The 72089-nt window shown below is 40.5% G+C and overlaps 2 protein-coding genes across 5 annotated transcripts; one reads left to right on the top strand and one right to left on the bottom strand.

Moving 5' to 3' along the window:
• Positions 1 to 16969: 16969 nt before the first annotated feature.
• On the top strand, positions 16970 to 47366 carry xrn2 (5'-3' exoribonuclease 2). 3 transcript variants are annotated; one of them, XM_061242930.1, is made up of 31 exons: positions 16970 to 17236; positions 18191 to 18318; positions 18401 to 18512; positions 19792 to 19903; positions 20157 to 20215; positions 20409 to 20498; positions 20614 to 20686; positions 21136 to 21186; positions 22126 to 22283; positions 22387 to 22461; positions 22833 to 22966; positions 23189 to 23246; positions 23420 to 23527; positions 24093 to 24137; positions 25806 to 25946; positions 26943 to 26987; positions 28190 to 28281; positions 29952 to 30087; positions 31825 to 31932; positions 32042 to 32131; positions 33068 to 33140; positions 33367 to 33450; positions 33797 to 33894; positions 33988 to 34067; positions 34205 to 34261; positions 34906 to 34974; positions 35392 to 35520; positions 35969 to 36120; positions 42233 to 42278; positions 44590 to 44725; positions 47129 to 47366. In XM_061242930.1, exons 1-31 carry the CDS (start codon positions 17162 to 17164, stop codon positions 47183 to 47185), a joined length of 2871 nt encoding a protein of 956 aa, XP_061098914.1. In that variant the 5' UTR covers positions 16970 to 17161; the 3' UTR covers positions 47186 to 47366. The 3 variants fall into 3 exon arrangements, with proteins under 3 accessions (XP_061098914.1, XP_061098915.1, XP_061098917.1); XM_061242931.1 differs by having other exon boundaries at positions 42236 to 42278; XM_061242933.1 differs by lacking the exon at positions 26943 to 26987.
• Positions 47367 to 49350: 1984 nt separating this feature from the next.
• On the bottom strand, positions 49351 to 50752 carry nkx2.4b (NK2 homeobox 4b). 2 transcript variants are annotated; one of them, XM_061243742.1, is made up of 3 exons: positions 50383 to 50752; positions 49593 to 50030; positions 49351 to 49511 (listed from the first exon to the last, which is right to left on the bottom strand). In XM_061243742.1, the coding sequence occupies exons 1-3, from the start codon at positions 50750 to 50752 to the stop codon at positions 49351 to 49353; spliced, it is 969 nt and encodes a 322-aa protein (XP_061099726.1). The 2 variants fall into 2 exon arrangements, with proteins under 2 accessions (XP_061099726.1, XP_061099725.1); XM_061243741.1 differs by having other exon boundaries at positions 49351 to 50030.
• Positions 50753 to 72089: the final 21337 nt, after the last annotated feature.

The following is a 72089-nucleotide window of genomic DNA, read 5'->3' on the forward strand; positions in this document are numbered from 1 at the left end:
ACAACTGTTTCTTCCCCTATATATTTGAACCTACAAATTCAACATTTGAACATTATTTACTAAAACAACATTTGTCTGACTGTAATGCTTGTAATGACTCTTGCCTCAACCCAAATGTCTATCCAGGGACACGACTTAACTACGGTTTCCTCTCCCCATCCTTCCTGGAACACATGGCATCGCATTTAAAAACATGTATGTCCCTGAAAAGTGAGAAGGCTAATGTCCACTAACAGCAGCCTTCTGGGCCCGTGAAGCAGATGCTGTCCAATGAAAGAGTGTTTGCTCAGGGTCAAGGGAGCGCTCAGAAAAAAAACACACGCATGTCAATGCAGAGTGGACTCTGAAATACAGCGGGTTGTGTGCCGTTCCTATTCGCCCTTCTTTATTTAGCTTTGCGCTGGAGTAGCACTGGAGACCCTTTTGTTATGCTGAACATCTCAATGCTAAGCCTACAAGAAGGCATTGTACGCCGAAGAAAGTCTATTTATGCATGTCCCATGTGCTCCTCTCCCCTCAGTGCAATTCCATCCAAATTCCAAAAATTGGAATATTTCTTACAACAGCTTCATGGTAACTCCAAGCTAATATATAAGGATTACTGTTGAAATTCATGACAAAGCTGTCTTCAACTAGTTAAAGGACCCCACAGTCCTTGTTTCATGTGATATTTACTATGTTATTTATCTGCTTCTAGGGTTATTCCAAACATTAGTTGCAGGCTTGATTCCAAGGAGGCACAGCACTTATAACAAGGTAATTAACCTGCATTGATTTAGTGTACACTCAGTGAGCACTTGATTAGGTAGAACTGTACACCAACTTTTAAATGCAAATATTTAATCAGCCAATCATGTGGCAGTAACTAAATGCATACAAGCATGCAAATACGGTCAAGAGGCTCAGCTGTTTTTTAGACCAAATGTCAGAATGGGGACTAAATGTGATCTAAGTGACTTTGACCGTGGAATTATTGTCAGTCCTGAGTTTTCAGGGAATGATGCGAAAAACAAAAAACCTCCAAAGAGCAGCAGTTCTGTGGGCAAAAATGTCTTGTTAATGAGAGAGTTAAGAGGAGAAGGGCCAGACTGATCGAAGCTGACCGGATGGTGACTGTACATAGCCATGCATTTCAATAGTGGCATGCAGAAGAGCATCTCTGAACACACAACACGTCAAACCTCTAAGTGGATAGGTTACAGCGGCAGAAGGCCAATAAGTCTAAAAAAATAAGTCTAATAAATACCTGAGTGAGTGTAAATAACATATATAGATGACTCTTTTAGATCCAACTGCAATGGCTTGCAATGCAAAATCTGTCTTGGTGCTACATTTGTCAGTGAAAGTTTTCTCGCCGACTAGGATGTAGCCAGGTTATCTATTCTGGATTTTTCTCACTGTGAACTATCACAGCTTCCAGCCCAACCCCTCAGAAGCTGTACATTCTTTTTACAGTATTCTCAATAATGGATTGAAATGTACAGCCTTGCCTACCATATATCAGCATCACATAATGCATATATGCTCAATCCAGCAGAATGTAAACACATATCAAAAGTGTATTCCAATGCAGCTATAGTTTATTATGAAACCCTAAATCTGTTTTTAAATATGATTTATGGAAGTGGTTGTCGTTTCTTGACAAGCTTTAATGCAGGCTTTAAGATGATTACTGTGTTAGATGATTATCTAAAACACAACTAATTTTATTTAGTGAGATCTCCTCCTAATTAAGATGTTAATTATCTTGATGTTAGTGACTTTCATTATTATCCATAAGAAATGTGTGGCTGCAATTTAATCAGTACTGTAATTATTTCAATCATAGGCAGACAGCAGTTGGGAAATGTGTGTTATTGTGTTATTATTCAAGGTCCTGGTTGTACTGAGGGAGACTGAAGGTTCTGTATAAATGGGTAAAATGATTCACATTATTTATTAACTGGAATAATGCAATCAAATGGCATTTTAAGATCAAGATTGTTCGGGCAATGTACCATATATCTTAAAAATAGTTCTGGAAGGGCCATCCAGGAACCTCAAAATTTGTATTGACTACAATAAATTCAAAATTGTTATCTTGGTAGGTCTTCTTCCAGCTCCTTTTAACACTGTGTCAGTTGTCTGGGGACAGTATTCATTACATGACATTACAGGTATTTAGCAGACACTCTTATCCAGATCGAGGTACAAGTACACTGAAAAACCCTAGAGGGGTTGGAAGGGATTGTAATACAGTTCCAAGGGCCAGAAGAGAGCACATCATTAAGAGCATGGCCATGTAACCTGTTGAGAAAAGCAAAACAAACAAAAGCGGCAAAAAACAGTAAAATATGAAGCTAGTAGTAATAATAAAACAAGTATACGCAAGTGAGATAACAACTGCGATGAACCAGTTACGTAGGAATAAACTAATGAGAAATTACAGAGAGGTCGGGAGGGGTGGGGAGAGGTGCAGCCTGCAGAGGTGAGTCTCTGCCTGAAGGTGGCCAGAGTCACTGCTGTTCTGACCTCCACGGCTATTCCCAGATAGGCTTGAATCATGGGAAACGTCATACATTATTTCTGTCGGAATAATTAGCTTGGAGTTAGCATGAAGCTGTCGTGTTGGAGTTATATGTATGTGTATATCTACAGGATAGTCAATATTATTTAACTTGATCAATAGAAACAAGGATTTTGTTGTTTTACAGGTGCCAAAGTATAAAATAAAATGTGAATGCAGAGTGCAGAAATGGCTATGGCATTGCATAATAACTGTATAACAGTCACTTCCTTTCCCCAGCATGCTCACTTTGTAAAGGGCAAAATAGTAGCATCTCTCCATTATACGGACATTGATACAAGCAGAATCCGTGTCCTTCAGCCAGTGGCATTCGTTAAGGGAAGCTAAATCCAGGACGGAAAGCTGTGAGTAGATGATAACGGGATACAGTTTTCATATTTTATGCGTTCATTGGAAGAGCAATGTGCGCCGTCCCTGGGACTGATTGAAGACTCAATCAGCGCTCCTTTGGTGAAACACTTTCTACTTCTGTCTCGCAGCGACTGATTGGATCGCTCAGCCAAGAAATTAGCTTCCCCACCTTTTACCTGCTCTGTGGATCGGCTGGACAGCCTGCCCAGTCCATAGAAAGTGCTCCCTGTGAGGTATTGAAGACTCTTATCAGAAACGAAACAGAAATCCCTGGTTTTTGTTATTATGTTGGCGCGAGAACAGAGCCACCGACTCCCGGCTTCTGCATCGACCGCACATGAATCGGCCTATTTACATGAATCTCGACTGTTATTGCGAATCAAAAGTTAAAACCTTGAAAAAAGGTGATCCCTTAAACACTTTGTAGAGGAGTTTATTTTTACATAACCTTGACACAAGTGGCATCCCTGACTAAAAGTTATGCTTTCAAAAACTGAAACCGTACAAAAATGGTTCCCCGTGAACTACTTTAGGTAAGTGGACTTTGAGCTGATATTTGTGCACATCTGACACACAGCCATTGTGGGGGAAGAAGTGTGAGGATGTTGGAAGCAGACTCTTTTTTAAATGTGGCACTGCCAAGCAAGTATTGTTTAGGGTGATGTCTCACATCTCTTCTGATGTACTATATCTGTCAGGTATGAAACCTGCCAGCCTCAGATGCACATTCGTGGCGTGAGAATCACTGTCAAATAACATTTCTGTTAAAAATAATAATATACAAATAGATGCTGTGCTCATCAGTCTTTGCATATGTATGTACAACATTTTTAATCTACTGTAAGTGTAATTCCACTTTTAGGACATTTTATGTGATAAAACCCATTAACTGACAAGAAAAGCTTCAAAGCCAACCGTTTGAGTGCATTATCCATTGTTGGTATTGGTATTTCTATTAGTCTTGACCTTCTCCAAGGATTGTTTTAGTAATGTCATATCAACCATAGAATATTTTAGCGTTTGAGTATTTGATGTTGAGCTGTAGAAACTACATTTTTATTGTAAAAGATCATGAATAACTTGGGATGAGGTGGGGAGGTCTCAAAAACCACCATTGCCGATATGCTGTTGTCATAATAGCTTTTGAGCATTTTTATTTTTGAGTGCACGGGGACTTGACATATCCATGCATTTATTTATATGCGTGTTTAATTAAAGACTAGACCTTAACATTTTTAACTGGAAATAAAAGATTAGAAACAAGGGAGGCATCCAGCTGTACAAGGACATTACTTTTATGTCTGTTAGAAAGCCTCGCCTATTCAACTGTGAAGATGTGACCTTTAACAAACTCTTCCTAGAGAAAGCTGAACTTGCCATTGTGAGTGTGGTGCAGACCATATGGGAGAAACTAGGCTTTGATGTAAATCTCATTGAATCCAGTCCGCACTGCTTCACTGTAAGCGTTCTGTTGCGGGAGGCCAAGGTTACCATTTGAATAGCCCTCCCTATTCAACTCACCAGGAGAAATAACAAGGCCATTAATTTTTTTTAATTATAATGCCTTACTGCATGACCTGGGCTGGCTGCCTCTGAAAGGACCAGGATGTTCTGCCAGCCCTTTCAGAAATGATCTGAGACCACGCTTTCCAACGCATTTGTCATTTGCGACGGCAGAGAAGATCATCTTCTGTCTCTCTTTGCTATTTTTCGGAGCCAAATAGAGATTAAAACAATGCGGGCTGTTGACATTGCAGGACTACATAATGGGATTGTAATTACAGAATTGTACCTCTGTACTCCATCAGCCTTTAAACGTCTGCGAACAAACATGTGTCATGGTAATTATAAAATACACTATATAGTAGTATATAATTTAATTATATTCTTAAAATAAATGAATTTCCTGACCCAGGGGCTGAGCTATAATTTGAGAAAAGTGGAAAATTGCCCACATTAGCAGACTATTACTATCTATCTCTAAATGACCAGCTCTTCTGCAACTGCAGATTTTTTTCATATTTCTCTATATGTATATCACATTTGTTTCTAGAATGGACCCATACTTGTGTAATGAAACTTACAATTCAATACATAATTTTTCCAAATCCCAAATTTATCTGCAATAAATCTGAAAGCTTCATGGGATATCTTGAATCCACATTTGCCAAATACTATGGATACATACATAAGTAAATAAATAATGTATAGACTATCCTAATGTCATCTTTTCTGAAAAGGAGCGCCTATGAATGAATAGTTGGACTTTTTAAATGACAAAATACAGTCAATATTTGCTTATGAAAACTGGGAAACAAAACACAGTCCATTATCCAGATGTCTTTCTTGCTTAAATCCCGTAAATCATATTTCCACAAAGAAATCCCATCAAAGCTGCTCCTCCATCATCTCTATATAAGCCTATTCACAATTAACAGAAATTAATTGCTATTCATTTTTGAGGGTTCCTCTGTTTTAACCATTTGTATGCTGTGCCGCACTGGCAGACACATAACTATGCTGGCTTGGTATCCTCACTATTGTGAACACTTGAGCATCGCGCTGCATTATGCAGTGCTGGAGATCTAGAGTCCAGACACATCAGCGCACACCGCCACTGGAGCGCAAATTCAGGGTATCATGTAATGCGCTTCTCTCCTTCCTGTTGCCAGTTAGAGCAGCTCGCAAATGCCGAACAGCAGACTGGCAAACGGCAACGAAACGCAGGACACCGGGGCGACGAGACAAGTTCACCTTTTCCTTTTCAACGTCAACATTCAACCTTTTTCCTTTTCACTTCTCTTTTGAACATCCTTTTTGAGAAATATATAGAAAGGAAAGATGAGGATTGTGGCAAAGCCCCTGGCTGAAAGGACGGGGGGGGGGGGGAGGAAGTGCTTCTGCCATACTACTTGAGTTGTGCTGAAGAGGGCCAGGAGCACAAATGGATTGTGCACTAGAGGCTGTCATGGATATAATTCCAGCTGCCAGATTAATCAGGCTGTTACCGGGAAGCAACCTGCCAAATAACTAATAATAAATAAATAAGAAAAATAAATGAATAAAAATAACAGGACTTCTTTACTGACCATTCACATTCCAGTCATAAATTGTTTCATGGGCTTAATTTTTTTAAATAAAATAAGGGTTTGAGGATGTACATTAATGTGAGATTGGTTGTGTCTTGGGGTCACCGAAAAATAAAGCATTAAATGGCAGCAAACTCTTTGGAAGGGTGGCATAAAGACAGCCCTTACTGAGCACAATAAACAAATCTTGACTTTGCCAAACCCTATTGGAATTATGACTGGAAGGGAGTGCTATGGTCAGATGAGACCAAAATAGAACGTTTTGGCCACACACACTCTCGACATGTTTGGTGGCAAAATGGAATGCATACAAGAAGTAGCACCTCATACCTAATATGGCGATGGGTCATTGATGTTTTGGAGATGTTTTGCTGCCAGTGGTCCAGAGGCACTATTTCAGATTTATACTTTGTTGTGTTGTGCAATGCTATTTTTGAAGTTGTGATTAACTTAAATATAACAATTCTTTTAAAGTTGACTCTAGGTGTTGTATTTGTATTTGGAGTCTCTTGTCTTTCCACATGTGGACCAAATCAATGCCAGTAAAGCAGTCATGAGGCTGAAAAATCAGAATAAATATATTAGAGATGTTGTTAAGAAACAAAAATGCAGCTTAATAATAGCAAACAACCTGATAGGTCACATATTACCTTTTTAGTGGAAAACAATGCTTTCATTTTTGAAGAAAAAACTATTTACAACTGTCAACATTCACCGGGATGTAATGTTGAGCATTCATTCAGGCCTTTGGCCTTCTGAGAAGAAATCTAAGGAACAGTCTATGCTGACAAAAATCTATGGTCCTAACCTTATGCTTCCTATGTTAGAAGGTAATTACTCTCTTTGAGCTATAGGTCAGTTAGGGCACTGGAACAGAATTACATTCATGATTTACTAACAGCCATGTTTTTTTTGTTACATTCATCTCTGTGCTGACTTCCCAGATCGCTAACCACAGTGAACTTGACCACAGCAACCCTTTGACCCACGAGTAAAGCCTGAATTCAGGCTACGCCAAATAGCTTTTAATTTCCCCTTTCCTTCTTGTGCTTAACACAGTGATTATCTGTGGAAGCATTGTTTGATTCCCCTGTCATTGTGCTAACATTGTTAGGCAGAGAAAAGTCTCACCTTATAGTAACCAGGCAAAACAAGGTACACTATATTCAATACATATCTGTTTATTTTTGCAGAAAGAGTATTTGGCACCTCACACAGTAAGGTGGATAAGTCTAAACTGAAAAAAGGACAGTCCCCATTCCGTATAATTGAACAACACTAATACATTGGTTTTACTAATTACATGCATAAATCAGATTACATTATGAATACTATTACGAATGAATATTAAAAAGAAACACACACAACGACCTCTAACCTCATACAATATTTTTTTGTCTTACATAAACATACTCCAAGTCAGGAATCAGCATACAACATAATTTTACTTCATCTAACATTTGTTTTGAGGGTCCTAGTGAACATGGCGTCCATCACAGCTCCTCCCTGGTAGAGTGAGGGGGGAGGATAAAGGAAGATACCTCTGTCTTTCTCTGTCTCTCTCTCACTCTTTCTCTCTCTCTCTCTCTGTTATTATAAAGTGATGGAGAGTTTGAATGTTTTAGAGTGTGTGGTGTTATAAAGGTGTTTTATGTTCAGTGGAGGGAGATGGAATAGGTTGAGAGAATAGAGTTTGATTATTGTCTCATTTTTGTTTATGTAATGTCATTGGTATTTTTGGAATGTAAATAAAGTCTGTAGTGTGTTATGTGTCTGGCAGTGGTTTTTTGACGGTTAAAATAAAAAAAACTATCTGTTATGTTTGGCCAGCCTGTACATTCAGCTATCACTCAGTAAATCACTCACCCAACCATTTATGATCTCAATCGCCATCTCACTGAGAGTGCAGCTTCCCTAAAGTAATTTCAGGGAATCCATTTTACCTCTAGATGGCGACAAAAGTCCTATAGTTCACCCCAGCAAAGTAGCTCACAGTCTGAACAGTGATTTTGTTCGTGTCCATACACTCTTTTTTCACAAGACTACAAAGAGGCGAGGAGGACGGCCAACAGGAAAGCCTTTGGAAACGACTGCCATCAAAGCTAAAAAGCCCGTTCAAAGCTGGTACTGAGGAGTCCCTGTTTGTGTGGGATGGCATTTGTGTTGTCATCCCACAGACATGGGATAAAGGGGTCTTTTGAATGGGGGACGATCAGAGTGAACTCGGGGTCAAACCCCACCTGAGGAGAGCTGCACGGTCCCTCTAATTACGCCTCAGAAGCGGTGCCTGTTTTCAGCCGGTCAGACCGCAACCATAACCGATAATGCCGTGTGTTTAATTGTTAGGACTCTGAGTGCTGTAACAGAACTTCTTCTGGTGCTCATTATCTCGGCAGAACTGTGTGCAGAAGCATTGATGAGCTGAAAGCAGCCCAGCTTGAAGACATCCTCAAAGCGCCAAGGGCACCAGCTCCTAGCAGAATCTGCGGAATGTAAAAATGATCTGTTACAGTTCTCCATCTGATTTCGGACCGAGCTTTTCATGTATAGACACCCCAAGGTTGCATAGCAACAAAACAACTTGTGCAACCACAAAGTCCCAGCTCTGGAAACTGTTCCCAGTCACGATAGGGATTATCTGAGTGAGAGCAAATGGGAGCCAGACCCTGCTAACTTGTCACTGTTGTGAGATAAATTGCATATTCTTGTTGTTACAACTATCTGATGGAAACTTAAGCCTCCTCAGGTTAAAAGCAAGCATATTTTTTTCTCTGGTCATCAGAAGATCATATTTCTCTCTGGTCACCAGTCTCACAAATCATACATTTTGGACAACCATGATCTTAGTGCCAGAAAAAATGTAAAACATGATTCTATATGGAATTACACATTACAAATGTTCCATGGACAACATATCACAGACATGCCAATGTAAACGTTTGTGGTTGTTACTAAAATATGGAACCTTAATCCATACCAACTCATACCAATTATTGTTTAACCTGGTTACAAGCACTTGAATGTGAACCCGTTGTTTTATGACAGAGGTAAAATATTATATGTCAAAGTGCTGTATGCTTTTCTAAAAAAAAAACCTAGCGGTTTCACCTATTAAAAAGGAAACCACACATAGTTTACCTTACAATAATTTCTGTCACCTTACATATTAGTCAATAGCTTGAGCAGCAGACATACTAATTTTAACTAAACTGAAAACAGCTATTCACTGTCTGGTTTGATTATTAACATGAAAATGATGTTCATATGGCTGCTTTTCACAGCGAATCTCACCAAAGAAGACGCATTGATAAATGTCGGTTGGGATGAAAAGAACAATCGTGTGACAGGGAAGGCCCAATCCAGGAAGGGGATGCATCAACATCAGCCCCTACTTCCTGGACTGTCTGCCAACCTTCCTATACACCTGCCATTGCAGAAGGATTCTTTGGTGCACTAAAAAACAACGCTGACATGCTGATTCTGTAATACTACAGCATTTTAAAAAGAATAGATTTCCAAGCGACATTCAGATGGTGGGGATACATCAAATATGAGAGAGAGAAGGGCTGAAAATATTCAATAAAATATTTAAATGAGTGTACAAACTGTTTTCATGTTGATAGCATTGCAGCTAAAACGGAGCAAAGAAATCTGGGCAGTTCACGATGATGTCATTTCCAGTAAGACGGACAGCTCAGGAGCATTATCCACTGCCGCAGACGCACAGACCGTGACAATTTGCAGTTCCCCGGAACGAAGGGGCCTGTTCATTGTCTCCTTCTACACTTTATTGATTCGGTGTGTGAAATGGAAACCACCATACTTGTGAACGTTTAGCAAAAACACTGGAGGACATTTGCCTCTATCATATGTATTTGCGTTATTTTGTCATTGTGCTGATGGGATGCGTCAAGAACAGCTTCGGTAAAATTCGACAAAATTGTCCCTGCTTTTGTCTGGTAAGCAATGATTGTGATATGCCGGTTAAGCTTAAACTGTTACTGAGAGAGACTGGAGAGGCAGAGGCTTCTGCGTTAAAAAAAGATGCATTTATAGCCCTTTGTGCAGCACCTCATTATGTGTGGGGCCGATTCATTAAGTAATTGGCGTGCAGTTGTTTACATGAGTATTAAGGCTCTCTATTCAGCGGCCTTTGAGAGATACATTGTGCAAAATGCCTCATGTTATGAATGTAGAATGAGAGGGAGGGGGCCGGCCTTATTGGCCAAACACTGCGCTGGGCTGAAAAGCAGGAGCCGGGGTGCTGCTTTGCATAGCAATGGCTCCCGTTTTAATAAGCTCTACAGATTAAACGCATGTAGTCCATACAGGAAGCGAAGAGATGCCCTCCACACATTTATATGCACTCATTGTCAGTATTATGACAGTTGAGATAGGGAGAAAACTGAAACGTTTTGAATCCCCCTCCCCTTCCCCCTACTACCCAATTTGAAACCAGTCTAAAACGAGACCGGTTTCTGAATGCGATGTTTACGCGATTATAAATCAGGTAGAAGTGGTGGGATCTGCCACAGTTTATTAAGCGTCCGTTCATTATGAATCCCTTCCCGTCATTGTGAGCCCGGGAGTGGAATGGCTCGGCGACTGAGCGGGGATGAAAGGCGCGATGTGTGCAGAAGCAGGTTCCTAACAAGCAGCTGCTCCGCCTGTAAAGGCCTGTTTCTTTTCCTTTGTGCGAAGGTGCATGCCACCGCTTCCTCTCCGTGCCCCGGTGTCATTTTCCCTCTTCTACTGTAGGCATCTGAAATGCTCTTTCTTTCTTTTTCCCCTGCTCTGCTGTTTTGTGTGTTGCTGCTTTGTGGATATGCCTTGTTATCCGTTATTAGGACTGACCGGACCCAGGTTGTGTCTGGACTGGAGCTCCTCTGACCGGACCCGTTCCAGGGCGAGGTTGCTCTTCGGCAGCGTGACGTCTTCAGTCTTAAAGCGCACACGTTGGCGGACATAGCAACCTTGAGTCCGTATTAACAACCGATTTTAAAGTCACTCTTCAGAATGCCCCTTTAAAATCCACAGAATGCAACAATCCCTCGCTTTTTTTTTTGTTTTAGTTTTTTGCTTTACTGTCTCATATTGTAGTCACCGACTGCAGAGATTTGTTGTTTCAATGCCTCTATGAGCTTTGTGAGTAGTTGAAAGAACTCTCTGGAATGTGACCTGTGCTAAAGTTGTTTGGTGAATTGAGGACCAGTGTCATAGCCATAAGGTGGGTGAAACAACGTGTGTGGCATTTCTGTGACTGGGAGCAATGGCAGTCTCTGACCAGAAGAGGTCACTCTACTGCTTGCCACTCTTTAACAATCGTCTCCATTATTTGCCTCTAAAAAAATATGGAATGAATACATATTTTTTAAATGCCATAATAATAGTTTAAATCCTTGCCACCAATAGTGCAATCATGGAGTACGACTAAGTATTTATTGCATCCTTTTATTTGCACATTGTCAAACTGACTTGAAACATTACATGTTTTACGTTAATGGCATTTTGGCAGATGCTCTTATCCAGAGCGACGTACAGTTGATTAGTCTAAGCAGGAGACAATCCTCCCTGGAGCAATGCAGGGTTAAGGGCCTTGCTCAAGGGGCCAACGGCTGTATGGATCTTATTGTGGCCACACCGGGGATCAAACCACGGACCTTGCAGGTCCCAGTCATGTACCTTAACCACTACGCTACAGGCCACCCCCGTAACACAGGAATGAAGGCTATTATAAAATAGGAAATTACAATTGGTAGCTATGCATTAGCACATGGGAAAAAATCCCCAAAAGTTACATCTCAGTGGGTTGATGTACCTATTAATATAATTTGCGGAAGGAGATCACAAGTATAGATAAAGCACATTATGCGCATTATTGCTAGACGTAATTCATCCTGTGTGATAACAGGATATGCAGAAATGCACCTGGAAAAGCAGACTGCGCAAGCTATTATGCTTATTTATGCAGCGGAGCAGTTGAAACCACCCATTAGCGGAACTTTTCTAATGTAAAAGCTGAATTCAACTCATAACAAACCACTTGTGACCAAATGAAAACAGATTTATAAAAGCAGACTGTGGGAATACATTCAAACAATGTCGCTCTGACTTTCTGCTCATTCCAAATTTCATAGGCTGACTGAGCAAAACGTGCTCTCCTGGGAGAAATACTGTTGGCCAGCAGAGGGAACTCAAACGTAGGGAAACGGCAAGAGGAACCCCACCAGGCGAAATTACACACACAGCCAAGAACACATTCTCCCACAGGGCTGACTTAGCGATATGAGCACAAGCCGTACACAAATCTCCGAAAACAGCTGAAACTGCAGCTGCAACTAGGTCAAAGCCATGATAGGAGTGGGAGTGGGAGTCGATAGCCATGAGCAGTAATTCACCCCCCAGTAACCCGCCCCCACCCCTTTTTTACCTTCTACACAAACGATTGCTCTAGAGTGCCTGGGCTATTAGCATTTTTGCGTGGGTGAAAAGGCCTTAAAAAGCGAGGGAAAACAGTGACAATAGTTTATGTCAGGCTTTGTTAAATGCACATGAAGTGCAAGGTAAGTATAATTTGTTTTAATAGATTCTCCACCTTTTTAAAGCTTCTTTTGGGGCAAATATACACTCAGTGAGCACTTTATTAGGTAGACCTGTACACCAGCTTGTTAATGCAAATATTGAATCAGCCAACCATGTGGCAGCAACTCAATGTTTACAAACATGCAGACATGGTCAAGAGGTTCAGCAGTTGTTCAGACCAAATGGGGAAGAAATGTGATCTTAGTGACTTGGACCATGGAGTGATTGTTGGTGCCAGACACGGTGGTTTGAGTATTTCAGAAACTCCTGATCTCCTGGGATTTTCACACACAACAGTCTCTAGAGTTTGCAGAGAATGGTGCAAAAAACATCCAGTGACCAGTGGTTCTGCGGGCAAAAATGCCTTGTGAATGAGAGAGGTCAGAGGAGAAGGGCCAGACTGGTCAAAGCTGACAGGAAGGTGACAGTAACACAAATAACCACACATTACAACAGTGGTACGCAGAAGCACATCTCTGAACACACAACGCATAAAATCTTCTAGTGGATAGGCTACAGCAGCAGAAGACCAATAAATAAATAAAAAGATTCTAATAAATAGCTAATAAAGTGCTCACTGAGTGTAATTTTGGATTATCATCCACCATGATGCTCTGTCTTATCGCATATCAACTTGCATGAAAGAGTCCGTTTTTTAAATCCATGATTTTCTTTGTTGTTGTTATTGTTGCTACTGCTGTTGTGTGGGAAAGTGAAGCCATTGCAAACAATAAAACACACCGCACTTTGTACACCGATTACGAGAAACGCCATTAATTTTCTCGACACCCACTTCAAACATTGTAATAAAGAGACGTAAGCATTTTGGCATGTTATTGTTCAAATGTCATTTTTCCACCAGATGTGAAACAATGACAACTGTTTCTGAGAACTGTCTGGAAAACAATTGTGGCCATTACGTTCCCTTTTTCCTAATTGTATATATAATTGTGCCTAAGATAATCTCCCTTACCTTAATTAGTGGTTAGATAAGTATTACTCTTGTGGAACACATGCACTCAGTGAAAACTTTATTTGGTACACCGGTACACCAGCTTGTTAATGCAAATATTTAATCAGCCTTTGTGATTAAAAAACATATGAAATAATAACCAAATTGTCTCATTGCCGGCCTAATAATGAGACAAGAAAACAGTGTCACCAGTTGCTACCTACATGTTTTTTTGGACTGCAAATGACCACAGTTGACCTTAACATTACACAATTCTGAGTGCCCTTGAGACATTTTGTTTTGGTTTTGAGGGTTATTTTTGCAGACAGAGAAACCTTTTCCGTACATTGATTAAAATAAACCTGGCACCCACTGGTGTCAGAACCTTGGAGCAGCAGAAACAGCCACTTACAGTACATGTGGAGAGTTTTCAAGCACTTGGACTTATATTTTAGAAGAGTTTAAACTTTATCTTTTAAAGGCATTTGTTTGCAGTACCATTGAATATACACTTAAAATTATGTGTGCATTTCAAAATACCTTACAGTCATAAAACAACACTAAAGGGAATTGATTATTCAACTTCTGTAAAAATGACATTGCACAGCAACTGTACCAGCTGGCATTAACACACCTTTGAACTTTAACTTTTATTGACTGCTCATTTGTGGACATAATGTATCACCAGCCAAAGACAAACTAGGGCCAGAATATTTTGAGAGTTTATTTTAATATTACATCATCAAATCCATAAGCAGGACTGTCCTTGTTGTGAGTTAATTGCCTCATAATATCCACATACAAGAGTGGTTTGAATTACTACTTTTAACATTGTTCTGTTTGTGTAATTTGAATCAATGCTTGAAAACAAATGAATAACTAAATTTCAGAAAATTCTTCCTGCTATTAATTTGTTATCAGAAATATTTATTAGCATTACTCAAAAAAGCAGCAAGTATTCATAAAAATAGTGTACATTGACAGCTGTACATGGTCACATATTCTATAAGTTTGTCTCAGCAAGACACTAACATTTCCATTCCATTTCCACAATATCATTTATTTACAGTCATTGCTTAATTGTTATTCTGCATAGCTTCTCACCTGGGCCACATTCAGCCCCAACAAAATGTAGCAAAACATTTATTTAAAGAGAAACGGTGACGCGTTGAACATCCGGTCGCAATCCATGGGCGGACTGACTAACGTTGTATAGTTTGCTCCAATGGTGTCTCAGAAGGTGTTCTCCAGGCTTTAATACATTGGCCTACATCATTATTGATTTAAACTACACCCCCCCCTAAATGATACACCCACTAAACGGGAGCAGTAAACATACCTCAAAGCCTGTTGGGAAACTGTGCACATACCATTTTAGCTTTGGAATCACACAATTAACATAGTCTCAGATTTTATTAAAGGGTATTTTTATAAATTTTGGTTTCACCATGTAGAAATTACAGTACAGTACAGCACCATAATGTTTGGGACACATGGCTTCACATGTGTTTGTAATTGCTCAGATGTGTTTAATTATCTCCTTTATGCAGGTATAAGAGAGCTCTTAGCACCTAGTCTTTCCTCTAGTCTTTCAATCACCTTTGGAAAAAATTTTCTGTTTATCAACATCAGGACCAAAGTTGTGCCAATGAAAGTCAGAGAAACCATTATGAGATTGAGAAATGAGAATAAAACAGCTAGAGACATCAGCTAAACTTTAGGCTTATCAAAACCAACTGTTTGGAACATAATTAAGAAAAAAGAGAGCACTGGTTAGCTTAGTAATCACAAAGGTACTGGCAGGCCAAGGAAGTCTCCCACAGCTGATGACAGAAGAATTCTCTCCATAATAAAATAAAATCCCCAAACACCTGTCTGACAGATCAGAAACACTCTTCAGGAGTCAGGTATGGATTTCACAATGACTACTGTCCACAGAAGACTTCATGAACAGAAATACAGAGACTATAGAGGCTGTAAAACATGGTGGTGGGGGTGTTATGGCCTGCATGTATCTTCAGTGATGATATAACTACTGACGGTAGTAGCAAAATTAATTCTGAAGTGTATAGACCAGGAGTGCACAACAAGGGCTGATCCATTTCAGGATTTTTTGCCAACTTCTGGTCTTAATTATTGAATGAACTCAATCATATCTTATCTGACGTGTATGAAGTGCTCAAGTACTGGCTAAAACCAGGGTAATTTATTGAGCTGTCAGCAAATTAAAAACAAGGCAATTGGTTGGAACAAAAACCAGTACGCAGACCCGCCCCTGAGGACCGGAGTTGTGCATACCTGGTATAGACACATCCTATCTGCTCAAGTTCAAGCGAATGCCTCAAAATGCATTGGCTGGCAGTTCATTCTACAGGAAGACAATTATCCCAAACATACTGCTAAAGCAGGGGTGCACAGCATGGGTCGATCTGTTTCATGATTTTGTGTCAGCTTCTGCTCTTAATTATTTAATTTGCTCAATCATGTCTAAATCTGATATGTGCATAAGCACCAGCTACAGTCCCAGACTGCAGGTGAATCCTAAACATCTTACTGATCCAGTACAGGAGTGAACCAGTGTAGTTTATAGAATGGTCTAATATTAAGGTACAATGGAACAAAAACCAGCACGCATATCAGCCCTCCAGGAACGGAGTTGTGGAGGTAAAAATGTTCAATTCTTGAGTTGCCAAGTCAATCACCCAATCTGAACCCAATTGAGCATGCCTTTCATATGCTGAAAAGAAAACATAAGGGGACTTGACCCGGAACAAGCATGAGCTAAAGATTGCTGCAATACAGGCCTGGCTGAGCATCACCAGAGAAGAAACCCAGCAACTAGTGATGTCCATGAATCACAGACTTCAAGCAGTCATTGAATGCAAAGGATATGCAACAGAATACTAAACATGACTACTTTCATTGACATAATATTGCCCAAACATTATGGTGCCCTGGAATGGGGAGACCATATATGAACACAGCTGTAATGTCTACATGGTGAAAAAATAACAAACAAAATTACAAATCTCAAATTGTGGAGTACAGATGCAAATAAATAAATTATGGGTCCCAAACACTATGGAGGGCACTGTTGTACAGGGGACACTGTGACAGGTTATACTGGGTTGTTTACCAGCAAAATAAAAGAGGCTTCTTTTGTGTTGTGTTTCATGTAGCATTTCATAATAACAGAAAAGCAACACATTGGTGTTAAATTTGTTACCAATCAGGGCTGAGACCATTATATTGATACATTGAACTTAATGCTTGGATGATTATTTAGAGACGCGTTTTAATTTGCCACACACTACTGTTTTTATTGAGGTTTTAAACCACAAATCTTCATTATGGGAAACACCTTGGAGCTTTGTTTTGGTTCAAAACTAATCGGAGCTGATCAGTTCTTTGCTTTTTCGAAGGGGCAGGGAGAAGTCTCCTTACCCATCATTCCTTGCCGTAAGGTCGTTGATTAACCCGGAGGTGAATCTCGCTTTTGAGAAACGCCGCAAAGACAGACGTGGGAACGAAGCAAGCGACGTCGGTTTACTGATTTTTTAACCAAGCACATTTTTAAAAATTGTTTTGGTTTATTGTTGTATTGTTTCGATTTTATGGAAAATGGGAGTCCCAGCATTTTTTCGTTGGTTGAGTCGGAAGTATTCTTCGATTATTGTTCATTGCGTGGAGGAGAAGGTAAGCTCTTGTTTGCTTGTAAACAAGTCAGAATGGATGTGGGCCGCAAGCAGAGACGCAAACTAACGTTACCTATGACGGTTGCTATAAGAGCAGTGTATCGTCTTGTCAGTTTAGTCCTTAAAATTGGCATCCTAATTTGAGACAGTAACTAGCTAGCTAATGTTTGAACGTTTTGAGTCGTTTCATATATGCTTATTTAGCTAGCTAGCTGATTAGCTTGTTAATTATTGTAATTTGGCTAACATAGCTAGCTAGCTACTGAAATTGTGAATAGCTATTGTAGCTAGCTAGCTAGCTAGTTAGTAACCCTTTTCGAAACTGGTAGCTAACGTTACACTGCTAACGTTAGGCAACTGTGAAGGCAGTGTGGAGTTTCAGTTTTTGAACTAAGCTGCGGGTTGCGCTCGCTCCATTATAGCTAGCTGGATGTATCACATGCTAATTTGCTGGCTCGTAAATTGGCACTCGCTGGTATGGCCATGCTGTGATTGGCTTGCTCACTACCGCGCCAGCCAGGCAAACGAGCAAGTTTAATCTAACGTAGCAAAGTCGTCTCCAGCACTATAGAGCCACATGGTCTGCTGGTTTTCGTTGTTACTTAACTAATCAACTGCTCTAATTGATGAATTAACTCGCCTCACCGGTTTACTTGGGTCTCAACTGGGTGCTGAAGTTAATGTGAAAATAAAAGCAGACCCTGTAGCTAGCGCTCCAGGAACAAGGTTGGAGACCACTGATCTAGCTCGCATTACCTTCGGTTATGCTGGCAGCATCAAAGATTCTCTGCTCTTTGGCCAACAGGTCTTAACCATAAAATATTATTGAAACGCCCTCCCGATAAACTCGCTGTTGTGTTAATATTTTAAATAAGTGTTAGGAGATTCTACCAAGCTCAGAACCTGTCTACATTTTTGCGCATTTACGTGTTTTACAATCTTACTTTTTTTTCAGTCAAAGGAGTGCAATGGAGTTCGTGTACCCATTGATACCACCAAACCAAATCCAAATGAAGTTGAGTTTGATAACTTGTACTTGGATATGAATGGAATTATCCACCCCTGTACACACCCTGAGGACAAGTAAGTGGCCATAAAACCGGGTCTTGCCGTTTGCGACCAACTTCTATTACACCTGGACTAACGCTGTAATTTGTATTCTCAGGCCTGCCCCGAAAAATGAGGATGAAATGATGGTTGCTATTTTTGAATATATTGACCGCTTGTTCAACATTGTTCGTCCAAGAAGAGTTCTGTATATGGCTATAGATGGAGTTGTAAGTATAATAGTTCTAGTATCATTTAAGTAGCGGTTTCCCAATCTGTGTTGGTTTTGGGGTTTAAGTGGCTATGGTGCACTGCACTGACTTGTGCATGTGCTTGTGTTGAATCGCATCTAATCCCACCCTCTGTAATTTAAGCACATTGGGCAACCATGTATCAGTTAAACATGATCTCTGTTCAGACTTTTGCTGGGGCCCAGGCTTTGAACGTTTGGGGTCTGATACTAAAATCACGTTCTCAAATTTAGTGAACTAATTATACAGTTAATTACCTGGGAGAAAAGAAAACCGGGACTGGATTTCAATTCATGTGTCAGGATTGAGTCGTGGTTAAAGGGCACATGAAAACAACCTTAATGTGTTTATTGCTTTTGCTGGCTATGAATTGTCAGTTAGAGTAACTGAATACAGCAGTGCAGCACCACTATGTATAACATGAATGTGATGCTTAGAAAAAAACAGCAACACTACTTGAACCCCCTCAAAATAAGGTTGCCACATCACTGTAATACAAATTTCATAGCGCTGTCATACTTTTATATGTGAATTTTATGATCATAACATCTGTCATAACATTTACCGATAACCATGAGTTATGTCATTTGACATTGACTGGCTGTTATGTTGTGTACGACTCTTATGTCAGCCTTATGGCGACAGGGTCAAGCAAAGTGTTATTAAAAAAAGAACCATACTCTCCTTCATATACTCTGTATGTAGTATAAGAAAGTGTCCTGTATTCCCCACTTCCCCCTGTGTCTAATGTAGAAGCGTGAACACCTGCTGAATAAGCACACTAAGAAGTTGTCTATATTGAGGTTTCATTGACCCACCAGACCTTCTTTGTATGCATACTTGTTCAGTCACACTTTGCAGAAATTTGCACTGCATAGAGATGAGTAACTTTTCAATACTTTGTTAAATTTATTGCATAAAGTTTGTAGAAGTGCAAGCTCGGTAACCATTCAGTTATTGCCTCCTGCCTACATGTATTCCACTAGCTGTAAATGTATTCTGGTTTCTGTCCTCTGTGGTCAAGCTACTTTCCCTCCTTTTATTCCATCATTTTTGGTTCTCATTTCTTGCCTCCCTCATTTAAGTGTTCTATATCAATAGCCAAACCTAGAAATGTCAAACCCTCATTCCTCATAACAAACGTAGATTCCCTTGAATTGGTGTGTGTTTTGATATTATTTATTTTCATTTTTTTGTGAAAAGCTATTTGTTCTGTTGACAGGTACAGCAATGCTAACCATGCAGCGTTTTCTTTCAGGCCCCCCGTGCTAAAATGAACCAGCAGAGGTCCAGGCGATTCCGTGCCTCTAAGGAGGGAGTGGAGCTTGTAGAAGAGAAACAGAAGATGAGGGAAGAGGTAATCCAGAGGGGTACGTATTCGTGTCCGGCACCGTATAAACTGTTACCCGCCCACCATTGGCGAGCTTGAGAAATTGCTCAGTTGCCCCAGGCAAAATCAATAGAGCTCAGAAAAGTATCCGATTCCAAAACGATTACCTATTTGAACCAAGTTTTCACTAGCTTGCATAGTTGCTGTTGACTGCGAGGCGCCTTTTTTTTGTGGGGAAAAGTGGAAATGCTTACACTTTACAAACTGGTTTAATGTTATTTATATTTTTACAGGAGGATATCTGCCACCCGAAGAAATTAAAGAGAGGTTTGACAGCAATTGTATCACACCGGTAAGTGAGCACTTTCTTTCAGTTTGCAGATATTTGAGACTTATTTTAACAAAATGCCTGATTTAAGATGAACCCGATATCTAGGTCAAGTGATTTGACTTGCCATAACCCTTACTATTTAAACCGGGTTAATACCGGTTTATACCCAGGTTTATTCTCCATTCTCAAAAAACATTTGTGCGTTTACTTCCAGGGCACAGAGTTCATGGACAACCTGGCTAAGTGCCTGAGGTACTATGTTGCTGACCGGCTGAGCAATGATCCAGGCTGGCGCAGCCTTACGGTATGTGTGCCTTTATGCAGGTCCTCTTGTTCTTGTAGTAAACGGATTCGCCCTGTGTCCTGTTGTACGCTTCATTAAATGTTGAGCATGTTACACCGGTGTGCGTTCACTCCAGGTCATCTTGTCAGATGCCAGTGTTCCTGGGGAGGGAGAGCATAAAATAATGGACTACATCAGGAGGCAACGAGGTACCTTAATTTTACTCTAAGGTCAAAGGTCACATATGGTTAGTGTCAACTAATGCTGTAACTGAAACGCTGACCTAGAATTTTGGAAAAACGTAAAAAGAAAATGTACTCCACAGAGGGTTAATATTCTCAGAGTTAATGGTCATCAGAATAGTCAGCCTTTAGTCTGTCAATCAACAGAATTTGAATGTTTAGTCTGCCCATTCCTAGGGCTTACGGATATAAACTTTTCATTCCTTCCTGCTGCTGTCATAATTATTTAACTGTGGTTTTACCTATGCAGCTGGTTATTTAACCATTTCCTACTGGTATTTTCATTTTTTATTTTGAATCAAAAGCATGACACTGCAGTAGTCCAAAATATTATTTTATTTTCTTAAACATGCTGATCATCAATGTCTTTTACGTGTTCGTGTGACCTTCGCTAACTGATGTCGCTCTTTCCTCAGCTCAACCAAACCATGATCCCAACACACACCACTGCCTTTGTGGAGCTGATGGTGAGTTCTGATTGTCTTGAAATGCTTCTTGTAAGGAACTAATCCAGGTCTCAAATTCAGGGTCATGTGCGAACATCAGCAATTCATCGCCCACCTGAAATTTATCTGTGTAATCCCCAAAGAAGCGCTTTCTCTTAGCACGATTAGCCAAGTTAGCGATTCTTGCATTTATTGAGTAACTCTTGTGGGTCTCTGTCGTTGTGTGTCATCAATCACTTTTATCTTTAAACAAATTAATTTACTGCATTCCCAGCAAGGATAGTATCAAACCTAAAACCAAGATGAAAACTAGTGTTTTTGGAGACTGAAACTAGCAAATCCACTCCCAATACTAACAGGTAAACTGGTATTGAAGAGTAAGAGCTTTTTAATAATTCAGTTATTCAGATAGGTTAGTAAATGTGCTAATGCCTGTTTTCAGTCATGCATAGGTTTTGATCATATCAAAGAGGAAAAAAAAAAAATTAACTGAAATAAACGATGAATGGCGAAACGTTTGTAAGCACAACAATCAAATCTCATTATACGCATGTTTCCTGAATGAGGGCCTTTATGACCATTCGCCATAGTGTGACTGAATTAGGTCTGGAAGTGCAATGGTTTTATTCACCCAGGTCGTGTGAGCTTTTATTGCATTTTCTTTCCGTGGTTCTCTGAGCCTTTATTATTCTTCTGTGACTAGTTGGATTCATTGCTGCTTTTGTGTGTATACATTCCATATTCATATACATAATACTGAAAAGCTTGGTGTTATTTGTTTGAAGGGGTTTTTTTCTTTTCTTGGATATGGCAGTACAATTTGGTTGTAGATTTGTTGAAGCCTCATAGTAAACCGATTTATTTTTCAAAATTGGAGAGGTAGAGGGAGTTTGCATAATCTTGGTTTATTTAGCTTTAATGCTCTTCGATCACATGGCCATTCCGTTTTGCTGCTTTCAGCCGATCTGATCATGCTTGGGCTGGCCACACACGAGCCCAACTTCACCATCATCCGGGAGGAGTTCAAGCCCAACAAGCCCCGGCCCTGCGCCCTGTGCGGTCAGGTCGGCCACGAGATCAAAGAATGCCAGGGCGTGGCCAGAGAGAAGCAGGGCGAGGTACCCGCCTTCTATTCCAGTCCACCTGGGCACCTTACACAAATAAACACATCTCTGTAGCAAGCCTCCAAACTAACCGTGTGACCGAATTCTGCTTTCACAGCACGACCAGTTTGCCGATACCATCCCGGTCTCAGAACAGGAGTTCATATTCATTCGCCTGTCTGTGTTACGGGAGGTATGTCATTTCTGCGTCTCTGTATGTACTCGTAAAGATGCCATGATTGAAATAATCAACAGTTCACTTGTTATGCTCACTGCAATGTGTCATGTGATTGTGACTTCATGCACAGGCTCAATATAATATTCATTATAGTATTTATCTTGGCTTGACTAGCAAAAATTATTTGATCCTTCCCTTAGCTGTCGATAGTTGATATACTAAGTTAGCTAGCTTATGAAAATGACTGAATAATAAAAAATAGATGCTCATTGTTGCCTAACTACCATGTTACTCCTTTAAGCTCTTTACAACTGTGTTGGGCTTTACTAAAGAATGTGGTCCTTGGCCTTTGTGTTTCTAACTGGGCTCAAACCTCTCTAATGCAGTACTTGGAGAGGGAGCTGACCATGGCCAGTTTGCCTTTTCCCTTTGACTTTGAAAGGAGCGTCGATGACTGGGTCTTCATGTGCTTCTTTGTCGGCAATGACTTCCTGCCCCACTTGCCCTCATTGGAGATCAGGTAGGCTCAACCGTGACGAGTCATGGACAGGCAGCCATTGGACAGTTCCCAAGCAAGTGCAGCCCTGCCTTTCAGTCATGTTGTAGTGCTTAAGTCTCATTATTAAATGCTTTAACCTTTTTCTGGAAGACACTTTGTTAAATGACCAGATTTAAGTTGACTACACTTGCAGGAGAAAAGGCGACGCCCCGCTAATTTAAAATCTAAAATGTGTTTGTACAGAGAGGGTGCCATCGATCGTCTGGTCAAGATCTACAAAGACGTGGTGCACAACACCGGGGTACGTGTGTGATGCATTCAGCTCAAAGCTCTCTTACCTCACTGTCACCACTCTGAAGACCCCAACAGCCACACCTTATCACTTCCCAATACTCAACAGACACTGCTGCCTCGTTGTGTTGATCTGAGTGTGTTTGACTGTCGGGTTCGTTCAGCTGTGGTGTGTTCTTGCAGGGATACATTACGGAGAACGGCTTCGTCAACCTGGAGCGAGTAGAGCTCATCATGCAGGCTGTCGGCGTGGCCGAGGACAACATCTTCAAGAAACGCAAAGAGGACGATGTATGTTCATCTGATGGAAGCTCATTGCGGAAAACATTGGGATGCATTGTTAACATTATTGGCATTTGGCAGACGCTGTTATCCAGAGTGACGTACAGTTGATTAGACTAAGCAGGAGACAGTCCTCCCCTGGAGCAATGCAGGGTTAAGGGCCTTGCTCAAGGGCCCAACGGCTGTGCGGTTCTTATTGTGGCAACCCCGGGATTAGAGCCACTGACCTTGCGTGTCCCAGTCATTTACCTTAACCACTACGCTACAGGCCGCCCCATTGTGATGCTCCTACATAGAAAACGTAGTAGTTTCTTGTAGTTTCTTTTACGAGCAAAGATTGATGTAATGCCACCGTTCCTAAGTGGACTACTTGAAATTGCAACCAATCTGTTATGACGTTATACTTTCGAAAAAGCATGCGGCTGAAATCGAACGACTCCTCATGTATATTGGAATATTTAGCTTTTTCTGTCGCTAAAATGTATCGGATTTACGATCACCTGGCATTATTTATGTGATTTTACCATTCTGTCTGTCTCCACTGTTTTGAAACCGTTTTCTTTCTTGGCTGTAGGAGAATTTCAAAAGGAGAATGAAAGACAAGAAGAAGAGGATGAAAGTAAGTGGAGTTTATCACGCACATTAACTGGGAGGTGGCTACAATACCAATGCATTAAAATGAAAAGGCATTAATGATGATGGCCGTCCACCTATTAAATTTTAATGTATAGGGGAAATGGTTTAAATGCTAGCAGTCAATCAGAATGTAGTTATAACACCATTCCAATTATTGCTCCATTATCTGTCTATCGTCTTAATTGCATCCCCCTGCCTGCCCTAGCAATAGACTATGATTTAACAAAATTAAAGAATATTAAATGGTGGTAATGATCACTATACTTTTGCCTAATGAATATTTCGTTGTAATTACTGTGCAATCAGCCATCAACATGAATTAAAAATAGATTGAACAGATTTGACATTGTAGCCTTGGAGTTTGAAATCATAGCGCTTGTATAGCAACTGTCTCCACATGCCTCTGTGTATGTCCAGTAATGCCATTAAATGGAAAAGTGAGCAATTCCTTTCCAAATTAAAATAGGCTTGGGGGCGCCATTGTTTGAATTGCCTCAAATGAGTGGTGTTCATTTTGGGAGAAATTCACCCATCAGTCAGGGAAAATCAATATCACTCGGCAATTGGTGGATCATGTGCAAAATCTGGCAACGCATTGAATGTGAAGGCTGTGATCGGTTAGAAATATGATCATACAAAGGGGAAGGTGTTTAACAGATTTCTAAACCTTTAATGCCTGGCAGTGCTGATTTATAGCGTGCGATTGGGCTTTAAGTGTTCCCAAAAGGACCACTGTGAGGAGGAACAGAATGATATTTCGAGTGCCGGTGGGAAAACTCTCCTAGCAGGGCCTGAAGGTGTCTGGATCTCATCCCAGATGAGCTTTATTGTATGAATTCTGTGTACGATTAAATGAGTTTAACTCCCAGCCCACGTTCTTTAGAGGGAGATGAGCGTTAAACAGTACTTTCCTTTCCTCTGTGACGCCTGGAAGGCAGCAAATACAGAACTAATAGCAGCAGATTCGCAAACTAGCTGCCTCAGTAACTTGGCTGCATATGGGTTTGATAACCCACTGGGCGGTCTGCTGTTTGCGGTTTTGGAGGCAGAGGCTGCTTTCCAGGGGTCACTGAGGGAAGGAAAGTTTCATGGGTGCATTAACCCATTATGGGCTAATGCGGTCTATAGAAAACCCATAGAAAGGCCTAGGAATCGCAATGCATTTCAACGGCGTCTTGAAAAACGGTCATATGATCAAATACCAGCTGCTGTTGCATCGGTCTGTTAAGGAAGCTGTAGGTGGCATCCGCCCGTAAGGGGTTAAACACTCACTGCATCTAGGCTGAAGACCCAAGTCTGTGGTTGAAAGTTGAATAGGATGGGGTGTCTCGGTGGCGCAGCCTGCAGAGCACTGACCGCATGCTCATTGTGAGCCGCGACGTCAACGGTTCGAATCCGACTGTCTGACAATTTGTTGCATGTCTTTCCCTCTCTCTCGCCCCCCATTCTTCCTGTCTCTATATACTGTCCAATAAAGCTGAAAAAGGCCTAAAAAATATCTTAAAAGAAAGTTGAATAGGATCGCTGTTTTACTGTGTTCGTGTTCATTCACAGAGCCTGAATAGCATTAGAATATGCAACCGAGGGAGAGTGTTCGTTCGGACGTACTGGGTCGGTGAAAAATGATAAAGGTTCTGTTGCCCCCCCTAAGGCGGAGCAGCGGCCTTCGTTCATGACCACGGGGCAGTTTGCTCCCCATGCCCTGGGTGGGAGGGACCGGCCTCAGGCCGTTCACAACGCCCGCCACACCGCCTTCGACATGAGGATGCAGGGCCGAGACCAGCAGAACAAGGTGAGGTCACTCGCACATCGCCTGGGATGTAACATGGTGTCCCTTCTAGAAATTTCTGTCATAAGAGAGACCATTCGTGTACTCATTGAAAGCATGTTTAATTTCTCATCCTTTATTCTGTTGAAGTTATGTAATGTTTTCACTACAAATTATTCCAGTTAATGTCATGTTTGCTAGCATACAGGCAGGCTCTTGTGGTGAAGCACACATTTGAAGAAGGGGCTTTCAACCAGTCAATAGCAGATTCAATTTTAACCTATGTGGAATGGGTATTGTATTCATAATACACATACACCATCAGCGAATCCACATAATAATATATATATATATATATATATATATATATATATATATATATATATATATATATATATATATATATATTTATTATTTATTTATTATTTAATTATATATTTATTATTTAACTATATGTGTGGTGATACATTGGCCAAAATTGGCTTCTCGGTTGCGTTTTTCCCACGCTGTCATGAATCTGTATTTATGGTCAGGTGAAATAACCACTCCGCTTTAAAGAGTTGTTTTTGTTGAATAGCTGTCCCTTCGACTTTGAGTCCACACATGGCTAGCAGTGCTAACCTCCTTGTTTAGTTTTGATTACAGCCTTCATTCAGTAATATCTCACTTTCACTTCCAAATTATGCCCAAGTCAACAAGATGCTGCAAAGCCAAGATGGAGTTTTTTGAATGAAATTCAGCCTCATGGTGTGTTTTGGCCCCAGGTCCACCGTACCAGCATGAAGTCCTTTGAAGGACAGACATTTTTTTTAAATTTATTTAGAATTTTTGTTTGGCACTTGTTTGTGCATTTATGCATATGTAGTTTGTACATTTTCCGCTCAAATTATATGTCAGTGCCTTAATGACTGCCCTTGCTCTTTTTTTAGCCAGTAAAATGATTGAGTTGATGCTGTTAATTATGCTCATAATTTGAGTGCGCATCTTATTTGGCTGTCCGTTTCTCTGCATTGTTTTCAGGACGCCGCTCAGTCTTTGAAAGCCATGATGAGGAACGGCAACCAGGCATGTGGTTTTGTTTTCTTAAGCCATTCATTTTATTTCTCTGGGTATTTTTAAACGGAAGGGGATTTGCTTTTATTCTGTAGGTCACGACTTGGAACGTAAATGTGTTTTGTAGGAAACCGTTGCGTTTTGTAATGCACACTGATGTTCTTTATGGCCCTTTTTACATTTCTACTGCTTTGTGATTTCCAATCAACAACCCCCCCCCCCCCACACACTCCCATTCTCGTTCCACAACGCGTCGATTGTTTACGTCCTTGAAACTTAGCGGCGTAGCCGTGTTCGGTATCTGGGAAACAATTGTCCGTACGTACGCGTGCGTTCACGGGCGTCGGCCCCCGCTTTCGCCGTCGCGGCACGACTCCCCTCTCCGTCTTGGCCGTTAGAAAAGGATATTAATTCCCTCCCGACAACCTGAGCTCTGCCCCTTTTAATTATCGTTCGTTTCGCCGAGTATTTCCAAACGCTGCGAGGACAATGGCCCGCGCCGCGATTTGCACATGAATACACCGTCGGTGGAGAGACCGCGGTCGGAAGGGAAGGCCTTTGTTCTTCACGCGGCTCCCGAGGTCAGGATCTTCATTTTACTCCCCAGGTGAGATGCTCGTACAAAGGGCGCTGCGTAAAACCCAAACGGAGTGGGTGCACAAACCGAGGTGATGAAACACAGAAATGTTTTAATGTCCGTCAAGCTGGGCGTGTGCATTACTTAATCCATGGCGTTAGTACGGTCCTCATCTATTTAGACCGGGAGTGGGCAATTCCGGTCCCGGAGGTTCGGTGTGTAGCCTATGCTATTGTTTCCAGCTATTACCCTGGCTAAATTAGCTAATCGGCGATACGCTCCTTTACCGGTTCACTAGATTAGATCAGTGAAGTGTTTCGTATGGCGACAGAAGAACAGTCTTTGGGTGTCATTCACAAAATGAGCTAGAAATGTTGGCAATGTTAGGGCTAATTCATTGATGGCGGAGGTTTGCATGAAAACCAGAAACGGATACGGCCTTCGTAGCCTGCCTTCAATTTAGTGGTCCAAACAGTGTCCAGTTACACGCATAACTGCGATATCGGGGTCCCTCAAGCATGTCCGAACTTAAGTTAGTCCTGTAAATCCTCGTAAGGCTTCAGCGAGTTAGCTTAGCTTCTGAACAGGATATAATGGTGAATTTGGCTAACATCTGACTAATGTCCTGCGTCCTCAGTCCGCTGGGCCCAGCGATGCCCTGGATGGGAAGGGCACCAAGAGAAAAGCCGATGACAGCGACAGTGAGCCGGAACCCGAGGACAACGTCAGGTAACCGCAGTCGCCTTCGCCTCTCCTGTGAATTACCACCGTCTCTAATCCCCACACCCCGCCTTCTCCTGTGAATTACCACCGTCTCTAATCCCCACACCCCGCCTTCCCCTGTGAATTACCATCGTCTCTAAACCCCACACCCGCCTTCTCCTCTGAATTACCACCGTCTAAACACCCCACCCACCTTCAGACCATCAATATTGAAAGGCTGGCTATCGTGTAAATTCCTGTGAGATGCAGTGCTAGCCAATGTCGCTAAACTGGAGTAGGCCAGTTGGTATTCATGCAGGCTTTCCTGCCGCTAGTTGGCATTCCCGGCAGGACCGAGCGATGGATTTGGGAAGACTTATGCTGCTCGTCCTTGATTACAGCAGCAGAATGTTTATTGGTTAGTTTTGTGTGTGGCAAAACCATTCCCCAGGCACTAAATCTGTGGCAGATTGGGAAAACATTGGAAAAAAAGACAGTAAAATCATTTTATTATGTATTAAGGGACGTAGAAAAAAATGTATGATCCTTAGTCTTGTTTTTAGCATTCTTCATTAGATTAATTTACCAATATAATATATTATGTGTTCTGGGGAAAGAGGATTGAAAATGTTTCAACAAATTAGTTAGATTAGTTAGATTTTTACTCCACTTAGCAGCAAATTTTGGTAGTTCAGCCATTCAAACTGTCTGCACATTATGTACTCTGATCGCATGAATAACACAATTTAGGTAATTAATGAAAATGAGAAATGTACATGCTTTAAAGATGGCCACTAAACACACAATCATAACAGCTTCAGTTTTCTCCATTGCCATATTACACACTGACGCTATGAGCTAGTTTCCTGGTTGAATGGCTTGATTGGACAAATGTAACAGGATTTTGCATTCATCCTCATCCTGAAATGAGCATCTGAAATGTGTCCGGGTACTGAAATTTATAGGTCTATTATTTATTGCACAGATTTGTCTGAAGGCCACTCTGCCCTTCAAACGGCTGTTCTCGAAAGCCTGCCCAAGATGAAGACAAACTGCCCTTCAGGCACCATAGCCCCGTTTTTTTTACTTTCATCATTCTTGACCAAACTGTCTTCACATACTGTCAGACACAATATGTAAAATACCTAAAAGAAAATTACATTTTTGCTGACTGAGTCAGAATATGCGAACGGGAACTGCCTTTACAAATATACTCGGCATGCTGCTTCTGGTTCAGATCTACCCAGTTAGATGAAAATGAATAGCATGATTTATATTTGTAGACCGGATTAATGCACCATTTATGCAATTACATTTTCTGATGAGAAATTATGACCCAGACTGTGCACTGCCAGATTGCAGCCTTGAACATTATAATCATTTGAATTTAAAAGTTGCAATGAATGCCTTCCGCTCTTTCTGCGGTGTGCGTTGGGGTATTCTTTGGAAACCCCTCTCCCAAAGCAGATGCGAGTCTTACTCGCCCATTATGCTCCATGTTCATACGCCATTTTATGTATAATGACTTCAGCCGTAAAGTACGTAGTGGATAGGCATTCAAACTCATTCAAAACATATTGACAGAATCGACAATGGAGATGAATGCTCACGTCGTCCAATTTATTTTCACTGCAGTTCTCATTGAAGTGAATTCCATGCGGGATATTACCGAACCAAGTGTTAATCTTTCTTCAAAGGTTGTGGGAAGAGGGCTGGAAGCAGCGGTACTACAAGACCAAGTTCGACGTGGACGTGACCGACGAGGCCTTCCGCCGCAAAGTGGTCAAGTCCTACGTGGAGGGCCTGTGCTGGGTCCTGAGGTACTACTACCAGGTAAGACACCTCTCCGTCTCCGAAGGAGCCATACACGGTGCGTCGTGTAGACGAGTCCACGGCTCGCCAGTGGGAAATTCACAAAGCACCGTTTTTCTTTACAAAGCACCATTTTGAATTCGGGGGGACTGAAATGTCTGATGAGCAGAAGTGACCGCATAAGCACTTGAGAATTCTAGAGACTCCGGTATTGCAGTCTGTTTTTTTTAATACGTCTTCATGGGTTGTTAACGGGTATTTTGGATTCATTTCAGGATTTAGTATTATGGGTGCCAGAAATTGTATAAATATTTGGTCATGACTTTTGTTTGCATCCAACTAAACCTAAATCTGTTTGGGACAAAGCCCTATAATTTATGTATTATGCTCATACAGTATCGAACACATTTGTTGGCTAAATTGATTTAAGTCATCAAGGGTCCAAGGTATCAAATGAACCTCAAACGAACTTGTTGCTGCCAGATGTGCAGTAGATAGAAAAAGAATAGGAAAACAAGGAAACGCACTGCTCGCTGGTTTTTAATTCAGTTAAGTCTAGCATTTAAGAATAGAGATACTGTGTTCTAGTAAATGAAAAAATGAAATGCCATACATTTGCCAAAGTAGTATTTTGAACATAATAAATTTGTTTTGGTGCACAGGGAATGCTTTTGTATTTTTAGCATTATCCTTGGTGCATTCTGTCTCCAAAAGGCCATATTGCACCATAATCTCTCTGAAGGAGATATGTTGGTAATAGCGATGCTAACGTCAAGACTAATTGCCGAGGCATGATGTGGGATTTTGGAACTTGATGGATATTAGCGCGCTCCGTGCTCAGGGTACAAAGCAGCCAGAGAGAATGGGCCTGACAGTGGAGCGTTCTCTCTCCATGACTGCCAGTGCTGAGCTCTGTCCTTAGGGGGCACTGGCAGTCAAAGATATTTACAAGCCAAGACCAGGCAGGTGTCCTTGCCCTCTTGCATAGCGTTAGCGTTTAGCCGCTTTCCTATTAGCATTTCACTTTTACTCTGCATTACTCGTGTCCTGAAGTGGACTCTCGGGTAATGCACCGGAGTCCAGAGGGAGGATGTCAACTGTACTGGCTAGCATCAGCTAGCTAACTAGACTTGTTTGTCGGCTGTTAATGCCGACGGTACAGTTTATAGGTTAGGACTACAAGCCATTTTTGTCTACAAGTGACTATGGAAAGCTGTATTGGTCCAGGTGGTTGGTTAGTTTGTGGTGAGGAGAGGAATCCTGTTTAACATCTACGATTGACTAGGGGACTCCAAGTGACCCTTCGCCATCGCAGCGCAAGTTATAAGAATTAGCTGTATACAGTGCAGTCCTTCACTATTTCTGTTTTTGGCTTTGCATTCCTGCTCACGGGATTCAAAATTGAACCAGGAACATGTTAGTGCAGTCTTTCACCTTTGCAGCCCTTTCTATACATAGTCCCTTCATTTTGGAGGACCAAAAGTAATTGGACAAATGGTTCCTTAGCTGTTTCTTGGCCAGCTGTGTTACTTTAATGCATGCACAATAAAGGTAAGTTCTCCTTTTAAAAAAAAAAAAAAAAAAAAAAAAAAAAAAAAAAAAAAAAAATACTCTTCCTAAGAATCCAAATAACTGCACTGATGACTCCAATAACAGACAATAACAGACTGATCAGTATTGGAGGGTGGTGCTGGCAGAGGGTGGTTTTACATACTCCAAAACTGTCTCCTCACGTGTCGTTTTCATTTGCTCTCCCAGGGGTGCGCTTCCTGGAAGTGGTTCTTCCCGTTCCATTACGCGCCCTTCGCCTCAGACTTCAAAGACATCAAGGAAATGTTCACCGAGTTTGAAAAGGACACCCAGCCTGTGAGTCAGGACTGCTTCACTTCCTCTCAAACCTCCTGAAGGTTGACATTTTCTCCGCTCGCGGCGTTTTACGGACACGATTCACCATCCTGTGCGTTTCTCTCCACAGTTCAAACCTCTGGAGCAGCTGATGGGTGTGTTTCCTGCTGCCAGCGGGAACTTCCTGCCCGAAACGTGGCGTACGCTGATGAGCGACCCGGTATGTCCAGCTTTCACTCAGCCCAGTTATATATTTATCCATCACTACTCGCTATGGCAGTGGTTCCCAAACCTTCAGCCTGTGGACAGGCTATTCTCTCTTTGTTCACGTAGGAAACTCCATATGTATGTCTATTTTTAAAGCCATTGTATGGTAAGCTCCCACCTTACCTTTCAAGCATTCTGTCCTTCGCCTCAAATAGCTACCAGACTAGGTCCTCTAGGTGGCTGCTTCTCAGCAAGTTTACAGACCTCGGTAAAACGTCCTTCTCATGTTCTTGCTCCCTGGGCTTGGAATGCTTTACAAGGCTTCACTAAATTAGACATATTGCCTACACTACAGGAGTTGAAAGACCTGATTCAAGTTGCCATGCAGGAAAAATGTGATCTGTTTGTATGCATTACTGTCTATTGTGTTTTACATTTATTCTATTGTCATTGTTGGATCCTGCTATCTTGGCCAGGTCTGTCTTGGAAAAGAGATACTGTATCTCAGTGGGACTTCCTGCTTAAATAAAGGTTAAATAATAAAAAAAGTTCTGAATCACAAAGTCTCCGGGATTGCCAAACATTGTAACGTCTACAATGTTCTGCATTTTGTTATGCCTAAAGCCTGATTCAGGCTTCATCCCGCAGCCTCTGTACACGGGGGCCGTCCGGTGATTCTGTCGCTGGCGAAGGGTGCGTTCAGAGCCCCTCCATACAGAGGCTTAACTGTAATTCCTTGTGACTGGTGGCCATTTTGTCAGGGGCCGGTGCCGGTCCTCAGTCCAGTGTTTGGGAACCATGGCTCCATGGGGACCATTGTCGCTGTACAGATGCTACCGTTTCAGCTGGAGCTGATGTAGGGCAAGGTTGTTTTCTCTGCTGTGAAAAGGCCTGCCTGGTTATTTTCTCTGCTGTGCTGACCTGCTTTACCTGGTCTCTTTAATCTCAGGACTCCTCCATCATCGATTTCTACCCCGATGACTTCGCCATCGATCTGAATGGGAAGAAGTACGCTTGGCAAGGCACGTGAAGTGCTCGCTTGTTTTCAATTTCTGCAAGATTTTACTCCTTATTTGACCTCAGCCAATACTATAGTTTTGAGCCCTTATTTGTAACCCTACTAACTTCTCAACTTTCTCAATTTTGTCACACAAAGCCTGTTGGGGATTGGGTGTAGCCACTTCATATAGGGCTTAGGACTGGAAGCGTTGACGTGTCTGTGACTGATGTGAACTGTTATCATCGCAGGCGTGGCCCTGTTGCCGTTTGTGGACGAACGCAGGCTGAGGGCCGCTCTGGAGGGTGTTTACCCTGACCTCAGCACCGAGGAAAGTGAGTATACCTCAGAGCCTCACCACCTCCTTCAGAACCGGCCCAACACTTCCACCCACTGCAATACACATCTCTCCGGTGGAGCAGAACCCATTTTATTTACTGCCCAGATTCAAGGCTGCAGCTCTGCTTTTGGCAAAATCGGGCTCCGCCGTTAAACACATTTCTATTGAGAAACTTGATATCGAGGCTTTAACCGTCGGAAAGCGCAAAGGGAAACGGTCAGCCTTGAGTGAAACCCAACTGAATGGGCACGGCGCAAAAAAAAAAAAATACAAAAAAAGTTCCCTTTCAATCAATTTTTTTTCCCGGTCTCTTGCTAATACTGTTGAACTTTTGTTTCCAGTCAAACGGAACAGCCTTGGGAGCGATGTGCTGTTTGTGGGCAAGTCTCACCCGCTCTGCGACTTCCTGCAGGAGCTGTACAGCGCAGGTTCGAGGGAGGTGAGGCCACTCGGCGCCTTTTCACGCTGCCCGCTCTCCGTCTTCAGAGCGAGCGGCACGGCCCTAACCCCTCCGTCTGTTTCCGCCCTCCAGGGCACTGCGATGCCTCCAGAACTCTGCCATGGAATCCAAGGTACATTAAATCTTGATGAAGATCCTATTCTACCAGATAAGTAAGGGACAAGGGTTTATTTTCCTCTCTCTTTTTCCTATCAGTGTTGAATTAATGCTATTGCTTCCTCAATCATCTACAAGGTTGCGCTCTCGAAGGTTGATGGGGAAAAGTGTGAAATGCTCTTTTTCCTTTCAGACCTGTCGAATCCCCCGTTCCTTTGTTGAGGGACCTTGCTCAGAACATGGCCATCGGGTGAGAATATGTAGTCTTTTTTTCTTTATTATTTTTTACTCGTATTGTAATTTTGACCGGATGAATGCACGGTTTTGTTGTGCAATGACATTGTGCAGGCTGAAAAATGCGTGGACTTCGGTATGTGATCATTTATTTGGTCGGTGTTTCTCAAGCGTCCGGGATATAGTAACTGAATCCCTGTGATTCGAGATTTCCATATTGTGATTTTGAAGGTCATGGTTTGAAGCAATTCATGAAAATGCTCAGAATCCGCATTTGCTCCAGTTATGCCTGCAGAAGGTTGTGAGAGGTTTCATAGAAATATTGGTGAATACATGTTTGTGCTCCTCAAAGGTTTGTTTCTTTTGTCCTGTATGCCAGTTGTGGCAAGGTTTTATGCCCTTTGTCCAGTGCTCCAGAAATGAGGAATTGTTCTCATCTTGTATTCATATGTTGGTATTCTTTGAAGGTCGGATGCGTACAAAGTTTTTAATCTCTTAATGTTCCCCTCTGTTTTTAACTGTCTCACTTGGCCGTGGTGTTCAATGCTTATGTCGATAATGCAGATATTGAACACTTAAAGGATTAATGAACTTATTTTTCTGAAAGCACACTTTCTTCAGGCTTTCCCTTCAGGCTATTAACTGACTTTCTGTCTGCAGAATACAATTCAAGGATCCGCATTTTGAAGTGGAGTTTGTGTTCAAAGCTGTCGTCCTGCCCGGTGCCAAGTAAGCCATTTCCTATTCCCCCCCTTTGAAGTAATATAATGTTCAAGAACGGGTGTCGAAATGATCAAAATAAGCATTTACTGCTGTGCAATTCCTTAAGCTGTACATGGCACCTTCGTATGAACATCGTAAAAATGCATAAATGCTTAATGCATTTAGTGCCTATGGAAGAGTTTTAGAGCTCTTGCAAAGGACTTTTCGTAGGTGCCGCTCCTGTAGCCCTTGTGCATTGTTGGTAATTGCATGCTTATTGCACAGCCAGACTGATCGCCCGTGGAGAAGATCATCTCACGCTATGCGACTGACCCTGGGTTATGAAATAATTGCGATGCAATATGCTAATGCATCCATGCGCTCAGGTAGCTGAATTCTAAACGCTGAAATTTAGATGGTGACCTTCCGCACATTCCCTTTCAGAATGCCCTCAAAGGTCCTGAAGCCAGGGGACTGGGAGAGGTCCAGCCATGGCCCATGGAGGCCACAGCTGGGGTTCAACCCCAACAGGCAGCCCGCCCACCTGGATCAGTCGGCCTTCCGTGCTCTTGGGTACCCGTCGCTTTCCGTATTAAAAGCGGTCATCTCCATCTGTTGTGCTGCTCCTTCCTGCTCTCAGTAACTGCTGTCTGACCGGTGGAGCGGAGCATGGAAAATGGTGGCTCAATGCACGCCCTGCAGTTTAGGATTCAACACAATTAGGCTTGTGTAATGGGGCACTAGTGAGTCTCGGGGACCCTTTAAAGGTGGGGTGGGTATGTATGCTTGTATGACTGCAGGTTGGGGTAGGGGCTCTTTTTATTTATTGTATACCCTGCACAAATAACTTCTGGATCTGCCCCTGGCTGGCTTGGGGGAATGGGAAGGAAGAGAAAAGAAAAGAAAAGAAAAAAGAAAAGGGAGAAATAGTTTGGACAAAAGTTAATGCTGTTTGCTCTGACCCACACACAGATGTCGCACATCTGGGGTATTTTGATGCTGATTTTAGGTTCTCTTTCAGGCACTCCATGAACAGGGGTGGGCAGTACAGCAACGCCCCGCCTCCCAGCAACTACAACCAGGGCAACTATCACCGTGGCAACTTCCACCAAGGCAACTACCAGCAGGGCAACTACCGCCCGCAACATGGCGGCCACATGCAGCCCTATCAAAGTGAGTAGCAGCCTTCCATCACCCCAGGCAAACGCCTGCCACACTGTGCACCAAGGGTCAGTATTTGGGTCCATAACAAAGTGACATGGCAAAAGCGTGTGCGTTTTATCAATGGCAGAATTGTGTGTGGTTAAGCTGTTTGTACATTGAGCTGGCCCTGTGGTTTTGCTGCTCACATTGAGCCCAGTCAGATTCAAGGTTTTCTCTTCGGAGGAAAATGAGAATGGAGCTGTGTATTTGTAGCTGGTTTTAAGATTAGTCGCGCACGAACATTTACTGGCACTTCAGTATGGTCCTGAAATGTATTGTCCGGGGAAATGTGTGAACGTGTTCGGTTTTATTAGTTACTTGCAGTATCTCGTGAAGTGTCTTTTAGATGGATTGTCAAGCGATTTTAAATGTTAATCACGATTAATACATTTTTTTAAAAAAGGATAAATGTGATGAATGGCATATTTGATCACATTTTGAGATTCAATGAATATAAATACTATTACTGTGTTTCTTCCAGCCATTTTTGTGGTCTGGTCTTGCATCAGTCAGAAAGTATTGTCCTCGTTTAAGTTCTATGCTTCTATTTATTATTATTTATTTTTTTAAAGATTTTTTACGCCTTTTTCAGCTTTATTGGACAGTATATAGTATAGAGAGACAGGAAGAATGGGAGCGAGAGAGAGGGGAAGACATACGACAAATGTCAGACGGTCGGATTCGAACTGCCGACGTTGCGGCTCGCAATGAGCATGCGGTCAGTGCTCTACAGGCTGCGCCTCCGAGACACCCCCTATGGTTCTATTTTGCTTGTTTGCGTTTGGGTTTTGTGCTTGCCATCAAAGCAAGATGGCCAAGAAGTAATTGCTGACTAATAATGAAGTGGTTCAGAGATTTTAAAGCAGAATTGCGGTGGCGTTACTGTGATGGGTGCCTCGTGACGGACTGGGCAGTTGCCGAAGAGAGGCTACATGCAATTGGCCTTTCAGGATGCAGCCTCAAGAGTCAATCCCAAAAAAGGGAGCGGTTTAAAAAAATAAAATAAAACGTGACTTAAAACAAAAAACACTTTTGAAATTAATTGCATTGGTGTGGTAAATTTAAGCTACATTTCCTTGTGCCCCCCCCCCCCCTCTTTCCCTCACTCCTCCTCATCCTTTCCCTCTCTCCCTCCTCTCATTCATTTCCAGCTTAGGTTTTTTTTCCCCAACAGCAATTCTCTGATTTGACTTTGATGTGGCCAATTTCAGCTGATGAATAATCTCGTTTGGATTGCTGATAACTTGTGGGAGTCAAGTGCGTTCTGGTGGCACTCCATGCAAATGGGCCGATATTTGGCCTCCGCCAAAGGCAGCAGAGCCTCAGATTCACCCGCCGCTCCCTTCCGTGGATAAACTGGCTAATTAGTCGCATTTTGCGAAAAAGGCGGTTTTGATTAGCGCAATCAGTAAACACCCCAGCCTCTCGCCGACCGCGCTCCTGATTGAGATGAGGCGTCACTTGAGAAGTTGCTGGAGAGTTTAATTTATGGCCTTGCAGTCCTGAAAAGTACAGTAATTACCTTATTCGTTTTTTGTTTTTTTTTCTGCCGTTCAGATCCGCGATTGAAATTGTGTTGGCGTTGTAAATTCTGATGACCTCATTTTCCCCGATAAAGGGCCCTCGCTGTGTTTCACCTCCAAGGAAATTTAAAGCACTGAAGAATAATCTTTCCATGGGTCTATTTGTGGTCTTGGTCTGAGAGAAACTGGCTTTCATGACCAAGTCTCAACCTTAAATTTCGGTCTTGCCTGGACACCCTCCCTATTAGCGCTTTTTGAAGTGGAGGGTACTCCATTCATCCTCTGGTTTTTCTTGATGACCTGTTGGTACGGTTTATAGACTGGTCTTTATGGAGTGCGGAGTGTCGTTTAAATCGGCTCATCGGACATGTTTGCACAGTAAAGCCATTAAGCCAGATTTTGGAGAGTTAGTGCATTGAAAGTTATCGTTTGGTTTTTTTTTTTTTAACCATCTCAAAAGTATACCCAGCTGTATTGTTATTTACCCTGTAGTGCTTTACCGACAACTTGGTAAAACACTTGATGGGAATTCTATTCTAAGGCCAAGTCTGACATTTGGTTTTGCAGAGCACGTGTACTTGCGGAAAATACTCATTCTGCTTAATTGAATCTAAATGGCAACATCTTCTTTAAAATTTACAGTGAGAATGTAAAATGCCCCATACAAACTTCAAGTATGAATTATCTTACTAGGTGCTGTTTATAAAGCAAGTTTGTATGATTTGTGAAACCAGTCTGGCCTACCAGCTGTGATTCTTTTTGTGACCGACCCTGCAACCTCTCGGAAGACCTTCAGAAAAGGCATGTTAGCATGGCCAACGCAAAAGACATGTCTGCTTTAGAGACAACTGGATTGTCACACGGCATCACACGGATTTGGAGTAATTGAAAACCGGACAAAACCTATGGCGCGAGACATCAGTAGCCTCTGCACAGTACGGATTTAAAGTTATTAAGAACAGGGCCAAACTTCTGCATTTGACTACAAAAGCCTTCCCTTCATTTCTCTGGGCCCTAGTCCGAGGGCCCAAATCCAGCCCTTCTCAAAGTGCACTTTGAAAAACGCGCATGTGTGCTAAAGCCCGCTTTTATTTCCTCACAACGACCCCCTTTTTTTAAAAAAACTGTCGTCTGCCGGCGACCCCGCTCTGCACCATGCTGGCGGGGGAAAGCGGAGCCTTTTGTTTGGCTGCGGAGGATAGGCCCCGCCCCCCCGGCGCTGATTAGCGCAGGTGGTTTTGAGGGCCGCATTCTGAGGCCGTAATGAGCCCGGGGAGCGGGGCGAGACCCCCCCCCCCGAGGGGCTGCTGGCCCCCCTCTACCTCACCCCCCTGACCGAAGCCTCCTGGAGGACTCCATTTGATTGGACGTGCCGTCGTGGAGAGGGAGGTGAAACCAAGTTAACTTTCCCTTTCACCGTGTGGCTACCCCCCGCAGGGAAGCTTCCAGACTCGGCTCTCCCAAACCAGCCGAGAGGCATTGTTCGCCCTAATTAAAACAGCTGGTGGTAAAGCACCGACTGTCTGCCACTTCTCATACCAGCCTTCTACCGCATGGACGTGACCGAACAAGTAAAACACACCGCGCTTCCTTGTTTGTTTTTAAACGTACGCGCTAGATGCGGTTCGGTTTCTTGTGGAATCGCGCAAAATAAACGCTTTCGCAAGACTCCCATGGGCTTTCGCCGCTTTGCACGTTTCGCCTATTTTGAAGAAGCTATTTCAGCGCAGGCATGCCATCTTGTCATCTAACGTCTCAATCAAACTCAATACATTGCTAGTTGCGATTTTCCACTTGTTATTAACTGGATACATTTCCTTCTGCTGTGACATCATGACCTAGGAGGAATACTATTGGACAAGACATTAGAGACCCTCATTTGGATTAGCGGGCAAAGAAGGAAAGCATTTTTTTCCTGTAATCCTGTTTGTCCTCTGTCACACGGCTCCTGGGCCCTATTGATTTTTTTTTTTTTTTAGACCATTAACTAGCGTCCGCAGGTTTATTAAGGAGAATAGCAGGCATCTCATTGTGATTCGCGCTTTTGGTTGGATGTGTGGTGGTGGGTGCTGGAGAGGAGCCGGCCTGCTCCAGGATGATAATTGGGTGGAAAGTGGGTGGTCCGCCCTGCCTTTTGCCCCCCCTCTCCCCCTGGGCTTTGTCATTCTGCAACCCGGGGGCTGTGTGACCAAGAGATTATTACATGTACATAAGCTTTTCGGCAAATTTGACCACCGTTCAGCCAAATCGGGGAGATCCGCCCTCGCTCTCGTCAGCATATTGATATTAAGCTAATCTTCTTTCGAGTACGCTTCAGGCGTGCAAGACAGGGGTTGCAAGCACAAGCTTGCCGGACACCTGTCCTATCGGTTTAAATCTTTCACTTCCGCGTGAATTTCTAAACGTTCCTGAGTTTTTGGGCGTCCAAACCATTTTCTTCATCTTGAAGAATTTTTGAGTCCTCCAACATGCGTCATCGAGTACTGCACAAAATGGCGCTTCGTTAAATGGAGCTGCAGAATGCCCGGAGCTTTCGCGGTTTTCAAGGAAACTCTGCTCAGAAACCCAGCACACAATTAGGCAACTGTGAAACATTTCTCCCCAATTTCGATTCTGGTTTAGAAATGTAAGCCCACCCCCCCCCCTTCCCCAAACTTTCCACGCTTCACATTTTTAAACCACTTGAGGCCTACTCCCACCCCCCCTCTTAACCCCAATAAACAAACAAGTCCAAGACTCGCAGCTGGCCGTCTCCCTAGCAACCAAATTGGGAAGAGGTGGTTTGCTACTCTGCAACTAAAAGTGCAGCTTTGTGGAGACTTCTAAGGGGGAGTACAGGGAATACTCTCATAATAGTGAATTGGCTGAATTATTTAATTTCCTGTGTTGAAAAGCAAGTACAGAACTTAGAATATGACGCATTCTTGTGCTGGATTGGATGCAATTGTACCTTTTTAAATGAATCTCCATTGTTTTCAAAATCATGCGTCTACATGTGTAATTGGAGTATTGTAAGGGGTGTACTGTATCTAGGTTAATACATTTCCACAATTTGAGTTTTTTTCTTCCTGTGGTTGAGTAAAAATGAATGTTAAACACAAGCTCACTGAGATTAGGTGTGTGAGTTGAAATCTGTCCCATCCATAAGGCACTTGTTGAATGCCTGAGGCAAATATGAATGCATGTAATATGTAATGCCATATCCACACAGTGTATAGCGTAGATGAGTTTAGAGTTGTAAAAATGCACTGTAGGGCATTTTTCACATTGGTGCTGTATTTGAACAGCCTTGATGAGCTTGTTTACATGGCCAAGAAAAGCCCCTACAATCATAGCTGTAATGAAAAAATTGAAGGGTGCTTGGTTTGATGACTCATTGTCCGTGTGGACTGTGGTATGGTTGGATTTTGTGTTCTGAGTGAACCAGCATGAGAGATTTGCTACACAGCAACAGATCTGGCAAAAGGCAGTCAGCTACACAGCAGAGTACACTTGTCGCAGTGTTCAGTGTAACAGGTGGCATACAGTGCACTCCTGCAGTTATATCTACACCTACATCCAGAGTCGTCTCTTGGTATTGTCATGAACGTGAATTTAAAATAAACATTAAGAATAAGGTGGAAGTAAAAAATATTTGTGCCTTTGGAGTGCTTCAACGTTGATCATATTAAATGAGTGTAAGCACTTTGTTATATTTGCGTAATAGTACCATCAGATATGGCCAGTTCTTCTCAGTTTGCCAGTCTCGGGCTACTGGGCGAGTCATTTCATTTTTTTTTATTTTTTTGTAAATTAATTTAATAATTATACGCATTTTCAACATTAAAGTTATGGTGATGTGTACTCTTCATTCTCTAAACTCACGTTTGGAGAATATCATGACAAAGATCTGTAAAGCGCAGATTTTTTTAGCGTATTTTTAATTTTGAAGCGCAAGTATTTTTTAGCTAGGTGTACTTAATGAATTTAACTCATTTAATAATGATTTAGAAATTGAATTTCTTTCAGTTTACCTAAGATGAAGAAAGCCGTGTGGATTATTCTGACCATTGGTACACATGACAGGAAAATTTGGAGAATTAATGAAAACAATGAAGGGTGATCAGTTTGAAAGGGAAGTTACCAGTATCGACAGTAATTCAGAGGGAAGTAACGCTGCTGCCAAAATTGTACCACTGACTAGGCAAGGCTGCTGAAAACATATTTATTGTAGACTCATTTTTAGTGTGCTAATGCGGTCAAGCTAGTGTTCTTGAACTTTTCAAGTTTTATTTGCTCGCTGGCCATGGACGTGCATTAGCTATGCATAGACTAGGCATCCAGCAGTTCTTTCTGTCTGGGTATGCTATAAGAAAATCATTCTTGTCATTTTCTGATTATTGTCACTAATGCTTCTAATGTCACTGTAGGCGCCATTCGAACAATGTATAACAAATGCAATGGGTAACATTTGAAACATTTGATTGTGCTTAGCACTTTTGATTAGCATGCTGTCTTAAGTAGGGTTTGCGCCCATCTTATTAATCTGAAAATATTTGACTGATTTCCTTTTTTTATAGCAGGTCCCAGGCAACCTCCCCCCTTCAATACACAGGCATACCCAAGGTAAGGAAACGTTTACTACTCAAACTGCACTCATGTCCTCGCAACTACATCTATTCCGACTTCCACGCATGGGAGAACGGTGTCGCGTTGTGCTCCATAGAACCTTTGGCAGTCGGCTAGGTTATCACGGACGAGCTTGTTTTTCTACGCCATTGAGTCGCCGTGCAGTTCCAACCCAGGGGGGCTTAAAATCTGCATTCGATTTCAGGCATGCTAAACAAATTTCTCTTTAGGAGGTTCGCAGAACTTAATGAGGCATAGCTAATGGCGTTCGGCCATTATCTTTTCCACTGCCGCCACCGCTGCTGCGACACAGACCAGCCATTGATTCTTGCTTCAGACCTCTTGAAGTACTAATCAGCTTCTTTGGTTGGGCTTCTCAGGCCTGACAGGCACCATTGTGGGCCTGTGTCACCTGAGGTCAGTAGTTATTAGTGGCGACTCAAAACAGTTTCTTTAGCTACTTATGACCGGGCTGAATTAAGCGCATGAGGAACCTGGAGGGGGATTACGGAAGCTTCAGCCGGCACTGGGAAGACTGTGACATGGTTTCCTAATAAGGGATGGGAGCTGCCACCCCCGCCCTCACCCGGACCCCCCTCTTTCCTCCGTTGAGGAGGGATAGAATAGACTGTAAGGTTTGGGTGTGTGTGGGGCGGGGTGTAATTCCACATATTGCCAAAACATAATTCGCAACAAGCACCTGAATTTGACCTTGTTGGCTGAGCAGAAGCGTTAAGTCTTTACCTGAAAAGTGGACTGTTGCTTGTGTGTGTACGTCGGTGTCCCTAAGGTAAAAGTAATTTTTATTTGGGCTACTTGATGTCATATTTTGAGATCCCATATTCTGTCCCTTTGAATGCAGTATTCTGTGGGGAATTATAATTCCACTTTTTACCAGTACATAATAATTTCAGGTAATATTTAAAATCTATAGCCAGGTAGTTTCAGTGAATTGTATAAATTCAGCTCTACCTCAGTGCATCATACCTGATGATTGAAAAATCTGGATATGTTTAAAATCATATCTTTAATATAATCGGGCAGCAGTCTTTTATTTTATTTTTTTCTACTTGCATTGCCAGAACGATGGGACATTATAGCAATTAAAATCTTTCGCGGCACTCGTCGATCCAAAGCGTCCTTTTTATCGGCGTGCAGTGAAAGGCGGCACTAGTCTTTTAATCATTCCGCACAGAGCGGTATTAGAGCAGAGCTCGGCTAGCATTGGCCAGGCAGGGCGGAGATGTGGGCCTGGGCGGGGTCTGCCTGGGAACGAGGGGCTCCTTTTCTTCTGCTGTATCTGCCCATACGATAACCAGCACACGCAATGTTCTCAACGTCGCTTAAGCGTTTGCTCAGTGTTCTGGCATTGCCACAATGTTGCAGCAACAGCCATGAGAAATTAGTGCAGCCTTTCTGCATTTCACTGGAATCTTTGTGCCATCCACACATTATGGTTTTGAGCGATTTAGTCTTTGGAATTAGTCTTAAATATCTGACGTGACAGAAATTGATATCTGGCCCTATGATTGGAGAGTGCTATTTTTTTCTGTACTTGGTCTGTAAATATAACATTTAGGTAGCTAGCATGCTTCTGTACCTACATATTAACAACATTTGGGACTACTATGAGTAGTCTTAAGTTGGCTTTGTAAATGTGAACAAGCATTTGACGACCACTCATACTTTGAAAGTATACCTTCAGGTTAACTTGTCATTTAATATATCCATTTCTCTTTTTTGTGAGTTATGTGCATGCAAATTAATGTTTATGGGCACACAAGTGTATACGTATTGTGAGTGCAATTTATTATACAATTATGCCAGCTATAAATTAATTCCTTGTGTGTGTGGTTACATGATTATGTTTGTGTCTCCATGTAAATGTGTATTCCCAAAGTGTCTATGCCAATTAGCGCTCATGTTGCTAGGTCACCATGGTCAATTGAACACCGCATCAATAGAACTCGAAAAGGTTTCTCCCTGATCAGACCTTCTGACATATTAAGTAGGATAATGGATGGGAAAATGGGGAGAGAAGGCCCCTAACCCTAGATTCAAAATAATCAGCGCTACGAATTCATTTGTGACCTGCAGTTGACAGGGAAGAATAGACTCCCAAAAATTCTCCCCATTGAATGAATTTTTCCCCTGCTTCTATCCGAAGCATTCACCACCAGTCTGGCATGTGCTGGGGGGAAGGCACGGCGGTTCTTCGTGACATTTGTCAGGTTTATATTTTTTGAAAGTAATTGAAGTGTCGGGCCTGCGTTGTAACGGGCTGGTCGTAATCTCCCCGTCCTCACAGGCAGCAGTACGGACAACACGGCTGGAACAGGGCGATGCAGTCTCAAGCAGGGGCCTACCAGCAGAATCAGCAGCGGGGGCCAGGAGGCGGGGGCAGCTACCAGCATCAGCGAGACGGCAGCCGCGGGCAGCAGCAGGTAAGAGCTCCTGAGTCTCGCTGGTCCTGCCTTCTCCACAAAATATTTACAATGAGTAAGATGCTCTCACTCTTAACCTCCTGAGATCCAGGAGAATAAAGATTTAAGTTTTATTTATTGTTTTATTATTATTTTTTAAATTTACATTATGTGAGTGCCTTGGATGCTAACTTTGCGGTGAAAATATTTTCATTATTTTTCTTATTTGCTTGAATTGAATGTCCCTTATGTTAATGGACCATTTATAGAGCTCAGGGAAGCCAAAAGTGAGGACGCAGGCTCTCCGGAGGATGAATTTGAAATTGAGGCTTATCTGAAAATAAGAATGTTCTTAAACTCAAAACATTTTTCATCCTCCCCATGTTAAGTAGTGCAAACTAACCATTTAAGGATTGGCTTCTTCTGTATTTAAGCTTTTATTATGTTTGTGTTTGATCTTGTATAAAGAATATGCAACGCGTAGTTGGGACTTCACTACTTACTATATGTTTAACTCTGGGTTTAGGGGTGTGGTTTATGGTGGAGGGCACAGTTTTATACCCTGACAGAACAATGGCTGACTATCTTGAAACTTTTTTTTGTCATTGTGCCTCTTAACAAAATGGCGACCAGAGTGGTTGCTGTTTTGAAGTGTCCAGTTTCCTTTTGTCGCCAAAGTCTTCAAATGGTTTTATAAACCATTGAAGGTTACCTAATTCTCATTTCTATATTTGTTAAACTGACCTAAAATCTCAGGGTTGCTTTTCCATAGATAAAACAAAATTGTCTCCTTTTCTTTACACAACGAAAGCACAGGAATTGGAGTGGGGTGTTTGAGTTCTCCAGAGGGACGTGTCAGGCCATTGTGGCAAATATAGCAACAAATGTTTGGAGGCGTAGCTACTTGTGAAAGCAGTTGATTTTAAGCCCACAGTGGCTGAGGAAAAATTAAAGCAAATGTGTGGAAACTGTTAAAGGCTGCTTAACTCAACATTTATTACTTACCAAAAGCAGAGCCCAAGCTAAGTTGCACTGTATGTATGAGTTTGTGTGCCAGTCAGTCTGAGTGCTGAGGTGAGATGGAGCTATAGCCATTTGGAACTGTTAAAGGCACTTGCCGTTTTATTTAATTGCTGAAATTAGTGTCAGTTGTAATGGTTCGTGTTTGCGATCCTGACTTAAGTGCTCGCGCATGGATACATGCGTGTGTGTGGGTGCATTTGCTTTTGACCACTTGCTGTATTGACTATTTAACTCTTGAATTTACAGTAGCCAAAAGGAAATTCCTTATTAGGCATTTTCATTTAATTCATATCCTCACCTAGTATGTGTTAGCTGGTTAGTTCAATTTCACAACTGCCTGCTGTAGTTGGTTAGATCTTGAAAATGCAGTGAGCAACTTGGAAGAAAATCTTCATGCCTTAGTTTGGCTAGGTACAGATGATGGCTAGCAGGCTAGATAGCCCATGTTATTCTCTCAGCTGTAAGCAAGTTTCCCAGAATTGCATTTGATTTTAATCCGTTATGTTGCTGGTTACATTTGTTGTACTTCAAACTATTTTTATAGTGAATAACATTCTTTCTGAATCCAAACATATCCTGCTTTGTGTCGTGTTGTCTGTTTTAGTTCACTAGCTTTGCTAATGCAACCTGTTGGCATATATAACAAGGTTAACTGCCATGCTGACCGTATAATATCCCCCGATATTCATATTTTTCCCCATCTTTGATTTGGTAGAGTTGCTTGTTTAGCGTAAACCTATTGATTCACTTTTATTGCTATAGAGTGGTGCATAACTATACATGTCATACTATATGATTCTGTTGGTGTTGGCTACAAGCCCAATTCACTGTCCTATACTACAGTATTGCTTTAAACTAAAATTGAGTCTTGTGTGGGAAAATCTCACTGCACCATAACCAGTTTTTCCCCCTATTACACCAATGAAAATATTTATTATATATACTTAAAGAATGTAATGAGTTAAAGCGAAGTGTTTGAATTAATTGATATTGTTTGAATATCCTATTTATACCTGTCTAAGTATCTTGCAATGTATTCAATTTGAAAATATTTTTTTCATTTCGTGCCCTTAAAACAAGTTTTTGGTAAATACAAATGAACATGGAGAAGGGACTGTTGCTTGCTGTACAGTCGTGTCCCTAGCTACGGCCGGAGTGGAGATTATTCCATATGCTGTCATTCCACAATGAGTATTTCTCTTGTTCCAGTCAGGGCACAAATCTTACCGGACTCAAGAAATTTTTTTTTTTTTTTTTTAAGATGGTGAATTAAATTTGGCAGTGGCTTTTGATGGCTTCTGATTCAAATCCAAATCAGTTTAATGTGTGTAATTCCCCTGGATGTAGTATGATGTTTGCCTTGAACGAAACAATTAATTTGTGCCTGCTTTTGTGTTTTAGGGATACAACTCTGCAAGGAGTTACCCTTTGCCGCCTCCAGAAAGAAGATGGAATTAGTCTGGGTCCTGGCTTTATATCGGGATGACGGAGAATGTTTTTGTTTTTTTTTCTTATTTACTTTTTTGTACGATTCGCTATCAATTGTATTTTTCCTCTAATTTTACTGAAGTCTGTTCTTATGACATGATTTTTAAGATGTATGTGTGAAGCACCTCAAATACAAGGGACTCCTGAATAACGGTTTCATTTGTGGGTTTTTTGTAGGGCTATAACATTTCCACCTGCTCTTATTACAATAGAAGCTTCTGAAATAACGAAATCCAAACTGCCTCTTTTCATGACTAGCTTTGTTTATTTTGCCCTTTTTCGCGGAGTTCAGTGACCGAGTCCTATGCCTTCCAATATCTGTAATCTCCTGGCGTTTTAATGCAAACTATATCACGCAATGCATTGGAAACACTGGCCACTTCACTCCACATCAAAGCATCTTCGGTGAGTTTAGAAGTTACGGCGATTGGTGTAAAAGGGACCACATCGGGAAAAAGTTGATGCGCTTCACTTTTTTTTCTGAAACGAATATTTGAAAACAAACAAATCAGGTGACCTGTTGGTAGAAGGTCCAGTTACAGCATTAATTTCGCCTGAACTTTCACATGAAATAAGTAGTATGGTTAGTATAAAATGTGTTTTGCAATGTGGTCTTTCTAAATACATTGCACGTGATGCAGCGCACGTCATATTTCAATTAATTTTTACGTGTAATTGTAGATTTTACTATATATTTTTGTAAACTCTAACCAACCAAACATTCATCTCCGCCGCAATGTCTATTCTGCGATTAAAAATGACTAACTGCGGGAAATGTACATCCATTCACTTTGCATAATGTTCCAAATACAGCACATTAATATTCTACAGTCCCTGGCAAATTAGACCTGCAGTCGAAATGCAGCAGGTTCTTATTCATTGTAATTGTGGGCGGTGAGTAAACGCGTCAGTTTCAATGTTTGTCATTTGTTTGGTTTATTTTATTAAAACTAGTGTCTAAGCTAGTTAATTTCCCCCTTTACCCACGTAGGGCTTAAATGCCGTATTGTAATGGTAAATATACGAACTGTTAGTCTACGGATGTGTCGATTACAGTACTGAGATAGAACCTGATGCAATGTCTTAAATTTGACTGAGCATACATATGCTTCTGGCCATACTGTGTAGCCGCAATGACAAATTGGCAAGTAGATTAGACTGGAAAAATGTATTTTATAAAGTTAAAAAAAATAAAAATAAAACTGCAGCCTTTAATGTACTATCCTGGAATACATTTACTACTTTTTTTTTACTGAAGGCTCACGTCTGAATGGAGCTGTCACTGAGGAGAACGTGAGAAATGAATCTTATGTTTGTGCCATTTGTTTGCATTTCATGTTTTATAGGAACAGTTTTAGTTTGAGAATTTAAAGCTCAACTAAATAATGGTGTGCGTGACCAAATTCTTAGGTTATAGTGTTTTCAAAGTGAATAAAATAATTCCTGGACCAGGAGCTTTATTTATACTTCCATATTTGTCGTTTCTTTACGAAGGCTGTCAACCCTGTATCTGTTGGAGAATGTAAAGGCTATACTCACGTTAGCCCTCGTTTTGTCATGAGGAAAATGCACTCCAACTAGAACATACAATTAATTGCTCAGAAATTACTTGCGCTTCAAGCGATTTATTGTTAACGTTAAATTTGATATGTATGCGTGATATATATAGTAATCGTCACGTGCCCGTTAACTTACAAAAGAAACGTTCTTTTTTTTTAAACGTATAACAAGTAGCCTATAATACAGGTAAATTCGGTCTCGTATGTTAGGCAAATATACAGTTTCAGACTTCATTAAACTAAAATGTACTTATTTCAACAATAATAAAATATCAGGTAGAATATTGTGATACAGTCGTAATTCAGTTGGGTATCACCTCACCCGCCACCCCCAGAATTCCCACAAAATGTGGAGCAGCATTAACTTCCCTCTTGAACCATTATAATCAAACAATAAGGAAGTCCAACATTTTAACACATGCTGGGCAACCATTTCTTTCGGTAAAACGGTTGCCCGAAAAAGACATTTTCAGCAGTCCTGATGATCCAAGAATAGTCTTCTGGGATGCTTGGCGTGATATCTGCCTGTTCTCCCAGCACTGTATCTCCACATTAAAAAGAAAAGTATAATCCGCACTACCATGCTCTGCTATAGAGCAGGTTTGCGTTGACCATATTACCGGTGTAATCTATGACGGACGTGTCGATCTGTGCCATGGCGCCCATCTGGCTGTGTAGAGAAGGGGGACTGGGTGACATTTCTTCCTGTTCTTGGGCCTGGGTTAAAGTATTTACTTGTTGGTTTTGATGTTGGTTAATCGTATTGCTTGGAGCTGGGATCACTCCTGCAGAACCGTTTTGCTGCTGGTGATGAAGATGGGCATGCTGTTGTGGCGGCGTCGGTGTGCTGGAGCCGTTCTGACACGGTTTACCGTCTTTAACTAGAACCGGAACGGCTACGCGCCTCGGCGACTGTTGCTGCTGGCACAAGTTGCCGTTATCCTGTTGAAGCTGCTGCGAAACTTTGTCCTTGGCCTGCCGCTTCATTTTGTATCTGTGGTTTTGGAACCAGATCTTAACTTGAGTAGGAGTTAGGTGAATCATACTCGCCAAGTGCTCCCTTTCAGGCGCAGAAAGATATTTCTGTTGTTTAAATCTCCTCTCAAGCTCATAAACCTGGGCCTGTGAGAAGAGAACTCTCCGTTTTCTCCGGGGCGCAGCGTGCAGTGTTACCATGGATTTTGTGGCGTCCATTCCTGTCAACGTACCCATTCCCGTCATATTCATTCCGGTTGATGGTCCCATGAATCTGGAAACTTAAAAAGCATTCACAAACGTATAATCAATAATCAATAATCAGCAATGCAGCCAATAAGTGTGGTCTACGGTCATTCTGGGTAATAATTTATTTAATCTATTTTTAATTGGGGCTACGCGTTTATCTAATTCTGAATACAAGAATAAATGTGTCCTGTTACATTTCACCGCTGAATATGGATGCTCACATTTAAACTAGCCGTTATAATGAGCTACATTGTGCAAGTGCAAAGTTTTGCTAAATGCATTCGTCATATGACATTTAAAATACAATAATGTATGCATTGTGCAAAATTGTTCACTTCATTGATATTAATAGAAAATATTGAAAACAATCTATATACAACTTACTTGTTGAATATCTTGGGTCGGGGTTTGTGCCGTACCAGCCCGTTGCTGCTGCGCTGTTTCTCATGGTTTCCTGATAAGATGGCAGGTCACCCATGTTGCCAATGCTCCCATTGCAATATCCCCCCATAGCACTGTGCGAGAACTGGGAAACGCTGTGTGGCATGTGGTAGGTGGTCGCCACCGCGGCGTTATGGCCCACAGAGTGCTGCTGCATGCTCGTTTGAGAAACCTGCGGTTGTCGATAAGCTCCAAGCGGGGAGGTTAGGCTACCTGTGCTATCCATACCACCGAACTTCTTGTACGTCTCCTCAATTGGGCTCAAAATATCTGTCACGGAGAAAGGCGTTGTGTGTTTTGGGCTCAAGGACATTGTTCAGCCCGCAGGTATATTTTGTGGAGCGCGTCTCAGCCGGTGCTGTGGTATTAGCCTCTCCTGGTGCAAGTCGATGTAGGAGAGTGCTCGTGGTCGAGTTAGGATTGAGCGCCTTGGAAAAGGAGGCGAGCCCTGGACGCTCTTACCTCGGGTTTATTGTAGCCAGACGCCAGGTTTACGACAAAACACAGGGGGCGGAGCAACATCCTAAACGAGCAAACAATAGCCATTGACATTTTACCAGGATAATTGAGAAGTGTTTTTACTTACATATTAAGATGAGCTGTGATGCCAACAAAAATGTTTGATTAACCGAATTTACTCCTTTTATTTTGGCTTCCTGTCTTGATCCATATGCAATTAATATGTTCGAAAATTCGATTTCACATTCAGATCTAATGTATTCTTTCAAATGTATATAATGTGGTGTTAAGCACTCTTACAATTCTAACGAGGAACATTACACTTTTTTAAGCGAAGTTAAAGAGCACTGTGAGGAAGGGGGCTGATAAGGGGTCTCCGACATTATTAAACCAACCTTTATGCGTCTTAAGCATTTTCCCCAAAGGAGCCCACTTCAAAATGAGGTATCAATCCCGTGGTGAAAAATAAATAATAACGGGGGTATAATATAAGCATGCCTTTGATAATTTCGGATACCTGTAGGATTCTAAAGGAACGTTTAACCCATGAATATCCTTAGTGGAAGTTTAGAAATTGGTACATTTGTACAGCTTGTTGAACACAAATTTGTTGAATTGTCATATCGGCTAATGTATAAGGCTACAGCAGAGGGTTTTTCTCAACATAACACTTTTTCTTTTTCTCCAAGGGTTTCTTTCTACACCAAACAGAATGATCGCTCTTGTTATTTTCTTCGCATACTAAATTTAGTCTCATGGGTGAATTTGAAAACATACAATCGATATTCTGCCACACCTGTAGGCTAATCAATAATGATAATAAAGATTGTTTGGAAGATGCAACATTTTTTTCATACTTTCAGAATAGTGTGGTCTATTATGATTAGCCTACGTCTACAACTTCACTCTTATCTGGGATCTATGAAATGAATCTTTTGCATATCTATACCTGTTAGACGAACATGCAAATGTAGTATTATTGAAAATAAAAGGTCCCGTTGGTGATCGTTGTACTACGATGCTTAAATAGTTCAACCAAAATACTGGACATTTTAGCAGGTCAGTTTTTACAGTTAATCATTTTAATGAATGATTAAAGTTTACCAAAGACTTCCCCAATTAAATTCAGTAGGCCATCTGAGCCGCGGGATAGGCTGCCCGAAATCATACGCGTAGGTTTTGGGGGAGACCATCAATTTATGGTCTCCATAAGTACTCCAGCAGTGTGTTTCTCCTTAAATTAAATTAAAATTAATTTAAACGTATGGCTATCACTGAAACCGCCATGCACAGTTTATCAATAAAGTTAAGATGTACACTCAATGAGCCCTTAATTAGGAATTTATTAGACTTATTTTTACTCATTGGTCCTTTGCTGCTGTAGCCTATCCACTTCGAGGTTTGACGTGGTGTGTGGTGTAATGTGTGGTTATTTGCGCAACTGTCACCTTTCTGTCAGCTTCGACCAGTCTGACCTCTCTTATTAACAAGGTGTTTTTGCCCGCAGAACTTCCGCTTACTGGATGTTTTTCGCATCATTCTCTAGAAACTGTATTGTGCGTGAAAATCACCGGAGATCAGCAGTTACAGAAATGCTCAGACTAGCCCGTCTGCCACCAACAATCATGTCATGGAAAAATCACGGAGAACACATCCCCCCCCCCCCATTCTGATGGTTGTTGTGAACATTAACTGAAGCTACTGGCCCGTACCTGCATGATTTTATGCATGCTGATTAGATAGTCGCAAGAATAAGTAAGTGTACAGGTATTCCTAATAAAGTGCTCAGTGAGTGTATACTGCTGGAGCAATATCCCTAATAACATATTCATTATTTACATTACTAGCCTTACAAAATGTTTAGTTATTCGTTTTAGAACAATGTAATGGGTAGTGCAATTAAATAGTCTACTCATCGACCAATCTGAGTTCAGTTTTTCAAACGGTTTGAAACCGTTTTGTTATTTATTTGGTAGTTGTTTTTTCCTGTTCTGCATTCATTTGACCATTGTCAAATGTATGTAGATGAAGTGTTACTTCTCAAGGAATATTTGGTGTAACTTGATGTAAGTCAGGGCTTCCCTGAAGTTAGGCTGTACAAGTTTATTTTTTAATTGCACAGTTGCATCGATCTGTGGATTACGCACTCATCTCCTTATAACAACAAAGCCCAATCAAACCTATGAGTGACCTTCGATGTTTATTCCAGGAACACATTTACCTATTATTATTATTGTTCTCATTGTTATTGTTATTACTACTACTATTATGTATTTATCATTATTCGTATGTATTATTATTTATGTATTTATATTTAATGTATTATTCATATATTAACGTTTATGTTGCTGTTATTTGTATGAAGATTCGTGTGAAGATTGGATCATTGGAATCTCGGGGTGGCGTGCGCAAAGTGGCATTCATTTGGAATAAAAGTAGGCTAGCTAGCATTATTTGCCTGCATCTGGCAAAGTTCTATTCTAATGGTAGCATCCATACATCTACTACAACGGGCTTTGTTTTCCGATGAGCTTTGAAGAGGTATGCTCGCATCCGTCTCTTATGGGTTTATTTCAGTTCTCACAAGGCAGTTGAATTCTTTTTTTCTTGGTAGGTTACATGTGCCATCTACATTAACATCTACAGCAACTCTTGGTATATTCTGACGGTCTAAGTTTGTTCATTGCTACCTTGTCAGCCATAATCCTTTCTCCAAGGGGCTAGGTGTTTCAGCTTTACGTTGCATGACTTCATTTTAGCGGCACGACTTCCCCTAAAGTTTCAGTGCAGTTGGAATATCCGCGAACGACCTTCAATATCTGTCATCGACCGTTATTGTCGGCTCAGTAGATTAAAAAGAAGTAGGCCACAGCCACTGCGCTCGTGCCTGCACCGTGCAATTTGTTTCTATATGCAAATGGGGCAAGCCTCTCAACCCGGCAGGTTATTAAGTCAGAGAGCGTGCCCAAGGAGCAGAGAAGACGCCGAACACGATCACAAACACCAAATCTGATTGTAAATGCGGGATGCCCAGGGTGCACATTTGATTCTAAAATGATTAGTCTTCCTATACTTCACAAACAGAACGGGGAAAAAAATTCTAAGGTAAAAACACAAAATCTATTTAACTTCCATCATGTTTCTTCAAACAATGCGTCGGGAAATTACCTTGCAAAGGAATCTTGCATTACATGCGGTTTCTGTTGAAGGTCAGTTACAGAGCTATTTTCATTGATTTTATATTTGCTTAAGTTAGTAGCGCTTATTTGAAAGTATAGTTTTGGAAAATTAGACTTGTGTAGAAGAATGTGCCGAAACCAATTCCCAATTATGTAGGGTGTTCTAGATTCGATAGTTCCCTCTCCGACAGAGAGCTCCGCATTAAAAGTAACTAGGCCTTTACATAGAATGAAGGAGTGATAGTAGAAATAATAAACAATAATAATACGGTTTGACGTGCAAGGCTAGAAACATTCAGCGGCAGAAATGTAAGAATGAATGTCGTCTTTTATCATACAAAATGAAATGTTTTATACAATCTATCAGCCGTTTAATATAAAATCAAGGTTTTACAATGGACATATTATTGTCTACAGCATTATTATTATACAGCATATCAGGCCTATATGTGGACCTATAGAGTTAGTATTTTTCACAACTCAATTTTAAAATTCCACCTAATTTTACTCGAAAGTAAATGAATTAACGATAAATGGAATAAATGCATCAACATTCCATATGCCGTTATACTTGACCCTTGACCCCTCCATGAAATACGCGATTTACATTACAATGAAATTGCATTGACGATTCGCACAAAACGAGCGTTTCAAGAATCATGAAGCTATTTGCGGATTTGCCTATTCCTCAATTTTGTACCGGCTCAACTTATTTTCCAATGCAGCCTTCTCGTTATTATTGAATACAAAACGAATGCTGCACTTTACGCTGCCTGGTTGGTTGGACCCCTCTTGCACTGAAGAGGTTGCAACATTTCGTCCGTGTTCATGTAAAAACCTACTCTCCACAAATGACCAATTTATGCCAGTGTGCAATTCCTCTTTTAACAGAACCGTCACAACCTAATATCCAGTAAATTGATGTAATTTTAAGTTCCAAGTGTTCAAACTGATGCTGGAAAGAAAAGCTTTATGCATTATGACTCGTGGCCTTGAAATGATCAGCAGGCAAAACTTAAAGTTTAAATTTTCATAGCATTGTCCCCCTTCCGATGCACTTTCACTCGACGTTTGCGCAGCGTTTTTATTTGTTTTTATTTTAAACCACGAATGAAATGATGTTCCTATAATGTGTGCAACTCATATGATTGTTTGTTTTTGATGTTTGTTTTCACCTTTATACTTATCTCTTCTGCTGTGTTTGTCATGTCTTGGATAGGCTTGACTTGCAAAAGAGTGTATACTTTTGTGTGACATACTAGTAAAATAAAGGTATCATAATTTATTTATTAGTTAATTATGGAAACAAAGATGTGAATTAATTCAAATCAATTCGAGTGGTCCTTGTTCACATAAAGAATAGGTAACATGTCAGGCACACAGCCTATTGCATACTACTATGTTTTCTTTGTTGTATTTCATATTGAACAAACCGTATGTAGCGCCAACGGCACTATTCACATTAAATCTCAATTGAACAGTGTTCATTGCCTCACTTTGTTAAGTGTTAAGCAAATGCAACTGTTTTTTAGTTTGTCATGCAGCCACTAAAATGATCAAAAACTGTAACATCCCCTTAATCCTCAACAGCAACAACAAAGAGAGTTTTTATTAAATAGTTAGCTGTGTTAGACTGTGGCCCTAACTTAATTTTTTTTTTTTCACTGAAAGCTAAGCCAGTCATTTGAGGTTGAGATTGAATAGGCGCCCAGTTGGACGAACAAATCTGCGGTCAATGGAGTACTTGATGCACCCCGGCATTGCTGGTTCAATAACAGGAGAGAGATCTGGAGAGGTCAGTGGAGGGCCAGCGCGTTTGGAGTAAGAGCTGGGGTCCTGAACCGGCACCTCACTCACACACCAAAGATGTAAGTGAAACAAATTAGGTCGTTTGTAGGCTGCGAGGTAGTACTTGTAAACTAAAATGATCCAAATTGCCAATTTTAACAGCCTGCTGGCATCTTGAAGAAGAGACTTGGATACAAACTGAAATTACGTTTAAAAAACTGTTGGTTGATGAGTTGCAGGCTACAGTACAATTTGATATACAAATGCTTGTTCCAGTGACAACTTGCATCATTTAAAGCCAGAACTCTCTATTTTGAATTTAAATTCTGAGACACCTGTCTGTCGTACTCCATTTCAAGGCTTGCCTGCATTCATCTTTGCAAAATGGGAGCACTAATACAATGGAGTGTTCCTTATCTGTTATATATAGCATGCATTCTTAAAAGTAGGCCAGTCCATTTGTAAAACTCAGACAGTGCTCAACTATTTCGTAAGTCTTAAAAGCAATGGAAACGATGCGTGGAAACGGAATACCAAGAAAGCTTAGAAAGAAAGCGAGAACCACACGAATACAAAAGTCCTGTGGGATTAATGTTTATCGTTTGCGCTGCAAACAAAATTAACTTTTGTTAAACAATGCATAGGTTTTTCTTGATCTTACCAAGATAAACCAGTAATATCTGAATTTTAGAAGTGTACAACCCTATGCATTAGCCATATTTGGGCTTTACCTCTGTGGTGATTATTACATAGTAAAATGTCCAGTAATAAATAAATGCTAACAGAGTCGCAGACATATGAGTCAAATAGGAATCATTTTCTCCGTATGTTCATTGAACATTTTACTATGTACATGTCGGATAACAAAAAACGTATTTTCCAGATATAGGAAATCTAATCTTTGCAGGTGAGAAAATAAATGACGAATGTATTCATTTGACTGCCTCTGCCTCTGCACTTGCAATTTATTTTAATATTTTAGATTGGACACATATGCCCAAAATTATTTAAATGATCAAATATTTTTGTCCATGGTCAGTAATGGCAAGCTTCGTTTTCCTCTTAAAGTAAAACATGATTGAGCACTTTTAATGCGCATACAGCACAGGTTTCTCCATCGAAATTGGTTAAGTAATCTGCTATTAACTCAAGCGCAGTAGGGAGCTGCGCTCCACCTGGACAAATGGTGGAATTCCAATTGCGTCCTTTTTTTCATTCGCAGAGAGACTAGCTTTCTCGACTGTAGTATGTCATTATTGCCATCTACTTAAAATGAGGAAATTTAGCATGCGCTAGGTGTAGGGCAGAAGCAAACCGCAGGCGAAACTTGAAAATGAATTCATTGAAGTAGCTAGATACGGAAGCACATGTTTCAGGAAAGAAGTGCGGTTAAGGTTTTTTGGTCACAAAGTGAGCGTAAGTCCAAGAAGCATAAATAAACAGAATAATGAGTTTGGGACAAAAACGGCGGCAAAAATACCATACCAACATGATGGGGCTAGATTGGTTAAGCCACTTAATCGTTATAGTGTCCTTTCTTCAAGAAAGAAATACCATCGTTGTTTGTGGCCACAATGCATTATGTCTTCCACATTTATTGCACAGCACTCCCTAGTTTCCATAAGCATTTTGTTTTCTAACATGGCCCAGAGTATGTAGGATAATGTGATAGATTTGAGAATTAATAAATGAGGGTATGACGCATGAACAGTTGGAAACAGATCTGCCAAATTCGTATTGAAATTATGTATTAAGGAAAGCATGGTAAAAAATGGTTACATTCGTTACATTTCTTTTTCTATATTATTCACATTGAGGCTTGTGAATGTGGTTTATTAAGTTCCGTTATTTGTTTTTAAAGAGTTCATTTAATTGTTTCTACAACTGGCGCCCTGAATTCTCTACTGAACTAAAGATGTTCATTCTTTCTTTTTGGCAGCTCAAGATGAAACGGTCCAGGTGCAGGCGTGTTTTTGCAGTACTTGAAGCTACGCATAGCTACCTTCCACCGAGGAGGTGAGAGGTCAATCCGAAAGCACCGAGTATGTGATCAGCCTCTCTGTGGCCATTTTCTTCCGCATAAGTTTTCATTCATCCACAATTAATGTTACTTAATGAACGAAATGATGCTAATAGGTTATATAAAAAAAAACACAGGAGATACCGAAGCGGATGTATGCTAGGAGCCTAAACGAAGCACCGGGTCCTTTCATTAAACCAGAGGCGCACTGGACAACGGAGCCAAAATGGAGAGAAATATGGAGGGAAATCACTAATCGGATCGTTGCATTTTTTTATCCTGCAGCTTATTTGATGTTCAATTTGTAGGCTATAATTGATATTGGCCCACTCATCATGTAGCTGTAACTCTAGACAGTGTATGGATTATTAATTTCCAACAGGTAAGTCTGAAATCCCCAAAACTGCAGTGCTCATACACCGAACATACCCGCGTAATGGGTTCACAAAGGATGAAACGTTTGGACATTCCTAATGGCCTCGAAGTCATTTTTTAAATTATTTTTTATCCTAATTTAGAAAGCATGGAAATACGTAAATTAAATTAATTTAAATTGATGTTTTTTCAGATCTTGCTAAATTAAAACGTCATATCAATATTATGTCTAAAAAGTGGATGTATTTTGCACAGAACAGTTTAGCTCAAACACGAAATCATACGTGTTTTAAGGCATTTGTTTGAAAGTAATCTATTATTAACTTTGTATAATTGTATTTAGTATGACATTAAAAACAGTTGGTAGTCGAAAATAAAACATAATTATATTAGCTTACCTTTCAAAAATATGTTTATCCCCTACATAAACATGAACGTTATTATTATTATTATTATTATTAGTAGTAGTAGTAGTAGTAGTAGTAGTAGTATGGTTTAAATTATATTTATTTTCATTTTTAATATTTATTATTATTATACTTTATTTGCTTTATTTACTTTATTTTTATGTTTGTATAACAGTTTTAATAGGTATACTTAGATCTAGGCAAACAACTTTGTGTATCAAACCATGGGAGAGCAATCTGTAGGCATGACAACTCAAACTGACCTGAAGACAGGCCCTTGTCTTTTCCAACATGAACTTTGATTAATATTACAGCTAGAAATACAAACATATTATACATATATCTCAAATTATGTGATTATAGGTCTAGTTATATTTCTCAGATTATGAGAGATATGCAACTGACTGTGGTTTCCTCCATTTTTATAGCAATTATTGTTTTTCTGAGCAATAATGAGCACATGTTTTCTGTCAGTTATTTACATCAGTAAATGCTGTACTTGTTCATCACAGTCAATCCAGAAAATTGCTTAACAAGCGGGTTACGGATATTTAATGCGAATTTAGGCGGATATACAGCAGGCAACAGACTGTAGGCCGTAGTGTGAAAATATTACATGTCTAAGGGTTAATTTCGCTAAGTCAATTTCCCTTTATTTCATTTTATTCTCCGGTTATGGAATTAGCCTATTTTGTCGGAATTCATGGATCTAAATGCATCTGTAGGCTAATTGTGTTCTGCTGATAAACTCAACTTTGAAATGCAACCCTAGACTATATTTCACCCATAATAGCCATTAATGGTCGCATCTAAATGGGGAAAAAATATACTGTTTAGGCTAATTCCGAAAGGAGTTTCAAAATGATGTAAAATATAGCACGCCTAAATATTCAAGTCAAATTGGCTATTTACATTTACATTAGCCAGATTGTTTGCTTACCTCATAGAAAATAGAGAAATTTGAATAAATAAAAACAAAATGGGCTGTATGAACAGAATATGATACAAATATACAGCAAAGATTGCAATTTGGTCCTACAATGTCACAGCAATACGACAACAATTAATCATAGTCTCTTATGTAGGCTATTGTGCACATATTTGTTTATTTATTTTTCCATTGTTTCACTATAGGTGTAGTACTTCTTTTGTATTTCTTAGAGTTTTCCTTAGGCTATATCTTTACAATGAATCATCTATTTTCAGGATTAGATGGGGGATATTCTTTGGATTTTCTTTCGCATATTTGGCAAACCATATTCATAAAACTCATAGTAACTGCCAGATGTGCCTCGTTTTTAGTGGGCTTTTCTGTGTACAATAGAAAGTGTAATCGAGGAAACACTACTAAAATCACATATTTGGGAACTGTGTTATTGTACAAATAGCAGTCCAGTCCATTAAATAGTGCAGTCCAGTATCCAGTAACAGCAGAACTAAGTACACAGCAATAACAATTGACTTCAGATACTGTCTAAATGTCCACTGTAAGGTAAAACAAATAAGTAATATAACTTTTAATATAAAATAATAAGGAAACAAGATGCTTTAGGGGTACCTACCAAAGATAATTTCCCTACCATTTCATAAGTACTAGAAAATAGGATATGATATTATCTAGCTGCAATTTAATCTTATCACCCAGCAGTAATTTTCAAAGCACAATATAACTAAATTAAAAGAATTTAGTCCTTAGATTCAATTTTGCCCTCCCTTTCAGGATCAAAATGGTACAGGAAACACTGTCATTTCTATGTGCCATTTGCAAAACTGAAAATAATGACTGCAGTGCCATTTTGTGAGGTGTCCTTGTTTGTAGTATATTGCAAGATATCTCCATGAATGCGTAAGGGCATTTGTGAAAAGGCAGAAGAACAATTTAATGCCTTTTTTTCCAGCTAGTAATTAATGTCTCTATAAGGCTTTTCTTTAACTTGATCTGTAAAACTTGAATCTTGAATTTCTCTAATTATTGCCATAAATTGGATTCCAGTGTAGTAATAAGTATGGCAATCATGTTAACTCAATCTAATTTGCACATCATGCATTAGAGCTTCCCCTGATATTCGAGGCCGTAGTAATGACGAGGTTTATTCTACAACCGCAGGACTTTTTCTCAAAATATGCCAATAGAAAGCTTGACATAATTTCACGTTTGTGAAGCAATTTTCACTATTTATTTGTTTGCTTAATCTTTATTTATAGTGTGAGTGTGTGCGGTGGCTGTTGGGTGGTTTCTGAATGTGACCGTTTTTCTGAATACTGAATTGTCCCTCTCGTGCTTGTTCGCAAAAACCGCGCACATTTTCACCGCAAGAAGATCATGGCCGAAAGGCCTTTAGTGCCTTCTCCTGGCGTTCATGTACTCACTTGAAGCCAGGTGCTGTGCTGAGAGGCCCAAACTTCGCCAGGACTTAGTTACACTCCCAGCTCACAGGGATGAAGAGAGCTTGCTATGAAATGTTTCACAATCGAACAATGAAGGTTAACAAATGCTGAATTTCAATGAGGCGTCTGGTCGAGTGTTCTGGCTTTTGCATTTATGAAATTGGCATCTAGCGATATTTCAGGCAACGCTATTACACAATTCAATGACAAAGATGGCTGCAATGCTCTAACATCTAACCTGGTGCGGCTCAGCACAAACAGATTCACTGAACAATAAAACAGAATCTGAGTTGGAAACCATCAAGGTGGCATTAAAAGGTGTGTTTTTGCCATATCAGTTGACAATAGATGCCTCTACAGTTAAAGTATTTCAGTGTTCATTTTGCTGCTTTGTCCTGTACCTTTGTCCTGTATTGAAGTCCACTCAAAATTATATAAGGTTGAACATTTACATTAAAAATTTTTTTTTAATGTGGTCATAAGGACTTGCATGTTTATTAGAATAAGGAAAAATACAGAAAACGGGAAAAGGTGTGACCAAAACTGAGGCATTCCTAAGCTGAAAGTTCATGGAAGCTTTCTCAAAAAGCAAGTGGCAGCCTCTGTGCCAAGATGAGTTTACCAGTTTCCATTTCCACAATTCCCATGGTTTTAACCCTTTCGTGGAGTATAATGTTCATCATTAACTCAAATGTCAATACACTGAGATGGGAAATACTGAGGAATGTCATTTCATATCTGGTACATACATATTATTAGAAAGAAGCAATTAAGTACTGCAGTCTTTCTTCTCTTCTCTCTCTAGTATCTTCGAAGAATAGAAAATCTTTGGCCTGTTGATGAATAGGACAACAATAGCTATATGGCTCATCAAAGGCAGTTGTTCAGGGTAAAGCTAACTGAATTTACCATTACACTTTTACAGGTGAGAGTATCTCAACATGTTGTTTAATAACGTCAGCACAAATGGTGTTACAGGTTTAACAATTATGTTACCCTCATAATATTGCAAGCATAGAATGCTGCCAAAAGGTACTCTATTGACAAGTTACGTGAAATTAATTTAGCCCAATACCAGCAGAATGTAGATTAATCTATCGAATGGTTTTTCAATTAAAGCCACATCAGCACAAATGTACATGTAACAAATGGTTCCTTAATACCATGAAAAGATAACCTGAATTAATTAATATGTCAGTTGGCTTTTTTAGTGCACTGTGTAAATGCACTATAGTTCTCGTTAAATATCAATGCTCACCTCTCCCGCAAGGTAACTACATTTGTACAAACATTCAATAAAATTACTGCCCAAACTACCATGTAAAGGGAGTGAGTTTGCGGTGAGTGTCCAATCTGCATAGTCGTGTGTCATGTGACTTCCTGTCTCACAACTCCCGCAAATATTTTGTTGTGATATTGATTATGGAATGTGTTCGTTTGAATTGCTCTTTTCCAAAATTTACTAGCTGCTTAACGTGAAAGTGCTGAGTTCACGCCGAGGTGCCTTCACTGCTGTGCTCTGCTTTCCTTCACAGAACAACAGAATGCTGTCATACCCAGGAGGCAGATGGAGGTCTAGCACACAACATATCCCATTGAAAGGCTACTCTGATTAATATGAGAGATACACGGCTTATCTCTTAAATAACTAGTACATGAATGTAAATGTCCCACCTATACACACATAAAAGAAAATATGAGCACAATCTCTCTCTCTCTCTCTCTCTCTCTCTCTCTCTCTCTCTCTCTCTCTCTCTCTCTCTCTCTCTCTCTCTCTCTCTCTCTCTCTCTCTCTCTCTCTCTCTCTCTCTCTCTCTCTCTCTCTCTCTCTCTCTCTCTCTCTCTCTCTCTCTCTCTCTCTCTCTCTACATGTAATTTTATTAACTCCGCTATTAGTGAACACAAGTTCCTCCAAATTGAACATTTTGATGACAGGATAGGCCAAGATAAAAAATTATGTTCAGTAAAACCTTTGCATGTTTGATGAAGAACCATCATTTATATTCATTATTGCAAATACAAAAAAAAAAAGATTAGCGAGTATAGAGGTGGATCAGGTGTTCAATGGGTAACCTTTTTAATATTCAGAGGACCATGCGCTCACGCCCTTGCAAATCGCATATTTTGAGGACATGCATATGAGGGGATATTGTATAGAGAACACAGGCATCTTCAGCCCTAGTGGTAATGGTGCCAGATGTGTCCTTTTGACATACTGTAGGCAATATCCTGCTGACCTAGGTAATATTGTTTTATCATAGATAATATCAATAGGAAATATCCATATGACATCGGTAATATCAATAGGCAATATTCTTATGACATAGGTCATAATATATTTATGACATCTGTATGTGGTATCAATAGGTAATATTCTTATGACATAGGTAATATCAATTGGTAATATATTTATGACATCTGTATGTGGTATCAATAGGTAATATTCTTATGACATAGGTAATATCAATTGGTAATATCCTTATGACATATGTAGGCAATATCAATAGGCAATATCTTTATGACATAAGTAAAATCAATTGGTATTATCCTTATGACGTACGTAATATCAATAAATGGTGATATAGAAACAAAAATACACAATTACTGCATATTTCTCATATGAATGTAGTCAAAACAAGGCCTTCGTGCTAGTGGTGCCAGACATGTCCTGATGGTATACATTATGAACTAGATAATATCCTTTTGTCACAGATAATATCAATAGGAAATGTCCTTATGACGTAGGTAATATCATTTTTTCATAGATAATATCAATAGGAAATATTCTTATGACATGGGTAATATCCTTTTGTCATAGATAATATCAATAGGTAATATCATTATGACATAAGTAAAATGAATTGGTAATATCCTTATGACCTAGGTAATATCAATTAGTAATATCCTTATGACATAGGTAATAATAGGAAATATCCTTATGATAAAGGTCATATCAATTGGTAATATCCTTATGATAAAGGTAATATCAATAGATAATATCCTTATGACATAAGTAAATTCAATAGGGAATATCCTGATGTCACAGGTAATATCAATTGGTAATATCCTTATGACATAGGTAATATCCTTATGGCATAGATAATATCAATAGGAAATATCCTTGTGACATAGGTAATATCATCTGGTAATATGCTTATGACATAGGTAATATCAATAAATGGCCATATATAAAATAGGCCGAGGAAGACAGTAAACCTAACATTAAATAAAAAAGTTATTCTTTATTTTTTTGTCAGCTGTGTACTTATACATGCATTCATACTTTGGAGTGTGGAGTTCTGTTCCCTTTGACTGTGAGGTTTTGTGTTTGGCATATCTTATTTTTTATAGTTTTTCCTTCTGCTGCAGTGGATAAAATTCACCAAGAGCTGTTTGACACAAAATGAAACCATCAAACCAAATGTTATTGTTTTACATATTTTAAATTATAATGCAATATTATAATAGTCTCCATATTCTTCAAACCCAACTTGAATTTTTTCAAATTAGAAATTCACAAACATGAGACAATCAATTTTTTTGTCAGATAGTTATTGATATTGCTGAATATCAGTGATAGAACAACGGGCAAATGCAAATTAAGTAATTATCATATAATTACAGAACAGATACAAGAGGGTTATCAACAGAAATACCATACAATGCATCCATAAAATGTATAGCAACTACATATTGACATATTGGAATAAACATGAGTATTACAAGTAAGAATTTAAATGGAATATTTTTCATAAAAACAAAGAACTAGGCTGATTATAAATTGCCTTAAAACAAAACCATCTTCGTCCATCTAAATGTTCTAATGTATCTCACAAAATGAAGAAAAATAAGAAAAGTGCCAGACACACACATTATTGCAGACCAATCTCATCAGTACTAGAAAAAGAGTGCATGTTGTTTCAGGGCACTTGCCTGGCTGTTGCAGCGTAAACTTTTCTGATTGAGATCCGTCTCAAACATGCAGTGATTTGTCATTATCAAACTTGGAGGCCAAGTGGCAGTTCGCTGTGTTGGCATCTCGGTCAAATTGATTTCTCTGCCTCACTTTCTGAAGCGTACGTTACGATTCATTTAGCCGACCGTATAAACACTTAAACTCTCGAAACGTAATAGATTTTTCGTCTTGGACGTCTATCAATCTGTGAGGGAAACTTGAGAAAATTGGTTTCATCACGTCAGGCAACTCAAGCCGGGGACATGAAACGCTGAAAGACAGGAGGCACAAAAGATAGGCGTTCACTATTGATGCAGTAATTCGGCTTTGCTTTGTTCCCAGAATGTGGTGCTGACACTAAGTTGGAGTGGGTTCAACCTGTACGCGTCGGGTAAAGCACAGGGGATGATACACTGCTCTTGTGATGAAATTTTCCTTGCCGAGATCAAATGCAGCCACGTTTATCCCTCGGTGTGTCAGACCGAACCTGTGTCTGACCCCAGATTTCCTTCACATTCCAGTCTTTGTGAAGAAGCTGGTATGTCACAGCATCTTACCCTGCAACCATTTCTGGTGCAGTGAGCTCCCTTATTACTAACCTCAGCATTGCGCATTCCCCTTTAAAGCTGCTTCTGTTTCTCAGGCTTGCTGTTGTTTTGTGGCGCCCCGTACTTACACGCATCTGTGGCAAGTACTCCCACTCTCTGTAAATCTATATTTTTCTCCAGTCCCTGGTTTCACCTATACCTCTCTCCACTACAGACCTGGGTGAAATTGTTTTGGGTTCAAGTACTTTTTCTGTACTCCACTGATCTTGCCTGGTGTAACTGAGCCAACCGAGAGAACCAGAAGGCAGGGATTGCACTTTCTGAGTATTTCTTAGGTTCCAATATGCCATACAAGCCCAGTAAAGCGTAGAAAAGTATTTGAATTGAAAACAATTGCATATTTGGCCCCAGGTCCGAAGTGTTTTTATTGGCCAAATATCGACACTAGTTGTTGCCAAAGCAGTGGTTACATAATAAAACAATGCTCAATATGGATGATAGACTATAGATTTTTTTTTTTAAAAGCCACCACTTTAACAATGCCACTAATTTAGTGCTTTACTTTACCCTGTTCTGTCCTATTAATTCCATTCTTTATTTGTGAAAGGGTCTGGTTTTGTGTTCTAGTTATGAATATCTGCAGGATAAACAGCTCCTGTCCAAGAGCACTTGGGGAGGGTTGACAGTGTACCGGGAGCCCTGTTGGACATCGCCCCCCAGGGCAGACACCTACCAGCAGCCACTGAAGCATGGTATGTCCCCGGACACCTTTTCGGACAGACCGGGTCTGCCACCCTCGACCTCTGACCTCTTGCACTGGTCCCGGTCGTTCGTTGGGACCACATTATTCACCTCTGAAGGACACGCCGACGTCCACTTCACTCAAGAGGCAGCAGTGACTCACAGCGCAGGCGAAGCAACCCTGCTCCCTCTCTTTGTGACGGGGTTTAACCACCAGCAACAAGAAGGTTAAAAGATGAACTGAACGGAAGGCTAAAAGATGACGAACGTACTGTCAACGCCGATAAACACTTTGAACTACTTCCTGTATTTCTGTGTGTAAATAAAGGTTGGAACTTTGAAACCCTGAGGCCAAGATTAATATTGTACCATGTAAAAAATTAATCCAGTGCCTGTACTATTGCTAACACACTTAATCAATTTTGAATAAACATGGGATTGCATGATTACACAAATGTACATATAATTCATTGTGACATCAAATGGTGAGTCCAAAGCACATTTTCCAGCAACACTGTGAAATGCTATAGTATGAGACAAAGGATGCTAATTCAGTCTTGTTGCTCCCTTATTGTTTATCTACACCATGGTCAGTTATTAGAAAACACATTGAACCAATTTTTACATGAATCATATTAATTCCTTTACACTGAGATTAACTAAATAAAAGTAAAATTGTATTGCCAATTTCACTTTGATTTTATTTACAATAATTTTTAGGGGTGGCAATCATTTTGGCACCTGTGGTTGTCAGAAAAAAATTAGATTTGAACAGAAAATATACATCATTATCAATGTTGTTTATTGTATGCAGCGTTTTTCTACATTTATATTCATTCCGGAGCCCACTGCACAACTCTTAGAGTCTCAGAGAGTCCTCATGTTCTACTTACAGCATTACCGGGCCCAAATCAAGTATACGTAAATCCTATGCTGTAATAAAGAAATGAATGAATTATGAATTTAAACAAAAAAAGACGCATGAACAGTTCAGAGCCCTTGTGCTGACAAACATCCTCTCAGGAGTTTCATACAAATGGCATGGTGAGATCAGCGCTAAGATAAACAGTTCAGCCAAGCTGCAGTCACTGTCAGTTGTGATGGTTGTGTGGATCCAGACTGTCTACCCGCTCCGTGCTGAAGAGCTCTTGTGAAAGCAAAGGCGGGCATCCATGTAAGACCTCTGACAGAGTGGCCTAAGAGCACCAGCACCGGAAGAAGCATTCCCAGACAGGCCTGAGGGAAGCTAATCCACAGCCCTGCTGGCTGCATCACTGCCGAACTCCTCCACCGTGATATAACCACTGGCTCAATCCTTACATTGTGAACACTGAAACACCTATGGAAGAGCAGTGTTGTTGACACGGTAATGTACAGTGCTAAAGCCGAAAGTTGAAATGCAGTAGTGCTTTCCATTAGTTAATATTATCTCATCATTTGTTTTAGCTAATACAGTGTGGTAAAGAGAGGGCCATGTGCTTTTAATGGCATTTATTTTCAGCATGAACAGATTAATATTGGCAACCGTTTTATTGACCTAGTAGTTAGTGAATGTGAAATATAGTTAATAAAATGACAACGGTCCCAGGTTTTGTAGGGGAAAATTCACATTGTTTATCATGCTTTTAGGAGGGAGATCTTTAGTTCTGTGAATTTTCCCCTACAGTTTACAGGATATATATATACAGCGCAGTGATACAATTTTGGTTATTTTGGCTCTGTACTCCAGCACATTGGATTTTAAATGAAATGATGAATATTAGGTAAAAGTATGGACTGTTCCCTTTAATATTAAGGCATTTGTATCCATACAGTATCAGATGATCGGTGTAGGAATTACATCCCTTTATATACATCGCCCCCTTTTATGGGACCAAAAGTAATTGGACGGTTGCTTCTCAGCTCTTTCTGATTAGTCAGGTGCAATCAATTGCTTCCTTAGTGCAGGTATAAGAAAGCTTTCAGTCTTGCTTCTAGGTTTTTGATTGCCTTTGGAGTCTGTTATTGCATTTGTCGGTATAAGGACCAGAATGCAATCAAAAGCCTAGAAACTAGATCCTGAAAGCTTTCTGATACATGCACTAAGGAAGCGATTGATTACACCCAATGGTCCAAAATAACTTAAACCTAAATTAGATGTATAAAATGGGATGTAATTCTTCTATAAAAATGGATGTACATACCCTCTAATTAAATGTGACAGTCTGTACTTTAACATATTAGTCACAAAAAACTATGTTTTAAGTAAAATGTTTGCATTTGCTGAAAGCCACGAAAGACAGGAAATTAAATTAATCAGCCCTAATGAAAACATGGCCCCAAAGAGGACACAATGATTAATTGACAGATCCTGCAATAAACTGTATATTGTATAGAGTGAACATTAACTGTTACTGTTACCTTCCTGTCTGCTTTGACCAGTTTGACCATTCTCCTCTCACCTCTCTCATTAACAAGGCATTTCTGTCTGCAGAACTGCTGCTCACTGGATTTTTAAAATGTTTTTGCACCATTCTTCGCAAACTCTAGAGTCTAGTGTGCATGAAAATCCCAGGAGATCAGCAGATACTCAAACCACCCTGTCTGCCAGTAACAATCATTCCACGGTCATTCCACATTTTTCCCCATTCTGATGGTTGATGTGAACATTAACTGAAGCTCCTGACCCCGTATCTACGTGACTGTATGCATTGCAATGCTGCCACACAATTGGCTGATTAGATAATCGCATGAATAAGTAGGTGTAATAAACAAAAAAATGTGCTAATAAAGTGCTCACTGAGTGTATAGTGAGTGTAATATTAATTTAAAATCCAATGTGCTAGGGTACAGAGACAAAAGAACAGAAACTGTACCATTGTCTAAACAAATACGGACTGCACTGTACATCTATCCATTTTCTAAACTGTGTATTCCCGGTCAGAGCTTTGGGAAGCAGGGAGGATGGAGCCTATCCCAGCATGCAAAGGGCAAGAGGCAGGAATACACTCTGGACAGATCGCATTGCAGGCCCCCCTACACCATTCATATATCACATATTTATATCTATTGGCAATTTAGAGTCTCCAATCTTTGGACTGTGGAAGGAAACTGGACACAGGGAGAACATGTAAACCACCCCCCAGAAAGGCCCCAGCCAGGATTCAAACTTGATATGTTTTTGGTGTGAAGCTGTTGCTGGGCTTTTCATATTTGCATTTACAGTTCAGTGACATCGAATGCTAAAATTATTATGGAGCTTGAAATTCCTCAATAATGATGGAAAACCAGTCTGCTGTATTGACATGGAATACTGAGCTGAATTCCAATGCCAATGTACAATAAGTTCATTGTGACTCAGTACACTGAACTCCCACTAGGCATTGTGGTGGAACTGTGCGCCTACAAAATGTATTTTTTAACCAGGTTTTCTCTCCTCCCAATGTGGAATGTATTGTATTTGCAAGCACATCTCAGCACTACGTGTTTGCAAAATCTCTGTGGATTTTGGAGAGCACAGACAAGCATCCAAACTGCTGTCTCCTTTTGGTCAGATTGCAGTGATGTCCGATGGAGACAGTCATACCGACTGAATCTCTCTCTCTAACTGTTAATGAACCCTGGACACGTGTCAATTGATGGAACCTGCTAGAAGACCTGCTATGTGATGGAACGCATAACAAAGTGTGTGCACTGATGGTCTCATAATTATTATCTCGATATTGGTGATTGGCGTTCTGCGCTGTTGCGATTTCCATTTAGTTTCTAAGACGAGGGTTTAAGCATCAGGTGGAAATTCAACCGACTTCACGTTAGATTTGCATATTGAGACAATGCATAATTGCGTGTTGAGTTCACAAGCTATTACACACATCATTTAAATATAAATAATCTCATTGCTGTTCATTATTTGGTAGCAATTCTGATGACGTTCATACAGTTCACACTGCGGGTTTTGACTGTAAGATCACTTCCCAGCAATACTTTTTTTTAGTTAATAACCTTCTGACTCGCTACTCGATATGTTGACTTTTTAATGATCGCTGAAACATGGTTAAAACCTAAACCGCTAACTCTGGATTACATGGACAAGGTAGATGATTAGAACTGACATACTGGATTAGTTTCCTTATCAGTTTATGTGACATCTCACCATTTGAATGACTGTCACTCTAGTTGTAAAGGGCTATCCCACACTTTGTGCCATGGTTTATTGGCCACCTAAATCAAATCAATTATTCATGTCTGAATTTGCTGAAGCGATTGTGTTGAAATATGACATAGTCATTATTTATGATTTTAATGTTTCATATTCTATTGAGTCACATGCTAAGGTTATGGTATTTTGAGCATATCCCATAATTCAGGAGCGAGGTTTTCTGATCTTGAATAAGCAGGCCTGAAAGATCTGCAAACTTAATTACTTTACAAACCATTGAACTGATTGAGAGCTCAAACAGCCACATAAGGATGGCCATTGCCCTTGCTGCAAATTGCATAGACATAATACTTCTTGGAATACATTTTACATTTTGCACACTGAAAAGAACATTCAACAAAGAAATGTACAGGAAATGTAGTTACAAATGTACATGCCCTTTGATATATTGAAACAAAGTCAGGTTACTTGTTAGAGATCCTAAAATCATTGAGGATAATAAATATGAGATTCATAATATTTATACTATTAACTGCTTAATGCATGTAGGAATTACAGCACTTACACCAGTGATCTCTTTCTTAATGTTTCAGATTGTTTCAGTCAGCCTACTGTTTGGCCTATGCCTTCTGACTGTTTCTTATTTCTCAGCCTCAGGCTTCCTTGAAATGGCAAAAACAGACTACAAGGGCAATTAAAAGCTAGAATCAAGACTAGATGCTCCAAGGAAGCGACTGAATACATCTGACTATAAAATCTGACCACAAACTTTTGGTCCCCTAAAATGGGAGGACTCTGTATCAAGGCATGTAATTCCTACACAGATCACCCAATATAGACGTACATACCCTCACAAAGGTGACAGCCTGTATTTAAACATCATATGAATGGCTTCATTTAAAATCTGATGTGCTAAGGTACAGACCCCCAAAAAAACTGAGATTGTACCACTGTCCAAATAATTATGATCTGCGCTGTAAATATCATTCCAATTATAGATTCATGCAGATTTTCAATAGTTGAGTCATAAAGGAGGAAAATCGCATAATGTACAACTTTGTTCAACTGTCATCAGCATGTCAATGATAGTTTACTCCAAAATGTGTCACTCATAACACAATGACTTAAAATCTATCTAGCTTTTCTCATGTATATATATATATTGTTTTTTTTAAATTGATGATAGTATAAGAAATATATAGATTATGTCTAATATGCAGTGCAGTCAGATACCCTTTGCAGAATGAATATCTTACCTGTTGGTTCGCTGGAAGATTCTCACAGTAGATGCCACTGTGGAGCAGTCCAGGTTTGGCTGCACTCAGACTAACCTCTCTCCCACCATGCATGCTCCTCTCACTGTCCTACTCCCTCTCACTCTCCTTCTCCCTCTCCCTCTCCAGGCCAGTGCTCTGTCACCTACTTCTCTAGCTCTATCTGGGTCCATCTTTACATTAAAAAATCATTCCAAAGATGTCCCATTTTTTACTGTAAAGAGACTGAAATCACCAAGTCTCCAAATGAGATGGGAATCAGCTGTGGTTGACATAACTTAATTTTTTTGACATTCACCAAAACCATTATAGGGTCTTGAATATATTTGAATACGTATTTGCGATGGAGGACATTCCACCTTTATTGTTTATGTTTTG

The sequence above is a fragment of the Conger conger genome, chromosome 5 (genome assembly GCF_963514075.1).
Source record: "Conger conger chromosome 5, fConCon1.1, whole genome shotgun sequence".
NCBI lineage: Eukaryota > Metazoa > Chordata > Actinopteri > Anguilliformes > Congridae > Conger > Conger conger.

What these genes read in the sequence shown, in the direction of transcription:
- xrn2 (XM_061242930.1), top strand. Translation starts at nt 17,162, where the DNA reads ATGGGAGTCCCAGCATTTTTTCGTTGGTTGAGTCGGAAGTATTCTTCG. An exon ending in GCCGAGACCAGCAGAACAAG is followed by an intron (nt 25,947 to 26,942) that starts GTGAGGTCACTC and finishes CATTGTTTTCAG; the next exon opens with GACGCCGCTCAGTCTTTGAA. An exon ending in GCTCAGAACATGGCCATCGG is followed by an intron (nt 34,262 to 34,905) that starts GTGAGAATATGT and finishes TTCTGTCTGCAG; the next exon opens with AATACAATTCAAGGATCCGC.
- nkx2.4b (XM_061243741.1), bottom strand. Translation starts at nt 50,752, where the DNA reads ATGTCCTTGAGCCCAAAACACACAACGCCTTTCTCCGTGACAGATATT. An exon ending in CGACCCAAGATATTCAACAA is followed by an intron (nt 50,031 to 50,382) that starts GTAAGTTGTATA and finishes ATGCTTTTTAAG; the next exon opens with TTTCCAGATTCATGGGACCA.